Raw genomic sequence first — 66,204 nt, 5'->3', positions numbered from 1 at the left:
TATGTTTACACAATGGGTTAATGTATAAACAGCTTTCTTTTGTGCGTTTTGTACGTTTCACAAATACTATTGATGTCGGTTACCACAACAAACTGAGAATGTTTGCAGTAGCTGACTCAACTTTGGCGGTGCTAAGTTTGGAAGTTACAGCAGTCGTATGAGGGACGAAAAATGACATACATAAAAAAGTGAGTAAATGTAGAAATGAATAAATCAATGCAAAAGGTGTAAATTTTATATTTTAAAATGTAATCGGGGGTGTCCCGGTGGCTCACACTGGTAGAGCGCGTACCATTAAGGCTGAGTCCTTCCTGCGGCGGACCCGGGTTCGAATCCGGCCTGAGGTCCCTTTGCCGCATGTCCTCCCCTCTGTCTCCCCATTTCTACCTGGTAGCTGGTATTCCTGTATTTTTTTATTTTGTTATACAATAATTTATATATATATATATGTAGAAATAAATAAATACATTTATAAATAAATACATGTGGAAATGAATGAATAAATAAATACAGAAATAAATGTAGATAAATATGCATATGTATATATATATATATATATATACATATATATGTATATTGTATGTTTATTCACTTATTTATGTATTTATTTCTACTTATGTCATTTTTTCATCCCTCATATAAATAAATGCAAAAGATACAGCTAAATTTTTACTATTATATATTTTTACATGTAATGCATAATTTATTTAGCTATTTATTTATTCAATTATTTCTACATTTAAATTTATTTGTTTAGTTATTTCCACATGTTTTTATATATTTATTTATAAATGTGTTTATTTATTAATACATTTATTTATTTATTCCTACATTTATAAATGTATTCACATTTTTATGTATTTATTTATAAATTTATATATATAGTCATTTATTTGTACATTCATTCACTTTTTTGTGTATTTACTTATTTATTACTACTTATTTCATTTTTTCATCCCTCATATAAATAAATGCAAAAGATACATGTAATTTTTTAACTATTTATTTATTCAATTATTTCTACATTTAAATTTATTTGTTTAGTTATTTCCACATGTTTTTATATATTTATTTATAAATGTGTTTATTTATTAATACATTTATTATTTATTTATTTAGTTTTGGGAAGACGGTTATCAGGCAGAACCCAGCACCTGGAGACTTACGATGACACCGAGTGGCCTGCACTACCATCATACAGGAATGTCGCTTCAACCCCAGTACCAAAGAGAAAGCAACCATGGACCAAGGTTACAACAAAAACAAAGAGCAAATTGCCCCAAGACACAGGAATTCTACGGAAGAACAGATTTGCTCCACTCTCCCAGAATCCTGACTCCCCGAGAGTGGGCTCATCTTCCAGCTCCAGAGAAAGGTATGAGGCTAATTCATATGCTAAAAGGCTACAGAAAGAGCTAACCACTGGGCCCCAAACTCTGATGGTGGGTGATGGAGCTTTGAATGAGATAAAACGCTCTTGCAGCAAGAACACCAAAGTACTCTGTTTTACCAACGACATGGTGTCTGATATCTCAAAGAAGATCCTGAACATTGCTGCTGAGCATCCAACAGCTAATGCTCTCATCATACACACAGGAGCCCTTGATGTTGTGAAGCAACAATCAGAGGTATTAAAGCAAGACTTCACTGATCTGATTAACAAAGTTCATTGTTTAAATACTGAGGTGTTTTTCAGTGGACCACTACCAGGAGTTCGGCAAGGGGATGAAAGATTCAGCAGGCTGATGATGCTAAACAGATGGCTCAAAGATATGTGTGCCGCTCAATCAATGAACTTTATTGACAATTTCAACATCTTTTGGGGACGCAGGCACCTCTTTAAGGCAGATGGATTTCACCTTAACAAGGCAGGAGTGCAGTTGCTAAGCTCCAACATTTTTTATCATTTGCGTCACACACAAGCAGCCTGTGTCAAGGACATGAGACAAGACCATGGAGGACAGCAGAGTCTCAGAGAGCCGCCAGCATCATCATCCTCTCCCCAAAAAATGGAGTCTCCACCAGCCCCAACAGCCCAACGAGGGGAGTCTCACCGAGTCACGGCAGGAGACACCCAACCCTTACCCCCCCAGACTCCACCCAGCCCCCAACCCTCACCCCCCCAGACTCCACCCAGCCCCCAACCCTCACCCCCCCAGACTCCACCCAGCCCCCAATCCTCACCCCCCCAGACTCCACCCAGCCCCCAATCCTCACCCCCCCAGACCCCACCCAGCCTCCAACTCTCTCCATGCAGCCAGGATTCCCCACTTCTGGATTTCACAGACAGGATGAAGAGCCTTGTCAAGATTGGAATCCAGCTAACACCTCGCCAAAATCCCTTATTTACCCCCCTTAACCTCCCACATCCAGCCCCTCCCACTCCACCACCTCGGAAAGAACGCTCAACCAAAAGTCACCGCCCTCCCCCACCCCCTCTGAATCACCATACCTGGGAATCCCTGAATGACCCTATCTGTGAGTCTGACTGATATGTGCCGGGTCCAGACTCTGATATCAATATCAAGATTGCTCTGTTCCAGCAGCAGTCAGGGCCCCATGGAGTTCAGTCAGCTTTCTCTATTTCTGTGATAATAGGTAACAGAAAAGGGATCAAACTGGTGAGAAATAAAAAGAGTTCAATTAACTCTGCCAATCTACTGAGTATAGCATGTCATCCTCCAAACTCACCAGCGTCTCCTGTTAAGGATTTACATTTAGCTCTTTTAAATATCAGATCTCTGGTTGGCAAATCTTTCTTAATCAATGATTTTATTCACAAGCACAACCTTGATTTTATGTTTTTAACTGAAACTTGGTTAAGTCAGGATAATAGTGCAGCAGTTCTTATTGAGTCAACCCCCCCAAATTTTAGTTTCTTCAGTGAAGCAAGAATACATAAGAGAGGAGGTGGAGTTGCCACCCTGTTCAAGGACAGCTTCCAATGCAAAAACATGTCTTATGGTCAGTTTGACTCCTTTGAATATGTTGCCATTCAGTTAAAATCACCCTATAGAGCAATCTATTTGACAATCTACAGACCCCCCAAATATGATGCAAGGTTTTTTGATGACTTTGCCAAACTACTGTCTGTTGTGTGCATAGATTTTGACTGTGTTGTTTTAGTAGGTGATTTTAACATTCATGTTGATAATCCTGAAGATGGGTGTGCTAAAGAACTTTTAAATATTCTGGATAACTTTGGGCTTCCTCAGCATGTCACAGATCCAACACATAACAAAGGACACATATTAGATCTAATTATTACCAAAGGTCTTAATATCTCTGAGGTTGTGGTGAACGATGTTGCTCTTTCTGATCACTACTGTGTTTTGTTTAAAATGACCACCCTTGCCAATCCAACAAAAGGTGAAGCAGAGGTAATCAGGAAGCGCTATATAAATGAAAACACTTGTGCATTATTCACCCAGGATTGTACACCATCACCAACCCTGCCCTCAGCTCTAGTTGATGACCTTGTTAACAGTTTTAGTTATGACTGTTATCGACTCTATTGCCCCAATTAAGACCAAAGTTCTGTCGGGGAGGAAAAAGTCACCCTGGAGAAACGCCAAACTGGTTAAAGTGCAGAAAAAAGTATGTAGACAAGCTGAACGCAGGTGGCGAAAGAACAAACTCCAGGTATATTACGATATTTATAAAGAGGGTCTTCGCAACTATAATCAGGAACTGAAGAATGCAAGGCAGTCATATTTTTCAGAAATTATCAATAGAAACAGTTATAATGCCCGCACATTTTTTTCTGTAGTAAACAGACTGACCAATCCCACAGCATCAGTCCCTTCTGAGCTGCTGTCTAACAAGTCATGCAATGACTTTGCAGCCTTCTTCACAAACAAAATATTACAGATAAGACAAGCAGTGTGCAGCTCCAGCTCAGGAATGATAACACTGGTGCCTTCCCATCCTCTAGTCAAGCTAGGACATTTTAGCCTCCTAGATTACACAACACTCACGGAAACGGTTTCAAAATTAAAGCCCACAACCTGCTGCCTTGATATTCTGCCTTCAAACTTTTTTAAAACTGTTTTCAACTGCATAGCTCCGGATGTACTGCAGATAATAAATTCTTCTCTCCAAGCAGGACAGTTTCCACAGACTTTGAAAACTGCAGTAATAAAACCTCTCCTAAAAAAATCTAATCTGGATTCCACAACAATTAGCAACTATAGGCCAATATCAAATCTGCCATTTCTGGGGAAAATCATTGAAAAGGTTGTTTTTGAGCAAATTCATGCTTTTATGATGCAAAATAATCTTTTTAACACATTTCAGTCTGGATTTCGGCGACACCAAAGCACTGAGACTGTACTTATCAAAGTCTTAAATGATATTAATCTGAACACTGATGCAGGCAAATCCTCTGTCCTGGTTTTACTGGATCTCAGTGCTGCATTTGACACAGTTGATCATAACATACTAGTTATGGAAGAATTATCCTATCTTTATTCAAGAGCGTAGATTTTCAGTTTGAGAGCATAATTTGTCTTTCTCATGCTCAGATTTGTTCTCCTCATGCTCACATTTTGCGCTCGCACTCAGATTTCTGCTGCTTTCTTTCAAAATGTATGCGTGCACTTAAAAATCACATGCTTGTGCTCACATTTCTTCTGCTTGGACACAAACATTTCGCTCGCACTCAAATATGTCCTGTGCTTGCTCAAATCTAAAGTCTACGCGCTCAGATCTCAACTCTGCGCTCTCAAAACTTTTGTGCTCGGACTCAGAACACGCACGTCCTCTCAGGTTGAGGTGTCTGCTCAGACTGAACGATGTCCCGCCCTGCGCTTAAACTAGTGTGTTTCACCAGCCAATAGGGAGACAGCTAGATTGTGGCCCGTCTTAGGTGCGTTCCCTCGCCTTTTTGAGCGCTCCGGAGGGGCGGGTATATGGTCTGTTTGTAAAACTGCTTCTCTCTTAAAATACACCAATTGACCATATTAGCCAGCTATTTGAATCGTCACCTATTTAAGACGCAGCATATTTATGTAGAATTAATCTTAAGTAGTCCTAAAAAGAGTTATCATAGTTTAGATTATATATATATATATTTTTTTAATTATTATTTATATATATATTTATTGTTTTTTATTTTTCACCTGTTTAGTGGTGTCACGATAGTCCAGTGGTGAAGGACGCTACCATCTGTTGCATTTTAAACCATGGGACGCCGGTTCGCATCCCGTCCGCTGCACTCTTGTTGCATGTCTTATTATGATTTACATTTTTAATTGATAAATTAATGTAACAGTAATACAATCCGTGTAACCAGCTGATTCTCTTATTGAAACGTTTAACAAGAGATGATGGGTAAATAGACTTGGCTACGTGATTTAAAAAAGTATAATGAAAAATACGCTATGATGATGATAATGATTTGAGGATAACATTGGTGCATGTAATGCAATGTATCACCGTCCTATTTACGCGGTCAAAGCCAGGGAGCGCGTCATTAGGCTAATGTTGGTAATACTTTCACTTTCACAAGAAGAAGACTTTGAGCAGGATTCGGAGCGCGGCAGCGAATGAATGGGAGACGAGATGTATGGCCAAAGACCTCAAGTAAGTTCATTGCTAAATCTATAAGCCAAGTCTATTTACCCATCATCTCTTGTTAAACGTTTCAATAAGAGAAGCAGCTGGTTACACGGATTGTATTACTGTTACATTAATTTATCAATTAAAAATGTAAATCATAATAAGACATGCAGCAAGAGTGCAGCGGACGGGATGCGAACCGGCGTCCCATGGTTTAAAATGCAACAGATGGAAGCGTCCTTCACCACTGGACTATCGTGACACCACTGAACAGGTGAAAAATAAAAAACAATAAATATATATATATATAAATAATAATTTTAAAAAAATATATATATATAATCTAAACTACGATAACTCTTTTTAGGACTACTTAAGATTAATTCTACATAAATATGCTGCGTCTTAAATAGGTGACGATTCAAATAGCTGGCTAATATGGTCAATTGGTGTATTTTAAGAGAGAAGCAGTTTTACAAACAGACCATATACCCGCCCCTCCGGAGCGCTCAAAAAGGCGAGGGAACGCACCTAAGACGGACCATAATCTAGCTGTCTCCCTACTGGCTGGTGAAACACACTAGTTTAAGCGCAGGGCGGGACATCGTTCAGTCTGAGCAGACACCTCAACCTGAGAGGACGTGCGTGTTCTGAGTCCGAGCACAAAAGTTTTGAGAGCGCAGAGTTGAGATCTGAGCGCGTAGACTTTAGATTTGAGCGAGCACAGGACATATTTGAGTGCGAGCGAAATGTTTGTGTCCAAGCAGAAGAAATGTGAGCACAAGCATGTGATTTTTAAGTGCACGCATACATTTTGAAAGAAAGCAGCAGAAATCTGAGTGCGAGCGCAAAATGTGAGCATGAGGAGAACAAATCTGAGCATGAGAAAGACAAATTATGCTCTCAAACTGAAAATCTACGCTCTTGAATAAAGATAGGATAATTCTTCCATAACTAGTCAGCAGACTGGAACAGTGGGTGGGGCTCACTGGCACTGTGCTCCAATGGTTCAAATCTTACTTACAAGATAGGGACTTTTTTGTGTCAATTGGAAACCATGAGTCTGAGCGAACTAAGATCACATGTGGGGTTCCTCAAGGGTCCATTCTCGGGCCGCTTCTATTCAACATCTATATGCTACCGCTAGCTCAGATTATGGAACATCACAACATCTCCTACCATACTTATGCCGATGACACACAACTCTACATTTCAGTGTCCTCACACGACTACAGTCCCTTGCTCTCATTGAGTAACTGTATTCATCAAATCAATGAGTGGATGTGCCAGAACTTTCTCCAGCTAAATGCAGAGAAGACAGAGGTGATCATTTTCGGCCCTAAAAATGAAAGATCTAAGATCAGCGCTCACCTTGGCTCTATGTCATTGACAGCTACAAATCAAGCCAGAAATCTTGGTGTAATTATTGACTCAGACCTGAACTTCAACAGCCATCTAAAGCTTATCACTAAATCTGCCTATTACCACCTGAAAAACATAGCTAGAATTAAGGGTCTTCTGTCCAAACAAGACATGGAAAAACTTATCCATGCATTTATTTTTAGTAGGTTGGATTACTGCAATGGCATCTTCACAGGTCTTAACAAAAAATCAATCAGGCAGCTGCAGCTGATCCAGAACGCTGCCGCCAGAGTCCTCACAAACACCAGGAAACTGGACCATATTACACCGGTCCTTAAATCACTACACTGGCTTCCTGTGAGTCAGAGGATAGATTTTAAAATCTTACTGCTGGTCTACAAAGCTCTGAATGGTCTCGGACCAAATTACATGCTTGATCTGCTCCCTCCCTACGAAGCATCCAGACCCCTGAGGTCATCTGGAACTGGCTTGTTGCGTGTCCCAAAAACAAGAACTAAGCGGGGTGAGGCAGCTTTCAGTTATTCTGCTCCTCACCTGTGGAACAAACTACCTGTAGATCTGAGGTCTGCCCAAACGCTCAGCTCCTTTAAATCAGGACTAAAAACACTATTGTTTACTGCAGCGTACTCTTAACTTTAACACTTATCTGCTCTACTCTACTGCCCTTACTTTTTAACTACACAATGTTTGACTTGTACTTTTTATTATTTTATCTCTTTTTTTATCCTGCTGTATCTTCCCTGTTTTAATTGACTGTTTTCAATTGTGTCTTGCTGTTTTTAATGTGTATGTAAAGCACTTTGAATTACCTTGTGTTGAATTGTGCTATACAAATAAACTTGCCTTGCTCCTATATTTATACATTTATTCACATTTTTATGTATTTATGTATCTATTTATTTCTATACATTCACACAATAACACAAACAAACTAACCCAACGAGGTGTCAGTAACATTAGACCAGTCATTCTTGTGTTCTACCAGATAAAATTGTTATTTTTGTGTAAAGAAAGTGTCAGGCTGGGCTCGAAGCAGGACTCAGACGCAGAGATATTTCAGAGTATGTCAAAAGCACTTTATTTAGGTACTTGGTCAGCAAGAGGAATTCCCCGAACAGAGGAAACAAAAAGGCTATGAACATTAACCGTCTAAGGACCTAACAATAATAATCCCTACAAAGAGGGAAAAACACAAAACTCCTGACTATCCTGATCTCAGGGCAAACTATCCTATGGGGAAATGAACAAATAACTAGACAAGGGAAAGGGAGAAAGGGACAAACTAAAATACTAATAAACAAAGGGCGCTCCAAAAGGGAGGAAAACCTAAACAGGGAAAAGGACTAAACTAAAAATCACTCCGTAAAATGGAGGAAACAATCTAAGGGCAAAAACTAAATAACACAAAATCACTCTTAAGGAAATACAAAAGGCAATCTAAACAACTGACAAACTAAGGGAGCAGCTAAGCTGTGAAAAATTACAAAAGAAAATCACTCTTACGAGGAGAACCAAACTTGAAAACGAAGCAAGGCAGATGACTGTGGCGATGACAAGAACTGTGGAAATGCTGGCGAGACAAAAACGACACACTGGCACAGGACAAGGGAGACACAGACTATTTAACACATGAGGGAAGGAGCACCAGGTGAACACAATTGGTAATTAGGGGAGACACTCAGGCAGGTGACACACACAGGGAGGGGTAGGTGATCTGAAACGAGAGGAGAGTTACTTTTCAAAATAAAAGCAGTGACAAGACCAAACATAAAAAACCCAAGACCTAACCACGGTGTGACAGAACCCCTACCTCTAGGACCGGCATCCTGACGGTCCAGGCTGCTCAGGATGATCCCGGTAAAAGTCATCAATGAGGGTGCGGTCCATTATGTGTCTGGATGGAACCCAGAGTGTCTCTTCTGGGCCATAACCCACCCAGTCCACCAAGAACTGCTTTCCTCGGCCCCGGTTGCGTACAGCCAACAGCTTCTTGACCTTGTAGACCGGGCCGCCGTCCACTATTTCAGGGGGTGGAGGTGGGGTAGCTGGAGGGACCAGGGGGCTGTCCTTCACGGGCTTGATCTGGCTGACATGGAAGGTGGGGTGGATGCGTAGGGATCGGGGCAGGCGGAGACGCACAGCAGCAGGACTGATGACCTGTGAGATCGGGAACGGACCCACGAACCGCGGTGCCAGCTTCTTCGACGGAACTCGGAGGTTCATGTCTTTGGCAGAGAGCCACACTCTCTGGCCAGGCTGATAGTCTGGTGCTGGTCTTCTCTTGCGGTCTGCTGCTCTTTTCACTCGGTCTCCCTGCCTGATGAGCACCTGACGAGTAGCGGACCAGATGCGGCGGCAGCGGCGGAATAAGGTGTGGGCGGAGGGAACTGCCACCTCTGGCTCATTGTCTGTGAAAAGAGGAGGGTCGTAGCCAAACACACACTTGAAAGGAGTGAATCCTGTGGCAGATGTGGGAAGTGTGTTGTGCGCATACTCAACCCAGACCAGGTGTTTGCTCCATGTAGCAGGGTTCTGTGACACAAGACACCGGAGGCCGGTCTCTAGTTGCTGGTTAAGCCGCTCGGTCTGGCCGTTAGCCTCCGGATGATATCCCGACGTCAAGCTGGCCCTGGCTCCGATTAGCTTACAGAAGTCCCTCCAAAATCTGGAGACGAACTGGGGCCCCCGGTCAGAAACAATGTCCCTTGGAAAACCATGGATCTTGAAAACGTGAGTCAACATGATTTCAGCAGTTTCCTTGGCTGATGGGAGTTTGGGCAATGCAATAAACCTAACCATTTTAGAAAATCGATCCACCACAGTCAGGACTGTGGTGTTACCTTGAGAGACCGGGAGCCCCGTGACGAAATCCAGGGATATTTCTGACCATGGGCGGGAGGGGATGGGAAGTGGTTGCAGCAGACCCATGCGTGATCCAGTGGAGGACTTGTTGCGGGCGCAGACCGAGCAGGCTTCGACCTATTCCCGAACCTCCGGCTCCATAGACGGCCACCAGAACCTCAGATTAACTGGGACAAACAGCTTGTTTTCAGGGCACCCACTAGGTGATGGAGCTACACCATTGGCCAATTTAACTGCTTTTTCTATTTGCCAAGTTACCGCTCCAACCACACAGTACAGTGGAAGGATGGGTTCAGGCTCCTTGGCTACAGGCTCGGGGTCAAAGAGTCGAGATAGGACGTCTGGCTTAACGTTCCGGGACCCCGGCCTGTAAGAGAGAGAGAAAGAGAAACGGTTAAAAAACAGCCTCCACCTGGCCTGGCGTGAGTTAAGTCTCTTAGCTTGACGTATGTACTCCAGGTTCTTGTGGTCCGTCCACACCATGAACGGCTGGCTGGCCCCCTCTAACCAATGCCTCCATTCTTCCAGAGCCACCTTGACTGCGAGCAGTTCTCTGTTGGCGACGTCATAGTTTCGCTCCGCCTTAGACAGTCGGCGAGACAGATAAGCACAAGGATGCATCTTACCGTCCTGCTGCGATCTCTGGGAGAGGATGGCCCCGATCCCCTCATTGGAGGCGTCCACTTCCACCACGAACTGCTGCTGTGGGTCCGGCATGGTGAGGATTGGTGCGGTGGTGAAGCGGCGTTTGAGTTCCTGGAAGGCTGACTCTGCTTCTGCTGACCACTGAAAACCTGTCTTGGGAGATGTTAATGCACACAGCGGAGCGGTTATTGCACTGAAGCCCCTGATGAACCGCCTGTAGAAGTTAGCAAACCCTAGGAACTGCTGAACCTTCTTGCGGCTATCAGGTGTGGGCCAGTCAGTGACAGCTCTGATCTTTGCCGGATCCATCTGCACTCTTCCAGGGGCTACAATGAAGCCCAGGAAGGAGATGGTGTTGGCATGAAATTCGCTCTTCTCAGCCTTGACGTACAGATCATGCTCTAAGAGCCTTTGGAGGACCTTGGTCACATGAGTCTTGTGGGTTTCCAAGTCTGGTGAGTAAATCAATATGTCATCTAAGTAAACATACACAAACTGGTCTAAGAAGTCCCGCAGAACATCATTTATCATGGCCTGGAAAACGGCAGGTGCGTTGGTGAGTCCGAAGGGCATGACCAAATACTCATAATGTCCGCTAGGGGTATTAAAACCTGTTTTCCATTCATCTCCCTCTCTTACTCTGATTAAATGGTTGGCATTGCGCAAGTCTAGTTTAGTGAATATCTTGGCCTGTTGTAGCTGATCGAAAACAGAGGACATCAAAGGGAGAGGGTAACGGTTCTTAATCGTAATGTCATTTAAAGGGCTGTAGTCAATACATGGTCTTAACGACCCGTCCTTTTTAGCCACAAAAAAGAAACCAGCCCCTGCAGGAGAAGAGGAGGGGCGGATAAGCCCCGCCTTCAAAGAAGTGTCTATGTAGTCTTTCATGGCTTCTCTCTCAGGTGCCGAAACCGAATACAGTCGTCCCTTAGGTATGGTGAATCCAGGGGTGAGCTCAATGGCGCAGTCGTAGGGTCGGTGCGGAGGAAGTGACATCGCCTTGGCTTTGTTGAACACCTCCTTTAGGTGATGGTAGCATGAAGGAACGGAGCTTATGTTGGGATATTCCGGGTCTACAGAGGGATCAGCAGAGACAACGTTAAGCATGGTTACATCCCCCTCCTGTACTGGAGGGTCAAAGCAACATCCCTCACAGTCTTTTCCCCAGCCCAAAATATTCCCTGTTCTCCAATCAATGTGGGGGTTGTGGCGCAGCAGCCATGGATGTCCCAGGACTAACGCATGAGATGGAGAATTGACCAGGAAAAAGTTCATGGATTCATGATGGTCCTGTATATTAAGTTCTACTGTCTCTGTGGTGTGCGTGATGGTGAATAGGGTATTGTCATTTAGCCCCTTGGCTGTGATAGCTCTTTCTAGTTTCTCAGTCTTTAACCCAAGCTTCTCAGCCAGCCCCCAGTTCATGAAGCTCTCATCAGCTCCAGAGTCTATGAGCCCTTTAATGTCTGTGGTGACAGCGTGGTGCTTTACCTTGATGTCCGTGAGGATCCGAGGAGTGGGGCTAGATGTTTTAAAAATCACTCACCCTTGTGGGTCGTTTGGCTGGACAGGCCGCCACAAGGTGTCCCGTCTCCCCACAGTAAAAGCAGCGACCTTCTTGCTGTCGCCGATGTCGCTCCTCCGGTGACAATCGTGCACGTCCGAGCTGCATAGCCTCTTCTGAGGGGGAGGAAGACTGGGGGCATGGTCCCACGGGTGGCTGGAAAAAGGCTGAGCGGTCTGGTGCGTGGGAAAATCTTCCCGTGCTCGCCGATCTGCTCCGTGCCGGCGGGTGAAGCTCGCGGAGTCTGTTGTCCATCCTTATGGCGAGGGCGATCAGGGAGTCCAGGTCGGAGGGAAGATCCAGTGGAACCAAAAGCTCTCGGATGGGAGCCGCTAGCCCTTTTAGGAAAACGTCAAACAGTGCGGTGGAGTTTCGGTGGACTCTCCGCCGCCACGGTGCGAAAATGAATGGCATAATCACATACCGTGTCGGTGCCTTGCTTGATATTCGTCAGTTCCAGAGCCTTCTCACGGTCGGACGAAACCGGGTCAAATGTTCTCTGGAGGGCCGCCGTGAACTCCGTCAGTGAGCTGCAGAGTGGAGATTCACGAGCCCACTCGGCTGTGGCCCACGCTCTGGCTCTCCCCGTCAGGTGGGAGATCATAAAGGCAATCTTGGATCGATCGGTGGGAAAAGCCTGTGGAGCGTGTTCATAATGGATAGAGCAGTCAATCAAAAATGGTTTACACTGACCTGGATCTCCAGAAAACCGTTCGGGAGAAGCCAGTCTGACTCCCGATCCGAAGCTGGGAGCAGTCGGAGCTGGAGTGGGGGCTGCTGAGGTCTTCGGAGCGAGGGATGGACCGGACGGCTTGGTCAGGTGCTCCACGAGTTCCTGAACTCTGCTGGACAAGTCGCCAAGATGAGTAGCCATGGCCGACTGGAACTGTTCCTGCCGAGAAATCCGCGACTCCTGGTCCTGTAGGAGCGCTGCCACTCTCTGTGTCTCTGCTGAGTCCATTCAGGCCAGTGTGTACTGTCAGGCCGGGCTCGAAGCAGGACTCAGACGCAGAGATATTTCAGAGTATGTCAAAAGCACTTTATTTAGGTACTTGGTCAGCAAGAGGAATTCCCCGAACAGAGGAAACAAAAAGGCTATGAACATTAACCGTCTAAGGACCTAACAATAATAATCCCTACAAAGAGGGAAAAACACAAAACTCCTGACTATCCTGATCTCAGGGCAAACTATCCTATGGGGAAATGAACAAATAACTAGACAAGGGAAAGGGAGAAAAAAGGGACAAACTAAAATACTAATAAATAAAGGGCGCTCCAAAAGGGAGGAAAACCTAAACAGGGAAAAGGACTAAACTAAAAATCACTCCGTAAAATGGAGGAAACAATCTAAGGGCAAAAACTAAATAACACAAAATCACTCTTAAGGAGGAAATACAAAAGGCAATCTAAACAACTAACAAACTAAGGGAGCAGCTAAGCTGTGAAAATTTACAAAAGAAAATCACTCTTACGAGGAGAACCAAACTTGAAAACGAAGCAAGGCAGATGACTGTGGCGATGACAAGAACTGTGGAAATGCTGGCAAGATGAAAAACGACACACTGGCACAGGACAAGGGAGACACAGACTATTTAACACATGAGGGAAGGAGCACCAGGTGAACACAATTGGTAATTAGGGGAGACACTCAGGCAGGTGACACACACAGGGAGGGGCAGGTGATCTGAAACGAGAGGAGAGTTACTTTTCAAAATAAAAGCAGTGACAAGACCAAACATAAAAAACCCAAGACCTCACCACGGTGTGACAGAAAGTCTGGATAACGGCTCCAGTTCCCCGTCGTATGTCGTTATGCAGAATAAACCCACTCAGATTGTTTTATATATTCCAAATATATTATTGTATTATTATTTTTGATGCATTTATGTAAGCAGTATTTGAATTTTGTCAAGATAGGGCTCATTTTAACTAATTAATAAACTGTTTATAACAACTGTAACTGTAAATTTAATTTTTTTTAAATACTCATCACTTTAATTTGATCATGTATTTTATGTTAAATTTTGACCTGAAAAGTAACTAAAGCAGGCAGCTAAATGTAGTGGAGTAAAAAGTATATAGTCTAAAATATTTCACAATTTCACTAAACTTAATTATGTTATTGTGATGCATAAGGAAATGACATGCCAACTTCTTTATCTGTGCAAATCTTGATGTTTTTCTACGGAAGTCTTCTGCACAGACGAGGGGGCGGGTATGACTGGACTGGGTATTTCGAAATAGTCTTGAGTGTGCTTGACTCACACCCATAAGTTATTGACTCTGTTGAGTATTTTATAGTATATTATCTCTACTGTTGCTGAGGTATTAGCAGATCAAGCTTTCAACATGTGTGTGTTCATATGAGAGAACAAGTAGGTTAAAAATGTACCAGACAGTAGGCTTGGAAAAATTGTGAAAGGGCATAAGAAATCAACTTAATTTCCTCCAGACAGTGCAGTGGATGCCCTCTGCTGAAATGCCCGATGCAACGATTTGCTGTTCAGATGCTGCATGGAGAAGGCCAAAATAGCCGACAAAATCGATGAGAGTAGAAAGTCACATGGCATAGTTGAATATACAGATATAAAATATCTTTCCTGCCACATGCCATCACACTGTACAATAACAAATAATAGTCTGGTTCATTACATACAGTTGTTACGCACTTCATGTGTTTTTAATGCACACTGTTCATTTTTATTGTATTTTTATATTTTATTGCTTGAAGTATGCCTAGGTTGTTCTTTTTATTTAATTGTGTTGGGGGGGGGGGGGGGGGGGGGGGGGGTTTGGCATGTTTTTGCCAAATAATTTGAAAACCGTTTGTCGAAACCCTAAGGAAAGTCATACCACACTTGCCATGGCCGAGCTGGTCGATTTGATACCTTTTTAGTGTATGTGAAGGAAAAAACACAGAAGAAATGGAAGAATAAATAGGATCCCTGACCATGGCAGCTTTCATGTTGAAGTATCCTTGGGCAAGACACTGAACCCCAAATGGCCCACCGATGCTGCGTTCATTGGTGTGTGCATGAATTCCCAATGGTGGCAGGTGGCACCGTTGTAGAATAGCCTCTGCCACCAGTATGAATGTGTGTGTGAACGGGTGAATGAGCGCAGTCTGTAGTGTAAAGCGCTTTGGATAAAAGCGCTATATAAGTGTAGTCCATTTACCATTTATATAGTGTGCTCTTTCAAGCACAATCAATGACAAATGAAAAAAGATAGGAGGACTACCATATGAAACATAACAGAATTTTAATAACCCAAAGGTAGAGTAATTTAATTTAACATAATCCTAACCCGAACTCTAACACAAGAATCCAACAGACATATAAATCTGTGATGAACAGGAAACAGGAAATGCCCCCCCCCCCCCCCCCCCCCCCCCTTTTGAATAACATGGTTTTTTGGATTGTTTTGTTGAAGTTGGAGGACACTCCAGTGTGTGTTATCAGCCAAAATCTCAAGTCTCCAGAGTTATCTTGGCACCAGTGTCCAGAGAAAAATGTTCCCCTTCCCTTTATTTTCTCCCCTCAGTTACAGCTGCAACTCTCCTCAGTGTTTTAACACAACTTTATTTCCCTCTACTGCAGTTTTCATCCTGGTCTGTCCAAACTCATCTCATATATATATAGATGTATATATATATATATATATATATATATATATATATATATATATATATATATATATATATATATATATAATAAAGGATTTATTATATATATATATATAAGGAAGAAAGGCATTTAAGTGTTGTTGGGTTGGGCGTTGGATGTCCTCTGGGGACCATGAAGATCATTGCCATCCTTGGAGCGACCATTGCTTGCATGGCAAAAAATGCATTTAAAAAAGTATTTCAAAAGCCATTAACCCTTTGGAGTTTTGGCCTATTTTCTCAGTTTTTAAATACAAATTTAAAATAAATTTTCCACTTAAAAACTGTTTACCATGCAGTCTTGGTATAATTTTTCGGTAACGCTTTATAATAAGGTCCTTAATAACCATTAATTAACAAGTAATAAGACATTGTTCTCGCTTTAGATCCCATAGTTGCAAAAAGCATAGTTAACTTATAGTTAACTTATAATAGATGAGCAATAAAGTATATTTTAATATCAATAAGCAAACAAAATTAGATTAATAAAGGCATGGCAAAGACATATTAACAATTATAGGATACTCATGAGGCTTTTATTAATGTTCTTAAGCATTTGCAAACTGTTAAGTTTTTTATTAGTGCTTATGAATCTCTTATAGCCTGCTATTAGCTGTATTATAATGCCATTATTAACACTTATATAAGCTTATAAACACACAATAATGTTAATAAGCATCTTGTAAGGACTTACAAGGGCCTTATTACTTGTTAATTAATGGTTATTACAAGGACCTTAATATAAAGCGTTACCCATTTTTCTTTTCAGCACAACCTCGCCTATATGACCTGGTAATTATTTATTCATTTTGACTTACTGGATTAACATTTAGCCCCAAAATAAACTTAAGTCTGATTTATAAAATTATGGTGTTGTTTTTTTTTACTTTCAAAACACAATCATGCTCAATTTTTAAGTGTTGCAAATGTCAAAACAGGTTGAAAATATTACATAAAAGAGGTAAAATGAGGATACCTGCTAGTCTATATTTTTAGACTAAATATATTTGACCTTATTTCCAGTTGTACTTGGTCTATCATCATCAAACACAACTAGCACAGAGTTACAAGCCAGAACTTTTGAGGGAAGTTGACAACAAAGCTCAACGTTGTTTTGTTTTTATGTTGTGACATCATGAAGAAGAAATCTGCTGGTGCTTTCATGTGTTACGGCTGCCTGCCGTTCTTTATTTATTGTATTGTTTCTCTGCATTACTCTGTATTTATGTAAATTCAGCTGTGAGGTTGCCTGGAGTTGGTTGGACCTTTCTGGAGCTGAGAGACCTCCTACTTCCTGGTTCCCTCTACTCGTCTGTGATTGGTGCGGCAGAGATTCCTGAGAGGCAGCCAATCAGAAGTCATCAATCAACAGACTGCACCTTATAAAAGGCTCATGTGTCCACAATTCATGGTGGCTGTGAGACAGTGAACAGTCTGCCTTTGCTGTTGGGTAAATTTGTGTAAATGAAGAGTATTGTATTAGTGTGTGTGTTGCAGTATTCTTTGACTGTCTGAGGGGTTTCAGACATTGTGTTATCTTGGACACTTTGTTAATTTTGTAGTTTAGAACTTTGTTTGTTAAAGAACACCAAGACTTTGGACACCCTTTGTTTAAAATCCTAGTTTGTTTTGTTGTTTTGTGTAAGCTCATGGTTGCTGACCTCCTTTTGTTCTAGAGTGTTTTCTTTAAGCCAAGAGTTTGGTAATTTGTTAGTTGTATATTGTATTGCCCTTGTCAGCCCCATACAGCCTCTTTTTGTTAGATTTTGTTGTAAAAGCTTTCTCTTACTGGTTAATAAAAACCTGATTTTAACCAGAACCTCCCAGTGTTACATTCCACCTCATTTCTATACCCTTTTCACATGTTACAGCTCAGAAAATCGAGCCGGGTCGTAACACGTGGAAAATAAAGTGTGATAACCATATAAAGGCAATAAATGACTTACTCATGAACCACAATTGTGCTGAAGCCTTTTTCAGCACAATTGTGGTTTCATGAGTGTTTGTGCTGTTTTCCTGTTACATTGTACACCGCAATACAACAGCAACGAAGTGCACGCAAACTCTTGTAATGTTGTAAGACTGCTATTTTAAAAATTTGTCTGCAGCATACAATAGGAATGATTGCATTGCGCACAAAAATTACTCCACTACAAGTAAAAGTCCTGCATTCAAAACTTACTGAAGTAAAAGTACAAAAGTATCAGCATCAAAATGTACTTAAAGAATCAGAAGTAAAAGTACTTTTTTGGCAGAATGGACCCACTCAGATGTTTCATATATTCTGAATATATTATTAGATTAATATTATTGATGCTTTTATGTAAGCAATGTTTAACTGTTATAAGGTTTAATTTTAAAAAGTCTAATCCCTTTAAATTAATCATGTTTTTATGTTAAATCTCAACCTGTAAAGTAACTAAAGCTGTCGGCTAATTGTTGTGGAGCAATAAGTAGAATATTTGCCTAAAAATGTAGTGGAGTAAAAGTAAAAAGTTAAATAAAATGGAAATACTCAAGTAAAGTACAAATACCTCTAAGGTGTACTTAAGTACAGTACTTGAGCAAATGTACTTAGTTACTTTCTACCACTAACAGATGGAGACGTCGCTGTTCATGTTCAGCTTCTTAACTTCTTGGTGTGGCCTGTGATTAAAATAACTTGAAGATACAAAAGTTTGGACACACCTGCTCGTTCAGCGTTTTTTTTTTATTTATTTTTTCATCATTTTCAACATTGTAGATTAACTCTATGGAGTCTGGGGCTATTTTGTCCATTTTTGAATCCTTTTCATCCTGCCTGTATACATCACTTAAAAAATGTTTAAATGCCATGTTGGTATATATTTTTTTCACCTATATGACCTAATAATAATTGATTTTTTATTCTGACTTACTGGATCAACATTTGGAACCAAAAAGAAACAAAGAAAAACCAACATAAATGTGATCTTGTGATTGTGTGTCATCACAACTCTGTCATCCAACTCTGGTTTTTATTCTAGTGGGACTCTATTTTATTTGTGTCTTGTGTGTTTAGCGAAACAATTTTTGTAATTTTGTGTCGTTTTTGGTAATTTTGTGTCTTTTTGGTCATTTTGTGTCTTTTTTTTGTAATTTGTGTCTTTTGTTGTGTCTTTTGTAGTTATTTTGTGTCTTTTTTTGGTCATTTTATGTCTTCTGTGTTTTTTTTGTCATTTTGTCTTCTAATTTTGTGTATTTTTTGGTCATTTTGTGTCTTTGTAAGACATTTTGTGTCCTTTTGTGTCTTTTTGTAGTTATTTTGTGTCTTTTTTGGTCATTTGGTGTCCTTTTTTTACCCATTTTGTGTCTTTTTGTCTTTGGTCATTTGGTGTCTTTTTTTCATTATTTTGTGTCTTTTTTGTAATTTTGTGTCTTTTTTAGTCCTTTAGTTCAACATAAAATGTGATTTTGAATCTTTTTTTTTAACTTTCAAAACACTGTCATGCTCAATAAAGAATTTTAAATGATGCAAATGTGAACAAAGGTTGCAAATCTAACATATAAGAGGGTTCCATCCAGTTCTATCATTTTATACTAAATATATTTGAGCTTGTCTCCAGTTTTACTTGGTATATCATCATCAAACTGAAACTGGCCTCATGAAGTTTACAGCCAGAACTTTAGAGGTAAATTTACAGTAGGGCTCCACGCTGCTTTGTTTTCTAGTCTGGATGTCATGAAGAAGTTAGGATTTGGCGCTTTTGGTGACTCCAGAGGGTTAATAGTGAAGACATACTAAGAGAGAACACATATGGAATTATGTAGAAAAAGTGTAAAACAAACCAGAATATGTTTTATACTTCAGATTCTTCACAGTTTCCACCTCTTGTTTTGATGACAGCTTTGCACATTTCTGTTATTCTTTCATTCTGATTCATGAGCTTTTCACCTGGATGGTTTGCATTAACAGGTGCACCTCGTCAAGAGTTAATTGTGTAAAAAGTGGAATTTCTTACCTTAACGTGTTTGAGAGCATCAAAGCAAAATATGTCTACTATGAAGAATCTCAAATATAAAACAAATTCTGATTTGTTTAACAGGTTTATTTTTTTAAATATTATTCTACAATTTTGAAAATTTGACTGGAAAATAAACAAATGAGGAGGTTAGGCTAAGAAGATATGTGCCAGATGACGACTAGACAAACTCATGTTCACTCTCCGAACTTCCCTGTTTCACTGTTTCACCTCTTCCCATCAAGTTCCTCTTTTTGAGTTCTGTTATTTTTTTTTGTTTTTAAGGTAGTTCCTGCTCTTAATATTGCTTAATTTTGACATCCTGCACTTCATAGTATCTCTATTATTTTAAAAACTCACACATCAAAGTGTTGAATTCCAGCCTCTTACTGTATCTGACAAATTATTTTTGCTCTTTAAACTACTTTACGCCTTTTTGCATGTGGGTTTTAAATTCACTTTGTCCAACTGTAACTTCATCTATGCTCCTGTATCTCATGTTGCACCAAAACATTACTCTTTTACCGATTAGTTGACCTCACTCAAACCTTTTCAGCATGTTTGGATCCTAAATGAATGAATCATGCTACAAGTATAAGTCGTCACACCTATTTAACAGTGATGTATAAATTCTGTGCACCATCACTTTTCAACAGATTTTAGTCAATTAAATTTAAGATAATTTCTCTCAAATACCAGCACAAACTGAACCTGTCAATTCTGAGTTTGTGCAGACGTAGAGACATCACATTTTGAGTTTACAGTCATGGAAAAAATTATAAGACCACACTTGTTTTCTTAAATTTCTTGTTCATTTTAATGCCTGGTACAACTAAAGGTAACCAAAGAAAACCATGGAAAATGTCTAGATATCAGGTCTTAAATTAAACTCTTATGAGCTATTTTTGTTGGTATCATTCTATTTTTCCTAACGAATGTACCTTTAGTTGTACCAGGCATTAAAAAGACGAAAACAAAGTTGGTCTAATCATTTTTTCCATGAGTGTAGATGTTTATCTCAAAATGTATTATAATCTTGTCTGTGGTGAACACGCAGGTGTCAGCCCACATAACCGTCAGTTATAATTTCAGTTTCCATCCATATCTGAAACACGTTTTTTAATTTTCACATCATGAAAAAGAGAGAAGTGATACTAACTTAAGACTCCATGCTGGAGAGTTTTCACTGATGGACAGAATCTGTGATTTTGCTGAATACAGAAGTTTTGAGATGAGAGTTTGTTAACTGGAAAAGTAATATTTTAGTGGCCAGGGTGAATCAAAGGTCAGACAAAAAACTGTTCAGTCTGCATTCTTTATTCTCACAGCATTTTAACTTTCAACTCAAAACTTTAACAGTGAATATCAGGCTTTCGACAGCAAAGTGAAATTAATAAAACAGCTAAAAATAGGCACTGCAAATCATCACTATTATACATTAGATGCTCAGTGCTAACTGCTAAAAGCTGATGTTTATGTGATGTTGCTGGAGCTAAAAAGATGCATCTGTAGGCATTAGAACTTTAAGAAAGATAACTAGTAGGCTATGTGAACAAACATGTCTTCTGCCTTCAGTCCGCTACAAAGACTGTAGTGTCCTATCCCCGAACCACCTGAGTGGTGACCACTGAGGTGGCCCCGGGCTGGTTGCGCCTGATCTTCAGCTCACGGTTCATCTGGCACCACACACACGGGTAACACCACATTACGTTGCAGCAGTCCTCACAGCCCCCACCCTGCAGGAGGAAGAGGAGGAAGAGGAGGGATGAATCCAACAGTCGGGTCATTTGAGGGGGGGTGCCTCCCCCCTTGTTAGCAAAATAACCAAACCAAACCAATTTTATCATGCTCTTTTTCTCAATTATTTATTTATTGTTTTATCTAGCTTTTTTTTTTTTAACTTTCTATTGTTATTATTGACTTTTATTTTTTTTTATTATATATATATATATATATATATATATATATATATCTTTTTATTTAATTTTATCATATTTTATTTATTCATTTGCTACTATTTATTAGTCTATTTCTATATCTATATATTTTTAATCATGCTCTTTTTCTTAATTATTTATTTATTGTTTTATCTTTTTTATCAAGCTTTTTTTTTACTTTCGATTGTTATGATTGACTTTTACTTTTTTAATTATTTTTATTATATATATATTTTTTTAATCTTATTTTATTTAATTTTTTGTTTTAATTTTATCATATCTTATCTTACTTTATTTTTTATCTAATTTATTTCTAACCTGCCTCCAGTGTTTCCTCACTGGTCCATGTTGAGATGGTGCTTCCTCAGTTTGTGCTTTGTTTTTAATAGGATGGGTGGGATGAAGGTGGGTGGGGTGGAGGGTGTTTGCTGGTTTCTATGTTTCGTTATTTTTTGGTTTATTATTATTATTATTATTATTATTATTATTATTATTATTATTATTATTATTATTATTATTTTGTGTTGCATCTCTCTTGTATGTAAATGCAATTGGCTACAGCAATGTATTGAAATTGAAGTGATATATGTGTTCAATTACAAATCACAAGTCAAAACAGCGCTAAATTTGGCTGAATTATAAAAGGTATAAATGGTAAAATGAAGAGCAATTTGGGAGCCGCAAGAGCCGGCTCTTCTTGGTGAGCTGAGCCAAATGATCCGGCTCACTAAAAAGAGCCCAAATTCCCGTCGGGGACATTGAACATCATGACGCCGGAGACGGATGGGAACTCTCTCACTGGTGGCCTTACAGCCTCTTGTCCTGTTAGTCAGTGCTCTTGCAAACTCTTGTAGATTATGTAAATAAACAATTTATTGGGCTAATGCTTCGCTAGCATGTCAAAACATTTGGTTATAATGGTGGCCCTGAGAGCTCGCCTAAGTAAACACATGCAAATACACAAAATACAAGCAAATTGAGAAAATATCTTCATCAATTTGACAACACGAGCGCAGCATTTAGAAAAAACGCTGCAAAGACCACAACACAACAGAAGTGTTTCCAGAGGACACTTAAAAGTGATGCACATGTCTGGACACGCTTGTGATATTATTACGTTATTTCATGATAATGATATTTTCATGTTATAAGGCAGTGGTTCCCAAACTTGGGGAGGTGACCCCTGGGGGGGCCCAGGGCTACAAAAGGGGGGGCGTGGCAAGGCTAAATTGAATTAATTTCATTGTTCTCCAATGCTGCAAAAGCTAAATCAGGTCATGACTCTACTCGAAATATTACAAATACAAAAAACAAGGATGGGGGGGGGCTTGAAAGTATTTTTTAGATAGAAAAGGGGGGCCCAGTAGAAAAACTTTGGGAACCACTGTTATAAGGTGGTATATAGCTTTAGCCCCCTAGCCCGTATCAATCACATTGCAGTTAAACAAATCAAATGAATGAATAATACACTTTTTAGTTGGTCTCTCTCAGCGGCACTGAGTTGGTCTTGGTCTAGCTAGCCCGCTTTCGATCGCCGGCTAACATTAGCACGCTATGATCGGCCGCTAACATTAGAATGCTTACCGATCGGCCGCTAACGTTAGCATGCTAGCACGAGCCCACATGTGCATCCCTTTTAAGTGTCCTCTGTTGTGTTGTGGTCTATTTGCAGCGCTTTTTCCTATTGTGTTGTGTTGTCTTGTGTTGTCAAATTGATGAAGATGTTTTATCAGTTTGCTTGTGTTCTGTGTATTTGCACGTATTTTCTTGTTGCAGCGCTGTGAGCTCTCAGGGCCACCATGGGGTTAGCTTGTCTGAGAGCATCTAATCTGAAGCATAAAGGTAATGACGTTCAAGTCATGTGACTGTGGTGCATATACTTTAGCATAACGTTAGCTTTTTACTTCTGTCTGTTGCATTGACGCTTCAAACATCATAAAAGTGGTGTTCATTTGTAAGGATTATCCTGCTGAACAAAACATATCAGTATTAGAAACGTGTGTTTTCTGCAATGATCAAAAATCCAATGCAAAAATCCCATAGACAAATTCTCAGTAGACCCCATGGAGATGCTAACTTCTGAGTTGGCCTACAAAAATACATCATGTTGTTTGCTCTTTATTTAACCATGTCTTGAAACATTGATCCTTTATCCGCCTGAGGTTCGTGCAAGTTAGAATATACAGTCATGGAAAAAATTATGAGACCACCCTTGTTTTCTTCAATTAATTGTTCATTTTAAAACCTGGTATAATAATCAAAATCATTATCAAGAAAACCATGGAAAATGTCTAGATATGAGCTCTTAAATTAAACTCTTATGAGATATTTTTGTCGTTATCATTATATATGTCCAAACAAATATAGTTGTACCAGGCATTAAAATGAACAAGAAATTGAAGAAAAAGGGTGGTCTAATAATTTTTTCCATGACTGTATGGCCCGACGATGTCTGTGTACTGATGAATCCACAATGTTGTCCTTGGTGCTAAAGCAGAAGAGCGATTTGTAATTGTGTTTTTTTTTTAATTACATACAGTCTAGAAACAATGGTATTTGGAGACTTACTGTACTAAGAATATTTACAAAGCCTACTGAAAATATTCGCCACATTTTGTTTATTTAGCAGGATATTTACTGACAATAAATATGGTGATAAGCTTGGCTGTAGTCGAGTTGATTTAAAGAAGTATTACCTGAATCTTTTTAATTTCATTTGGCGTAAACAAGCTATAACAACAGACAGATACAGAGCCACATTAGCAGTAGCATCTTTGTGTCCAACTGGTGAATGTAAGTCTAACATTTGGTCTCATTTGAAGCTTTGCTTTGGTCTCCAACCCTGAGAAAAATATGTGTCTCTTTTGATGCCACTAACTGTGTCTGTCTGTGGTTTGGTGCTGTTTGGTTGAGTAGAGAGCTTTTTTTTACTGAATGCAGAAAGAGGACCGATGGCACTCAAGTGAACTAGAGCAGACAATTGGCATTATTTGCATTTTACACTCAACTTAACATGAAAACTACGAAAATGAAAACACAAATGTATAGGATCATGAACTTTGTTTTGTATGTTGAAACTAATTGTGAGCTTATTGCCTAGTGATACATCTTGGTTTGGTGAAATCAATACTCCTGTCCCCTCGGCAGCAAACTAGCACGGAAATTGAATACCAATCATTTTGCATTCAATCCACAACTGCTACTTTGAGCACTCACAAACAAGCTTTTGCTAACCAAACTCTCATAAAAGATGCTATTTCAGAGGATGTCTGGGCAGGGCTCTAATCTATAAAACCACAGCTACTTATGTGTTTGCACAGCTTTATCGGTGGTGAAATGCTCTGAATGCACTGCCCGGAACACACAGCAGCTACTGTGCACTTTACTCCTTATAAAGGAGTAAGGAGTGGCCGGTACAAAACCAAGATGAAATGAAAATGCAAACTGGGTGTATCCAAATATCTTTGATGATATCAATAAAGCCTCTGGGATTTTGACGTCAGTGCAAAATCTTAGTTATTACCTGTAACACACAGCACAGAGATGACCCTGAGCACATTTCTGAACTGTTGAGAATATTGATATTGATTAAGATTAAGAACTTAAAGTCACTTAGGTTTGTTTCCAGAGCTTGGCTTAAAATGAGTGAAGAGGAGTCTTAATTTGCCCTAACCTTTGGAATAGTTTGATAATCCAATACAAATACTTCTATTTATATTGTTGCTACATTTTTTTCGTATTTGGTTGTTTGCTTCTTTCGTGTCTGTTTTGAAATTTTCGGCCTAATAACAGTGTGGCTTGTGCGGCTGTTAATAGATATGCATCCCAAGCAGTATTTGCATATAGTGAAAAGAGTGTTATCAGAAAACATCTTTGCTGTGTAAGTTATGCACGTTTATTCCAGTGGTGGAAAAAGTATTCAAATGCCTTACTTCAGCAGAAGTACAAATACCACACTGTGAAATTACTCCACTATAAGTAAAAGTCCTGCATTCAAGACTTACTTCAGTACAAAGGTAAAAGTATTCATTATGCAGACTGGACCCATTCAGATTGTTAAACTCCATATAATATTTTATTAGATTATTTATATTGATGCATTTTAAGCAGCATTTTAATTGTGTAAACATGGGGCTCATGTAAACTACTTAATATACTGTTATGAGGTTTAATTCACTTTTAATGTATCATGTTTTATGTTAAATCTCAACCTAATAAGTAACTAAAGCTGTCGTCTAAATGTAGTGGAGTAAAAAGTTACATAAATTTGAAATACTCAAGTAAAGTACCTCAAATTGTACTTAAGTACAGTAGTGAAATAAATGTACAGTTACATTCCACCACTTGTTAAAATACAGCAGACCACTAATTGGTCGGAGACAATTGTCACCAGTGTAATCCATGACTTTGTGCACAAAATTAGCAAAATATATATATTTTTTTCCACTCAACCGAGATTTAAGGAATGGCAAAACTAAACCGAACACTATAGGGTACAACTGGCCAAACGCAGACATTCGACTGTCTGGCTGCAGATGAAAGGATTGAGGAAGTGTTGCGTTGAAGATGATGCAGCAGTTTTACGCAGCATTGCCATGGCAATCAGCTGAGAATTCCGTGGCTCCTATCCACAGTGTAAAACAAAATAGAAACAAGGACCTGGTACCAAATGTGAGCTGGCACGAGTCAAGCAGAGCCGTACCATGCAGCACCCACTAACCCCATGTTGCCCCCCCTCCCTCAGCCAGACTTACGGGGATGTTGTGGCGCTCTCTAATGGAGGAGCGGAGTATGCAGGACACCACACCACAGAAGTCCAGCAGCGGCATACAGAGGCACCAGCCATGGTCAGAGGCTGTCTGACACTGCATGCAGGGGAAGCACCAGAGACCGCAGCAACCTTTGATGGCAGAAGAGAAGAGGAAAGGGTCCTCTTTGATTAATATTGTGTTTGTTAGAGATTAATAAAATTAGCAATGGTCTGCATTATGACGTTTAGTAAAATGCTGCTTAGAGGTGTATCTGGCGGGGCATGGAACACACATTTTATGTGCCAGTACACAGAAATAAGGAGTATCAACAGAAAGGACATACTGATAACGCTTTGCACATCGCCACATATTTTGAGGGCAATCAGATGAAAAACTGAAGCACTCTTTGTGCTCCAATTCAAGGCCACGGGCCCAGGTGGAGACAGCCACTGATGAACACTAGACGAGATACAAAACTGTGCTTTTTGGACCGAGTCTAAACCATGGTGCTGCCCCAACAGTTTTGACCAATCAGATAGTCGCACATTCATATTATAAAACTCTGTGTAAAAGTAAGTTAGGCGTCCTTTTTGCTGGGAGGTGGTTACAGCTAACTGCTTAGCAGCCTGTGATTTCTGAACAGAGAAGGTCCATGTACATGCTCACTCTTTCATTATTGTCTTAAATAAATAGTCAGAAGGATTTTACTCTCCTCTCATCTGTTCTGCAAAAAAACAAACTCTAACATGTTGATTGTAACACTTATTCATACATTAGCCTTAACAGGCTTTGCCCCGAGCACTATTGTTATAGTGTGGATTTTTTCTTCTTCCTCTTCCGGACGCAATTTCGTCCCGCTACTAGTCCTACAATTTGAAGAGTTGCAGGACAAATTATATATCAAAATGTGCAGTTTGATCGGGATCGGTGTGCTATTACTTTTCTCGACGGAATACAAACTGCTCAAAATTTTGCATTGAAGTCAATGGGACGGCCGAAAAAAAATGAGCGAAAAAGAACAATTGGAGATTTTTAAACGTCTACTTCTCCGGCATTATTTCACCTAGAGACTCCATTTAAACTTTAAACAGTAGACACAAGTCTTGTGTATCGGTGTATTAATCCACGTTTCGATAGGTCATATAGTTTTTTATCAATCCCTGTTCAATGACCATGATCATTTTTGGAGAAATTCTGAGATTATAATGGGTGTGTATTGCACGGAATGTTCGTGTCACAGTGTGTGATGTCATCACCAGAGTGTAGAGGGAGAGAAAAAATTGTCAAAAAATAAATTTGAAAACTGCGCTCCAGGCCGCAAATTCCACTCTACAGAGATAATTTATACATAGAAACGTAGGTAAATGATGTGATTAGTATTTTAAGTATTACGGTTTTACTTACAGGTGCCCATATCACTGCAGCAGTCGCAGAGGCCGGTGCTCCAACTCCCAGGGCCGTGGACTGTGGTTGTCTGCATCGTCACCACCTGGGCTTGCTGCTGTTGGACAGACATGCCTGGAGGATACTGTTGGTACTGGCCTGGAGCATAGGCCGGGCCTGGATGTTGCTGTTGGTAGGCCATTCCTGGAGGATTCAAGAAACAAGAGTCTATGAAGGGCGGCATGGTAATTCTGCATTCACACTGGAAGACAGGTCTGGTTTGAAGTGATGCTGTCCACCGTGTTGATACAGTAACATGTACCTCAGAGTGTTATCTGGATCATGTAAGCTGCAACAAAGACCTGATTCCGTCATCACACAACTAGAATTTCCCTAGAACTTCTATCATGAGTAATGGGAAATTGATTTCCATCAATTTGTCATATATAATGTGCAGCATGCTCATTTCTTTGTCAATACACTTTCCCCCAAGCCACGCCTTTTAATAAACAGAAAAACCGACTCATAATATTCCTCACTTAAGATGAGGTGACAGTAAGTTATTTTACAGATACTTTCTTTAACTTATGGCTAATATACAGTAAAAATAAATATTAAGAAATATATCTTTATGTTTAACTTTCATCTGACGGTAAGTGTTTGGCGTCTTTTCACTTTTTTCTAGACCTTTTTTTATATTAAATTCAAGTTTTTTTAAAGAAAACAGAATTTTACAGGTTACATTCAGCAGTATGATGTGTATTTTTTGTATTTTTACATATTTTTTATAGTTGAGAAACACCATTAAGCGATGGGAAATCTATATCCAAAATATTAATTTACTGATTTCAACTTCCATTTTATGGTTAATATTTGTAATAAAAGTACCTAAGTTTTCATTTGCACTTGTAGAAAATAATAAAAATCCTGTAAAATAATACAGTAAAATTATTATTTTTTCATGGTGCATTGAGCTAGCTAACGTTAACGTCATTTTGCCTAACGATCGTTACTTCTGTAAAGTAAAGCACTAGCTTAAAACACAAACTTTATTTTAAATATAATTTATTTTCTTAATGTCTAACAGCAGCTAACGCTAGTAGCTAGCATGTGCTAACCATCTAAACTTGAGACTAATAACTATTCAATGACTTTTAACAATGTTTGCAGACTTATTTAATATTAAGCACCTTTACTCAGACTGCACATAATAGTTTTTTATTTAAAAAAAACCCATCATGGGCTTTTGTACATTTAAGTTATATGACCAAACTTTTAGCTAACATTAGTTAATGTAAGTATCAATTAACTCACTTTATCTACAACTTTATGCTTAAGTTAGCTTTAATATGTTATTACTTAAAGTTAAAAATAATGTCATGTAAACATAAAAAAATGTATAACATGTCCAAATGTGACATGCAGGTTTTTATTTTTTAATTAGCAAGATATAGATTAAAGATAAATAAATATCTTTTCTTTCTTCTTTATGCAGCACTCAATGATTTTTCCCTCCTTTCTGCTTTTTTGACTCCAATCAATAAAGTTGATATTTTCTTATGCAATTCATGCCAGCATAAGAAACTTAAATAGCTAATCAAATGTATAAATATTCAACTGAACTGGCACTACAGCCTATATTTTTGTCTATCTATTAATATTTTATTACTTAAAGTTGTTTCCAAATTACAGCTAAAAAATTTATAAAACCTCCAAATGTAACTTAATCTGATTGCCATGCAGGTTTTTATTTTTTGATTATAATTACATGTTGTAAGCATTATAGGAGTTACAGCAAAAATACATTTTTAGTGTCACAAAAAGGGATAAAACATCGCATTTTATGCTGTTATCCCTCCGCACTGACACTAAACACCCTATATATGGCTTTATAGCTATTTATATAGCTATATCTGCTTTGTTTCTTCTACTACAACATGTGTAGTATTAATAGTATTAATGTGATCATTAAGGCTTCCCAGTGGGGCTATCGTTACATTACGTTTTTGGCAAACTACCAGCATCTTGCTCTTTCTACTTTTAGGTACGAGGATTTATCTGGTTTACCGCAGTTAGCAAGTGGATTATCTGCCGTAAAAATAAAATAATATGTCGCTGGCAAAAAGACATAATACTTAATATTTCATTATTACCATATTATATTATATTACTACTGCCAACTGTCCTGTTATTCAGCCTGATAGACAAACTTGTTCTTACCTTTTCTCTGCTTCAGCGAGCTGGAAAAAAAAAATAAAATAAAGTATGGTCAACAACTTTCCGATCAGAGAAACCCACAGCAGTATCCTTCCGCAGTGCTTCACTCCTTTTCTGTTTCTCACTAAAGCTTTTTTTTTTTTCCCGCTTCCTGAACAACACTGACGCATATCACTATGAAACTGATGCATTGAAGTTGCCCTGACCTCATAAACATGCAAACTAACAATTTGCATATGGAAAAAAGGAATGCATTTATAAGGCATCCTTTGTGTTTTTTAAGAGGGGGGCTAGGGGCATGAGCAAGATATAGATTAAAGATAAATAAATATGTTTTCTTTCCTTCATTTTTATGCAGCACTCAATGATCCCCCCTTCTGCCTTTTTGACTCCTATCAATAAAGTTGATATTTTCTTATCGTTAAATAATCGTTAAATAATCGCCTAACTCATTTTTTCAAGTTTTGCAGGAAACACAAAAGACTTCACCAAAAGTGTAACATATGACATTTATTGATCATTTCACTCAAAAAGGATGTAACAAAGGGTGGCTATTGGCACAGTAGGCTAATAACACTGTGTGTAAATTATGTCACTTAAGAGAAATAAATGACTTAGGCAATTTTTTGAAGATGCCTTTGTGACTTAAGCGAGATATGGTAACACTTTATTTTGAAGGTGTCTACATAAGAGTCACACAAGCCTGTCAGAAACATGACATGACAAGCATCATGAGCATTAATGTTACTTCAAAGTGTCATTAATGTTCATGACACATCCCATGTCATGTTTATGACACGCTCATGTCACTCTTATGTAGACACCTTCAAAATAAAGTGTTACCATATCTTGCTTAAGTCACAAAGGCATGTTCAAAAAAATTGCCTAAGTCACATTTTATTTTGACTTAGGCAAAATAAATCTGCTTAAGTCACATACTTGAATTGGCCATTATCTTAAAGGGGTAAAATCACATGACCTGATCAACTGAGGATGTAGGAGATTTAACCATAGCTGGCCAGCATCATGAGGAGATGATTTAGGCAAAAAATTTTGACAAAAAATGACATAAGGCGATTATTTTAACAGTGTGACGTTTTGCAATTCATGCCACCATAAGAAACTTAAATAGCTAATCAAATGTATAAAAATGCAATTGGATTGGCACCACAGCCTATATTTTTGTATATCTATTTTTTATTAACAATAGCCATAATAAATGGGGCAAATTATGTAGGCTACAGCACTTATTATGCATTGGGGGTTAATGTAAAACAGCATTAACATTATATAATCTGCTGATCTATTATCATAGGTGGTTGGAATTATACTACATTATTGTATAAGGAAACACACAAATTGCAGATTTAATTCTGTGTGGTATGAAAATGGGTTCTGGGGTAAATGAAGTAAACAAATCTGTAGTATTTGGTTGCATTTTATTAAGTGATGGAAAGTTATGGAAAGTCCTCAGTCACGGTACACTGATAAAACATGAAAGGCCCAGTGTGTGGAACAATATAACTCACTGTGCACAACACGTGAGTCTCATATGAGAAGGTAAATCACATATGCATGCACTTACTTATGGAACTATTGTCTCTAGTGGCTCATAAATGATAGATTAGATCCCTCCTAGCTGCTGTTTGGCTTCTCTAGTTAAAGTTTTTTTTCTTGCAAATGTTTTAAGCAAATATGAAAGTGAGGGAACTTGTGAGCAGCATAACACACATCATAGCACCACCTGCAGATCTGTGGCTGGTGGAGAGGTAAATTGAATGTATTTAGGACTGTACCTGGGGTCTGAGACTTGTACCACGCCAGCGCCCCCATGAGGCTAATTACACATCATTCTTCAAACTCCAACAGCAAAGGATGAGGAGGAAGGAAAGCTTTTATTGTTAAAGAGAGCCATGTAAATAAAAAAGGACAGTTTGTTCTGGATGTGTATACATTACAGAACAGGTTCAGGGGTCAAAGGGCCAGGTGAGGGCCCTGAATTAGTACCAGGCTTGTATTAAAGGCCCTGCACCCACACAGGTGACTTTCATCAGTTTGCCTGATTGGGACAGTGTTTGTGTCCACAGGCACTTTTTGACTGATGTCTCCCTCTACTGGTTGCTTTGCTGCAGCTGTTGGAGCAGGATGAAAGACAACTTTATCATGGATTTTTTTCCCAGCAGACATTTTGGCTCATCATAACAGGGGAAACAGGTGAAACTGATACTATTAACAATGGCTCAGTTTCATTAAAGTCCCAGTAACTCCAGCAGACAGCTTGCAGCTGAGTGGAATACAGCTACGATTAACTCTGGAGTCCACAAAATCACCAGAGCACGACTTCTTCATGACATCACGAAGTAAAAATGAAGCAACATGGAGCCCTGCTGTCAGCTTTTCTCTAAAGTTTTGGCTTTTCCAGAAGTTTCCATTTAATGCATCAACTCTTTTTCAGCAAAGGTAAAAACTACCTCGACCAAGTGTAACATGATTTATCTATTTTTTGCAGAGATTTTTCAAATTTTGCTTTAATTTAATTATAATGCATTTTTAAAAAATCTTTTTGTGTTTAATGTTTTTGGTGTGTTAACTGTGTGTTTTTTGTAATTTTTTGTGTTTTTGTGTGTTTTCTTTGTCATTTTTTGTTTTTGTGTGTGTTTTTTGTTTGTTTTTTGTGTTTTTTATGTTTTTGTGTGGGTTTTTTAAAATGTTTTATGTGTGTGTTTTTGGTAATTTTTGTGTGTGTTTTTTGTGCTCAAAATGTTCATCCAGTAAGTCAAAATGAAAAAAAAAATAAATAAAAAAAACTAATAATAATAATAATAATAATAATAATGGTCATATAGGTGAGGTTGTGCTGAAAACAATGATACCAACATGGCATGGTAAAGAATTTTTAAGTGGTTTATATACAGACAGAATGAAAAACCAACAAAATAGCCCCAAACTCTAGAGGGTTAATGAAATTAAATACACCTGTGCTTTCCCAATGACACGTCAACATTTCTGCTGTGGAAAGGCTCAATCCATATTGTTAGATATCAACATCAATCATAGCTATAACTGTAGCATATTCTCTTACAGTTTTTTTACAACCGCTATAACCCGTTGTTCAATACTTTTAACACTTTTTCAAAACTCTTCACACAGTTACCACAACATCAGCCTGTGTGGGCTATACAATTAACACAATTCTTCTTCTTTTGACACAAAATACACACATTTTAAACGTTTAAAATTAGTTTTAACTCCTTTTACAGACAAGCTCAATCAAGACCAAAACAGTTGATGTTAACTGGTGAACTTTCAATTGCTGTCACACGGTTTGTCAAAACAGAAAACCTCATGTTCAAAACTAATGAATTGAAGATTACATTGATCACAGCTGATTCTCTTCTCACCCAGCTCAGGTGCTGGGCTTTTTTCAATCACATCACCAATATTTATAGGCGGATCTTGTGAGGGAAAAGAACAAAAGATAAGACAAGGGACAAGGTGGAGGACTTGCAAAAAACAAGTGAGAAAAATGCCTAGAGGTAGAGGGAAAGGGAGAGTTAGAATTCGTGGTGGGGCTCAAAGAAGGGCCAGAGATAGGGTGACAGATGAAATACGAGCCACCATCATCAACCATGGCTTGTCACATAGAGAGGCTGGAGAACGTGTGCAGCCAAATCTCAGTCTGAGTACAGGAATTCCCAGCAATCTTTGAGGGCAGAAGAGAAGAGAAAAGGGTGCTCTTTGATGAATATTGTGTTTGTTAGAGATTAATAAAATTAGCAATGGTCTGCATTATGACCTTTAGTAAAATGCTGCTTAGAGGCACACAGAAATAAGGAGTATCAACAGAAAGGACATACTGATAATAATGCTTTGCACATCGCCACATATTTTGAGGGCAAATGATGGAAAACTGAAGCACTCTTTGTGCTCCAGTTCGAGGCCACGGGCCCAGGTGGAGACAGCCACTGATGAACACTAGACGAGATACAAAACTGTGCTTTTAGCTTTTTTCTTCCACAGGGCGGTGACTGGAAGCTGAAGCACCAAGAGGCTATGACTAGCCTGTGTGCCAACATAATGGGCGGACCGATTCTAAACCATGGTGCTGCCCCAACAGTTTTGACCAATCAGATAGTCGCACATTCATATTATAAAACTCTGTGTAAAAGTAAGTTAGGCGTCCTTTTCTGGGAGGTGGTTACAGCTAACTGCTTAGCAGCCTGTGATTTCTGAACAGAGAAGGTCCATGTACATGCTCACTCTTTCATTATTGTCTTAAATAAATAGTCAGAAGGATTTTACTCTCCTCTCATCTGTTCTGCAAAAAAACAAACTAACATGTTGAATGTAACATTTATTCGTTAATTAGCCTTAACCGCTTATCCACACTGGGGTCGCGGGGGGCTGGAGCCGATCCCAGCTAACATTGGGCGAGAGGCGGGGTACACCCTGGACAGGTCGCCAGACTATTACAGGGCTGACACATAGAGACAGACAATCACGCTCTCATTCACTCCTACGGGCAATTTAGAGTCACCAATTGAACCTAAGTGGATGTTTTTGGACTGTGGGAGGAAGCTGGAGCAGCCCTGAATATAATATTGATATGTAATAATACCTTCAACTCAATTTAAACACAAGCTGTTTATACATGAAATCAGTCCAACAAATAAACTTAGTTCATGTGATTAGTATTTTAAGATTTGGAAAATATTACGGTTTTACTTACGGCTGCCCATCTCTTCCCAGCCACAGAGGCGGCTCAGCTGGTTTGGCTAATGGTTGCGCCTGATCTTCAGCTCACGATTCATCTGGCACCACACACACGGGTAACACCACATTACATTGCAGCAGTCATCACAGCACCCACCCTGCAGGAGGAAGAGGAGGAAGAGGAGGGATGAATCCAACAGTCGGGTCATTTGAGGGGGGGGTGCCACCCCCCTTGTTAGCAAAATAACCAAAACACATCACTCTTGTTAACCTGCCACCCTCTCTTCATCCCAGAGAGAGCGCAGGGAAGGAGAGGTCTATAGGGCGCCAAAAGAATGAGTTCTTTCCACCTTCTGATGACATCCACAGGTCGGGTCAGCAGGTCTCGGCCCCCACTGAGTACAGCTTGGGCCAAGCCCTGCTTTCCCTTCCTGAGTCACCCGACGGTTTTCCAGAACCTCTTTGAGGCCGACCGAAAGTCCTCCTCCATGGCCTCCCCGAATTCCTCCCATACCCGAGTTTTTGCTTCAGCGACTGCCGCAGCTGCAGCCCTTCTGGCCGAACGTTACCTTTCTGCTGCTTCCGGAGACCCCTCGGCCAGCCAAGACCGAAAGGCCTCCTTCTTCAGCTTGACGGCCTCCCTCACCGCTGGTTCTTGGGTTGCCACAGCTCCTACCAGCTGCATCAACAATTGAGGCTTTGTCCCCAGCCTCACCCGGGATGTTGGAGAAATTCTTCCGGAGGTGTGAGTTGAAGACCCTGCAGACAGGGGCCTCCGCTAGACGTTCCCAGTTCACCCTCACTACACGTTTGGGTTTGCCAGGTCTGTCCAGCATCCTCCCCCGCCACCTGATCCAACTCACCACCAGGTGTTGATCAGTTGACAGCTCTGCTCCTCTCTTCACCCGAGTGTCCAGAACATGCGGCCGCAGATCTGATGACACAATAATGAAATCGATCATCGATCTTTGGCCTAGAGTGCTCTGGTACCAGGTACACTTATGAGCAACTCTATGTTCGAACATGGAGTTTGTTCCGTGACTAGCACAGAAGTCCAATAACAAAATACCACTCGGGTTCAGATCGGGCAGGCCGTTCCTCCCAATTGTCGTGTAATTTATTGGTCCAAGTTGTAGGTCAAATAGCTCATAAATTAGTTTTTAAAGGAGTCCAATTGGAAAAAAGTTACTTCTCTATCTTTAACAATTAATCAAAAGCCCAGTTGGAAAACAGCTCCAAAAAAACTCTCTAACAAGTCTCAAAAATCTTCAAGCAGGAGTCCAAGATCTTGTGACACACTTTATTATCGATAAAAAGTGGAGAGAACAAATATAATACACACAAGGTGCAGTCCATAAGCTCTCTAACTCGAATGACACTTACATGAGTTATTATAGAGAAATCACACACATCTGTCCATCCCATCATTAATATTTATTATGACCTTTCCTCCAATAAAATTTGTTAATTCTTTAGATTTCTCCTCCTAGGGGCTGCTCCAAATCCGCCCCCCCTAGGTGCAGGTGGCATTACCTCATCCCCTGGCAGAGAGACATCAATATGTTTAGGGGTTGAAACTATTACCATGATTTAAAATCCCGCATTGGTTCTCATAGGGCCTTTCTATGCTTTATTTACTATGATTTAAAATCACTCATCGGTTCCCATAGGGCCTTTCTATGATTTATCTACTATGATTTAAAATGATCCGTTAGTTCCCACAGAGTTTTTCCATATTCTTACTTCTCACTCATCTCTGTCTGCTATACACAGAGCCTTTTCTATTTTTCATTTCTCACTCAGAGTATGCTACTGTATTTAGCCCTTGTAAATGCTGCTTCTTGCCCAGCTGGGTAACCTTGCTTCTTATTCTTATTCTTGCTTCTCTCTTATTCTTACCAGCACTTAAAACAACATCTCTGGCGAAAGATCACAGGTGTTTTTCTGGCACAAACTTAACATTCTTATCTAGGCCTTATTGTACTTCTCCTCTCTTCCAGTACTTCTCCACCTTTCAGTTAAATCTCTGCAGCATATTGATTATACATATGACATCATATAGATCACTCAGGGTTACATTATTTAATCACACTTTGTCATACAAATAGCTACATAGTCCCTCTAGAGACCCTCATAAAGAGATACTAGCTTAACTCTCACCACATTATTTACTCTACATTATCCCCCCTATGTGACTTAATTAGTCACATCTCAGTAATGTCGCCGTCTAAAGATGGCCGTAGCCACCCTACTAGGTTCACTTTATCACTATTGACAAGGATCCATTTTTACGGCTTAAGTGGGAGTTTTGCCAGCTCTCACAAGGACTAGGTGCAAGCCTTAAACTCGTTTCCTAAGCGTTTTAGCGTTACAGTAGTATATGTATGAGGTCACACAGGATATATAATTCCAGCACACTGGTCAGGTATATTTTTTCACACAAATCTTAGTGCGGTGATACAGTAGATAAATGTAATGTGACAATCAAAACCTTTACCAGTGTTTGACTAACTTTATCAAATATAATGTGACAATTAAAACCTTTACTATGAAATCTCCAAAAGGGAGCTACAATACATCACACATTTTGAGTCATATAAAGTAAACATGATTATACCATGGTAAAAAGAAATTAAATCTGCTGAGATGAAGATCTTTTGCTCCATGTGCCAGACGCACAGTGGAGTGCCACCACCAGGGAGAGGTTACATGTGATGCCTGGTGATTCGCTGGGTTCTCAGCGTTCCTCAGGTCCAGGAAGGCCTCAGATGTAGAGGATAGGGACCCCGGGTCCCTCATCAGGGCTTGGTAAGCGGATAGGAGTGGTGGGTGAGTATGAGGGTGATGGGCTTCGAGGAGAGGGTGCTGGGCTGCGGTGAGTGGGCAGGTTGTCTTCGTCGGCGATCATATCAGCCAATGCCCGAGTTAGTGCCACACGACATGGCGCATTAGGGGAGAGTTCCCGTACCTCCATCTGGCCAGCAATCTCTCCCGCTCGCTGGCCCACTCCTGTTTCATTGCCTCTCTTTCAACAGCCCATGCTCTCTCCAGCGTCTTCCGGTTGCTAGCCCACACTCTCTTCTTGTGCTGCAGCCGCTTCGAGGCGGTCACGCTTTGCGGCCCAGTTGATCCGGGCCTTGATTCTGGCCCTTTCCTTCCGGAGGTTGGCAACCTCTTCAGGGGTACGGCCCTTCAGGTACCTGGAGAAGGCCGCCATGGTCATTTTTGCCAATGCCTCTGCTCCCTCCTCTTGCAGCAGTAGGGCGTAGTTGGCCTCCTTCTCCTCCTCGTCCGATGAGGTGGATTCGTCAATATCCTCAGTCGCCGGCCTTCCTTCTCCAATCATCATCTGCTCCTCCCACTGGCGCTGTAGAGACTTCTGGGCCACTGGCTGCTGCATGTGCCGGGGAGTTTTGGCAGTAGACTTGGATGGTCTCACCTGCTGATTCCCTGGCCCTGGTTTTGGTGGTGCGGGTGGTTCCAACAGCACCTACAGTATGCTCGGTCCCTGCGCAGGAGACGGGTCGTGTGTCCGAGATATCCATTGCTCAGAAGGGAGCCACGCCTGTTGAGGGAAGTGGTGGGAACTGTGTGGCCTTAGCCTCTATCACAGTTTTGACCTGTTGGAAGATAGCCTTGTATATTTGCGTTAGATATTTCAGATAATAGGTGAATTCTTGTTGATATTGTTCAAGCGGAGGCCCCTCATAGGGTCCTCTGTAAAAGGGGACCGGCATCGGTCTCCCTGTTAGTGCTTCATGCGGTGTTAGGTGGGTTAGTCTGTTACACTGTGTTCCATGCTCATCAAAGCAAGTGTCAACGCCTCCACCCAGCTTAGCTTATGGTCACTGTCAGCCATAATTTTTGTGATTTTGTTCTTCAAAACTCCATTAGCTCGTTCTACTTGTCCCTGTGACTGAGGGTGATACACACAGCCATATTTCTGCTTAATTCCGAGCATTTTCATGGCAATTTTCATCACATTAGCTGTAAAATGCGGACCATTGTCAGAGCTCATTACATCTGGTATTCCAAACCGTGGAAAAACTTCTTTACACAGAAACTTAGCTGCTGACCTCGCATCTGGACCTTTTGTTGGAACTGCTTCCACCCACTTGGTAAACCTGTCCACAACCACAAGAATGTACCTGTAACCATTCTTTCTGTCTATCATATCTATGTAATCCATTTGTAGATGGTGAAATGGCCCTTCAGGCACCGGAACATGTGCTAACGGCGTCGTGAACGCTCTCCTGACATTATTCGTGTTACATACCGTGCATGCATTTATCCATCTATCAACTCTGTGTGCCAACATTGGTGACCACCAGACTGCTTGCAGTCGTCTCAATATCTCCCCCCTAGCGACATGGTCTTGACCATGCGCTTCCTGAATGGCAATCGATACCAATGCCGGTGGGAGGACAAATTGACCCTGCGCACTGAGCCAGAGGCCATTTTTATGTGGGTCTGGATTATTTTGGATTTTAATTGCGCCTCTTTTGATCCATATTTGATGTGACCACGGACCGGCTCTTTCCTGTGCTTCTTTAAGAGATGTTATGTTTGTTATAGGTTCCAGATTCTCTGCCATTAAAAGTGGTCCCATGCATGTGGGCGTAGCTACACGTTTAGCTGCTTCATCTGCTAAATTGTTGCCTTTGGCTATCAGGGAGTCAGTTTTTTGGTGGGCCGGGCATTTGATAATAGCAAGTGCTTTAGGGAGGTGTATGGCCTCTAGCAGAGCTGAAATAGCTTCCCCATGAGTTACTGGAGAGCCATCTGCCCTTAAAAAACCTCTTTGCTTCCACGTGACGCCATAAACATGGCACACGCCATAGGCGTATTGTGAGTCTGTATATACATTTAGGGTCTTACCTGCTGCCAAGTGACATGCTGCAGTCAAAGCCTTGATTTCTGCGAGCTGCGCTGAACAAGGCTGGTTAAGTTTAGTGGCTTGTACCTCATAGAAAGAGCCGTCAGACTGCAACTGTATTATGGCGTAACCAGCGTGGTTTCCTGCTGCATCTCTAAAACAGGAACCATCCACAAACAGAGTTACTTCAGCAGTTATTGGTTGATTATCTAGATCTTTACGTGGTTTCATGAACTCATTTGTTGTCTGGAGACAGTCATGTGGTGTCCCGTCTACAGGAGTCACCATCCGGGTGGCAGGATTGATTGTGGTGCATCTTTGTACTGTAAGCTCTGGGGGAGCAAGGATTACCTCATAGCCTGTCCGTCGAGCCTGTGTCAAAACAAATCTGGGACTTGTGATTAGTGCATGTAATTGATGTGACGTATACAAAATAGTCGGGTGTCCCATTGTGATGCTTGACGCTTTCTGAAAGGCAAAAGCTGCCGCTGCCAATCCCTGATAGCATGGAGGAAGACCTGTTTCAATGTTATCCAACTTGGTGCTATAATATGCTAATGGTTGCTTACCACTGGGAGTGTCCTGCATCAGAACCGCACACGCATAACCTGCTTTTTCTGCAACATATAAATGGAACACATTAGCATAGTTAGGATTACCTAGTGCTGGCGCTGTTCGCATGTCTGCTTTGAGGGCTTCAAAAGCTCCCTCTGCCTCAGGGTGCCACTGTAGCGTAGCTGAGCCGTCCGTCTGACCCGCGGCTCGTATCAAACCTCTTAACGGGGCTGTTTTAATAGCATAGTCGCAGATCCACGGGCGGCTGAACCCCGCCATCCCCAGAAAGGAGAGCATTTGCCCCACCGTTTGTGGTTTAGGGGCTTTTGTCACTGCTTCGATCTGAGAGGGTGCAATAGCACGCTTGCTGCCACACAGTTGCCTGCCTAGATATTCAACTTGTGGCTGACAAAATTGTAATTTGTCTTTACTTACTTTGTGTCCCCCCTTTGCTAAAGCCTGCAGGACCAGGACTGAGTCATGCTCACACTGCGCCTGAGATGTGCTACAAACTAACAAGTCATCAACATACTGCAAAACGATGCTAGTGACATTTACGTGTTGTAAATCATCTGACAATACTTTGTTAAAAATCGATGGGCTCTCGACATATCCCTGTGGGAGGCGTGTGTATGTGTATTGTTGTCCTTTGAATGTGAATGCAAACAGAAACTGTGATGCGGGATGTAATGGCACACTGAAAAATGCTGAGCATAGATCAATGACTGTGTACCAGCAGGCGTCATGAGGGATATTTGAAAGTAAAGTGTGTGGATCTGGTACTATAGGTATCTCTGCACCCACTACTGCATTGATGGCGCGTAGATCATGCACCAGTCTGTAGTCATCTGAGCTTGGTTTCTTTATAGGAAAGATAGGAGTGTTACAGGGACTTTTGGTTGGTTTTAACACACCTGCTGCTACCAGGCCCTTGATTGTTGTTTCTATCCCTGTTACTTGATGTGGTTTCAAAGGATATTGTTTCCTGTACGGTAGGGTAACATCCTGTTTTATTTTTATTTTTACTGGTTGTGCAGATTTTACTAATCCTACATCTGTTTTATGTTTTGACCACAACCCGGATGGTATGTTACCTAACAGTTCATTATGTTTTTCTGAAAGTGGCATTTGAGTAGGCGGCCTTTCACTGAGCAGCACCTGAACAGGTTGTACTTCTTCATAGGTGCGCACAGATATCTTCATGAACTGTCCATTAAGGGATGTCTGCACATGTGTGTCAGTTGTGAATTTCCATTCCTGTATTTGCTGCGCTGCCTTCACCATTGGTCCCAGATCGTGTGACTCATAGCCTTTGGTTGTCATGAGTGTAACATGTGGGGCAGAGTTAGGCACAGCAAACCAGTCTCTTAAGCCACGCCCACACACATTCAGGTTAACGGCTGCCGCCGCTCCTTGTGGTCCAATGTATATGTTTTCACAAGCTATGTGCACAGGAGCTTTTTGACACAGCAAGTCTGTCCAACAGGTTCTGTAATCTTGATGTTGTTGTTTGTCATCAAACATCATTGTGCAGTGCAACGGCAATTGTGGCTCCTGTGCTGGAGGCAGCTGTTTCTCAACAAACATCCTCCACTTCTGCCATTTTTCTTCAAGGTGTGATGGATTTTGTAGTTGGAGCCAATACACTGTAGGCTGGACCTGCTGTCGTTTGCTGATTTCTTTAGCACGCTGCATCACCATCATTCCAGATGTTTTTTCTTTTATGAAGTCCAGTTTCAGGCCTTTGTCTGTGCAGATGATTGTCGCTTTCAGCGGGCACAAAATGTCTCGTCCCAAGAGGTTGATGGGCGTATTTTCTGATCACTGCCAGGTTCTTTTCTGTTGTGGCTAGTACGGGAGAAACGTGCCTGATACTCTCTTTTATTTCTTCTTCCCTCTGAGCTGCTGCTTTCTGTGTCAGAAGAGTCATCACTGGAGCACACTGTGTCAGGCTCAGCTTCAGTGTGGTGTACCTTGTTGCCAGATCTTCTCACCTTATCTCGGACAATGTCACTGGAGGTCATGCTCTTTTTATCCTCTTCTCCAGATACTTCTTCATTTGGTTGTGTGTTCCAGTTAATTGTAAATTTTTCCATCAGTCGTCCTTCAGTGGTATCTCCCTGTGCCCTTAGTGGATATTGTCCTGTCCCGGATGGGCCAGCAGGGGGCGCTGTAGGAGGCTGAGCAGTGGTGTGAGCTACAGGTGGGATCATGGGCTGAACTGTAGGGGGCGCATATGGTGGAGGCTGAGTCATCTCCCCTTGTGCTGCAGGCGTGGTCTGTTGTTCCGTCTCCTCTTTATCCATCATGGCTGGCATCTGTTTGACGTCCATCACATGTTGTCTGGCTGTTTCTCTGAACCAGCTGAGCACCTCTCTTTCTCTGGCCCGTTTCCCTTCTCTGCTGTTACTTGTGTATTTGGCCTTAAAGTGCTTGATGTTGGCCTCCACCTCTCTACAGCATGCTGCTTCGAACGTCCCGTTAGTGGGCCAGCACAGTCTGCCATTTGTACATCTGTTCCACCTCTTCATGCACTTTTGGATCTGTTTGGCATAATCCGGGTGTTGTCTTATGACTAGTTCTACTGGGGTTAACAATCCTCCGCTTTTTATCATTTTAGCGCCCATGATCTCTTGTTTAGCTCCCGTATCCTGCCTAGTAAGTTCCGGCTGTCCCTCTTCTCTGGTTCTGATAAGAACTATTATTTTGCTAACAGTTATCCCAACTTTTTTTTTTTTTCCACCATTGGGGGGAGTTGTAAAGCAAATTCTCAGTCCTGTCCTTGGCTCGGGTTTTCACTATGTATTCAAACTTTCCTGTATACTCCTGCGATGGTTAAATCGTCAGGAATGCCCAGCCACGGGCGCAACGGGAGGGTGCCTGTAATTAGGGGATTTTGGCACAAACTCTCTAATATTGTGGCTAGGGTGGGGCCCAGATTCTACGTATTATTCCTTCCCACGACACTGCAGGAAATTCCTTTTTGGTTTGGGTTAAATTAAGAATTCGAGTGAGGTGTCACAACTTTTGACAGATCTTCTGTTCTGTCTGCCAGTGCTCTATGCCGTATACGTCAATTTATGACCGTTCCAACAACAAATGAGTTCTGATACCATGGGTTTCAATGTCTCCCTCAGTAGTAATATGTTCAGGGGTTAATTTTCCTCTTCACTCTCACTACTCATTCGATCTTTGGCCATATATTCTCTTACCCCTCCTTATTTCACTATTTTGGGTTATTTTATACCTTCTTACTGTACTATTGTGTATTTTTCCTTCTTTAACCTATTTATTTCTATTTATTTTATATATATATATATTTATATTTAAATTTATTTATATATAATTTTCACTTCAACTCTCAACAACTCTCCAAATAACTCCACTAAGAGCCTATTTATTTCTATTTATTTATATGTATATATTTATATTTAAATTTATTTATATATAATTTTCACTTCAACTCTCAACTACTCTCCAAATAACTCCACTAAGAGCCTATTTATTTCTATTTATTTATATGTATATATTTATACTTAAATGTATTTATCATTTAATTTTCACTCCAACTCTCAACTACTCTCCAAATAGCTCCACTAAGAACCTATTTATGAAGCTCAGAATAGTTAGAATTCCTAAGGTTATTTGCTCCGTAACAACTGACGCGTTATGGGCTGTAAATTTTCAATCCTTTCTGCTCCTTCAAACGAAAAAGTCAGATTTATACAAATGTGTGTGCGTATTTTAAGCAGTCTGTTGTTAAGGTGGATGTGGATGTGTGTGTGTGTGCCGTTTTTATCTCTCCCCTGTGTGTGTGTGTGTGTGTGTGTGTGTGTCTTATCTCTCTGCTCTCTCTTTTTCCTCTCTCGCCCTCTCAGCCAGCCGGCTCCAGCAGGCTCGCTATTAACTCACACCAGCGTTTATATACACTCAAACAGCGTCTATATACACATTACTAAACTACAAAAGAGCAAGGAGAACAACTTAGTTGGGCTTGCTGCCACTATTATACATTTCTTATATACTGCCCCTACTGTAAACGAAGTGGGGCGCCTAGGAATACCGTACACTCTGACGGTAGCTGCCTCCGCTGGACAGTCGCATGCCTTAAATGATTTGTTCCTCAAATCATTTAGCTACCTCCGCTGGGTAGTGAGACGTCTTTTCTTATTCCTCATAACATAAAACACCAACAGTCTTGCCTGCCTTGACTCCTTATACTTCTATCAAAATTCTTTCCCTTTCTCACTCTATTCTTTTCAACCTCTTTTAGCACAAGTACGTTATTAAATACACTTCCCTAACATTAACAACAGTATCTAGTGCTCTCCGTCAGACCCTTTTTTTTTTCTTTAGAAAAGGTGTTCTTAAGTCAACAATTTAGACATTTACATTTTAATTAAGACTCAACATTAAGAACTTCAATCACTCACTTACACAGCTCTCTCTTTTTTTATGACTTACTACTTCTTATCTATTCAACTATCACTGTCTCAGCACCTGCCAAATTAGACCTCCGTCAAACGCGGCTGTTGCCAGCAACCAGATTACAATGCAAACATTGAACAGTATCTGATCACACGCATTCACTCTCTCCGCGCCATGGTTTTGCTGAGACATGCAGACAGATTTGGACAAACGTAAAATAGACAGCACACACAGTTAGTTTAGACAGACAACATGGTTTGTCACAAAATCTCTGTTATCTCCTGCAATGGTTAACTTGGGTTAATTAATTCAAATTAGATTGGGTTCAAGAGGGAAGAATCACAGTTTAGAAAGCAGTTCCTCACCTGGGCGGACCTCACCTGTCACTCAGACACCACTTTGATCAAATTTGCAGAGACAACGTTCTGCTTACCTTGATTTTTAGTGGGCCCGTGGTTCTGATGACAGGATGAGATGACGCCGCTGGTGACGGATGCCTCCCGGATCCTTTTCCCTCCTGGCTAGCTCGCCAAAATGTCGTGTAATTTATTGGTCCAAGTTGTAGGTCAAATAGCTCATAAATTAGTTTTTAAAGGAGTCCAATTGGAAAAAAGTTACTTCTCTATCTTTAACAATTAATCAAAAGCCCAGTTGGAAAACAGCTCCAAAAAAACTCTCTAACAAGTCTCAAAAATCTTCAAGCAGGAGTCCAAGATCTTGTGACACACTTTATTATCGATAAAAAGTGGAGAGAACAAATATAATACACACAAGGTGCAGTCCATAAGCTCTCTAACTCGAATGACACTTACATGAGTTATTATAGAGAAATCACACACATCTGTCCATCCCATCATTAATATTTATTATGACCTTTCCTCCAATAAAATTTGTTAATTCTTTAGATTTCTCCTCCTAGGGGCTGCTCCAAATCCGCCCCCCCTAGGTGCAGGTGGCATTACCTCATCCCCTGGCAGAGAGACATCAATATGTTTAGGGGTTGAAACTATTACCATGATTTAAAATCCCGCATTGGTTCTCATAGGGCCTTTCTATGCTTTATTTACTATGATTTAAAATCACTCATCGGTTCCCATAGGGCCTTTCTATGATTTATCTACTATGATTTAAAATGATCCGTTAGTTCCCACAGAGTTTTTCCATATTCTTACTTCTCACTCATCTCTGTCTGCTATACACAGAGCCTTTTCTATTTTTCATTTCTCACTCAGAGTATGCTACTGTATTTAGCCCTTGTAAATGCTGCTTCTTGCCCAGCTGGGTAACCTTGCTTCTTATTCTTATTCTTGCTTCTCTCTTATTCTTACCAGCACTTAAAACAACATCTCTGGCGAAAGATCACAGGTGTTTTTCTGGCACAAACTTAACATTCTTATCTAGGCCTTATTGTACTTCTCCTCTCTTCCAGTACTTCTCCACCTTTCAGTTAAATCTCTGCAGCATATTGATTATACATATGACATCATATAGATCACTCAGGGTTACATTATTTAATCACACTTTGTCATACAAATAGCTACATAGTCCCTCTAGAGACCCTCATAAAGAGATACTAGCTTAACTCTCACCACATTATTTACTCTACACAATCACCCCCCTCCAGGTACCATCATCGTTACCCACGTGAGCGTTGAAGTCTCTCAGAAGAACTATAGAGTCCCCAGGCGGTACCCCTTCCAGGACACCACCCAGAGACCCCAAGGAGGCCGGGTACTCTGAACTGCTGTTCGGTGCATAAGCACAGACAACAGTCAGAGACCTTCTCCTCGCGACTTGCAGCCACAAGGAGGCAACCCTCTCGTTCCTTGGGGAGAACTCCAACACAGCGGCGCTCAGCCGGGGGCTTGTGAGTATCCCCACACCCGCCCAGCGCCTCTCAACCTGGGCAACTCCGGAAAAGGAGAGAGTCCAGCCTCTCTCCAGGAGTTTGGTTCCAGAGCCCACGCTATGTGTGGAGGTGAGCCCAACTATTTCTAGCTGGTAACGCTCCATCTGCGGCACAAGCTGGGGCTCCTTCGCTGCCAGCGAGGTGACATTCCACGTCCCCAGAGCTAATTGCTGGAGCTGGGGGTCAGCACACCCAGGTACCCGCCTTCGCCTGCTGCCCGACTCACACTGCACCTGACCCCTATGCCCTACTCTGCGGGGGGTGGGCCCACATGTCGGCGGATCCATGTGGCTTTTTCGGGCTGAGCCCGGGCCCGGCCACCCCTCCCAGGTCTGGCTCCAGGAGGGGGCCCCGGTTTACCCATGCCAGGCGAGGTACACCGATTTTCTAGGGTTCGCTTCATAGGGGTCTTTTGAATCGCTCTTAGTCTGGCCCCTCTGGATTTGTAATTGTGTATGTGTTTTTTTTAATGACATACAGTCTTGAAACAATGCTGTTTGGAGACATGGCAATCAGCTGAGAAGGCCGTGGCTCCTATCCACAGTGTAAAACAAAATAGAAACAAGGACCTGGTACCAAATGTGAGCTGGGACGAATCAAGCAGAGCCGTACCATGCAGCACCCACTAACCCCATGTTGCCCCCCCTCCCTCAGCCAGACTTACGGGGATATTGTGGCGCTTTCTAATGGAGGAGCGGAGTATGCAGGACACCACACCACAGAAGTCCAGCAGCGGCATACAGAGGCACCAGCCATGGTCAGAGGCTGTCTGACACTGCATGCAGGGGAAGCACCAGAGACCGCAGCAACCTTTGATGGCAGAAGAGAAGAGGAAAGGGTCCTCTTTGATTAATATTGTGTTTGTTAGAGATTAATAAAATTAGCAATGGTCTGCATTATGACCTTTAGTAAAATGCTGTGTGGAGGTGTATCTGGTGGGGCATGGAACACACATTTTATGTGCCAGACACAGCACACAGAAATAAGGAGTATCAACAGAAAGGACATACTGATAACCGGGGCAGGAATTTCACGAGGGCCATGAGGGCCATGGCCATGAATCTATCACCGGCAAAGCAAGGAGACTTCATCAAAGACTCCAACAAATAAACTTACTTTATGGGATTAGTATTTTAAGATTTGGAAAATATTACGGTTTTACTCACAGGTTCCCATATCACTGCAGCAGTCGCAGAGGCCGGTGCTCCAACTCCCAGGGCCGTGGACCGTGGTTATCTGCATCGTCACCACCTGGACTGGCTGCTGGTGGACAGGCATGCCTGGAGGATACTGTTGGTACTGGACTGGAGCATAGGCCAGGCCTGGAGTTGGTCCCAGTTGGTTTTGCGGTTTTCTAGTCTGCCTCTTTCCTGTCAACACAGCTTTGACACCTGCGATTTTTGAGAAAAAAGCATCTTTTGATGACATTCATCATCAGCGGTGGGTTTGGTTCGAGCCGACAATGACAGTTCGACACAAATCTATCACCGGCCAAGCAAGGAGACTTCATCAAACACACTCTAATCTGTCCCACCACAGTCTCATGTGCTGCGATAACGTCACATTTCAAGCTACTGAAAGTTTTTTTACATTATTCATAATATAATGTTATTTTGCGTTGTGTTGCCGTTGCTCAGCAGAGTGTCTGTCAGTCAGTCAAACCCCGACCCACCTCCCCGTCCTCCTCCAAGACAGGTGAGCATTCACACACTTGTACAAACGCACTCGTCCCCACATGATCGCTCCGTGTCTCTACGTCACCGCGCGCCGAACTAAATACTATCAACCTGTCCAAGCCGGTCAGAGGTCCAAATGCACTGTTGCATATGCCATTCAGTAGCCGCGAGCTAACATTAGCTAACAGTTAAAGTTGTTTTAATCACAATAAACTGACTTACTGTTTTGAATAACTTCCTGAATAACAACACATGCAGCTTTCAAAATAAGAGCGCAGTGTGTTAACAGAATCGACCACAGAATTTACAAGAAGACTGCCAAAATAAGATGCCTTAAATAAAATATACAATAACCTTTTTTCTCCTTTAAAATAATTCTTAAAATATGCAATGATTGAGATCAGTGTATATGATGGAATAGTTGCATCACCTTAATGCTTGTGGAAATTGATGAAGCAGTTCTTCTCAATTGTGAGGCACAGGTAGACATCACACTATACTATTAATGCAATACATAAATAGAGGCTGGAAAATGATTAGTAATGCATTTTACACTCTCTTACTGGTAGTACCTGTCACTGCATTTTCACCATCACTGGTCTCCCTGTCCTCATTGTCTCCGCTGTCCTCATTCTCTGGCTCGTGGTCTTCATCACTCTCACTCTCTCCTTGCTGTGTTGCCCGCTGCTCGTTTTCTTCATCACTGAATTCTAACATATTGTTGCATTCATTCTGTAAATGGAAGAAAGATGTGTCAAATATCATCATATGCAATGCGGAAATGACTCACAAAGTGCATTATTATAGTAGACTATAGAGGATCAGTTTACACCAATGCAATTGCTATTAACTTTACTACAACTAACAGTCAAATGTGTATCTGTCAAATTGATGGACCTGAAAAAATAACTAAATGATTCTACATGGTTGTGGAGCCTGAGTCCATAAAGTTTACAATATGATTTTGAACAATAGGCCTATAAATAAATACAAAATGTTATCAACATGCCAGGCTAGCAATTCATAATGGTACGGTGTTGCCATATGGCAACATACACATTTTTAACATTTTCTATGATTTAATGATCAAGTACAGTGCAATAAACTAAAGAATAATGAACTTAAATGTCTGATAGACAAACTTGTTCTTACCTTTTCTCTGCACAGTGAAACTGATGCAGTGAAGTTGCCCTCGTGCCCTTAAAAAACATATCTGCCCCGAGGCCACAGTGGCCTTGATGCCCCGCCAACTGCCCCGCCCACTGCCCCACCCACTGCCCCAGTTGGTTTTGTGGTATTCTAGTCTTCCTCTTTCCTGTCAGCACAGCTTTGACACCTGCAACTTTTGAGAAAAAAAAGCATCTTTTGATGACATTCATCATCAGCGGTGGGTTTGATTCGAGCCGACAATGACAGTTCGACACAAATCTATCACCGGCCAAGCAAGGAGACTTCATCAAACACACTCTAATCTAATCTGTCCCACTATAGTCTCATGTGCTGCGCTAACGTCACATTTCAAGCTACTGAAAGTTTTTTTACATTATTCATAATAAAGCAGAGTGTCTGTCACACATCAGTCAGTCAAAACCCCGACCCACCTCTCTGTCCTCCTCCGAGACATGTGAGCATCTCTCTACATCACAGCGCGCCAAACTAAATACTATCAACCTGTCCGAGCCGTCAGAGGTCCAAATGCACTGTTTCATATGCCGTTAGGTAGCTGTGAGCTAACATTAGCTAACAGTTAAAGTTGTTTTAATCACAATAAACTGACTCACTGTTTTGAATAACTTCCTGAATAACAATACATGCAGCTTTCAAAATAAGACTAGGAGACTAGGACTAGCCTGCGTGCCAACGTAATGGGCGGACCGAGTCTAAACCATGGTGCTGCCCCAACAGTTTTGACCAACCAGTTAGTCGCACATTCATATTATAAAACTCTGTGTAAAAGTAAGTTAGGCGTCCTTTTCTGGGAGGTGGTTACAGCTAACTGCTTAGCAGCCTTTGATTTCTGAACAAAGAAGGTCCATGTACATGCTCACTCATTATTGTCTTAAATAAATAGTCAAAAGGACTTGACTCTCCTCTCATCTGTTCTGCAAGAAAACAAACTCATGTTGAATGTAACATTTATTCATTCATTAACCTTAACCGCTTGTCCGCACTGGGGTTGCGGGGGGCTGGAGCCGAGGCGGGGTACACCCTGGACAGGTCGCCAGACTATCACAGGGCTGACACATAGAGACAGATAATCATGCTCTCATTCACTCCTACAGGCAATTTAGAGTCACCAATTGAACCTAAGTGCATGTTTTTGGACTGTGGGAGGAAGCTGGAGCAGCTCTGAATGTAATATTGATACCTTCAACTCAATTTAAACACAAGCTGTTTATACATGAAATCAGTCCAACAAATAAACTTACTTTATGTGATGAGTTTTTTAACATTTGGAAAATATTACGGTTTTACTTACAGGTGACCATATCACTGCCGCAGCCGCAGTCACCATGGCTCTCGTGCCATGGCAATTTGGCCTCATGCCCTTAAAAAACATATCTGCCCTGAGGCCACAGTGGCCTTGATGCCCCGCCCACTGCCCCAGTTGGTTTTGTGGTTTTCTAGTCTGCCTCTTTCCTGTCAACACAGCTTTGACACCTGCGACTTTTTTTTTTTTTTAACTTTATTTTTAATTTTTCAAATTTTTCCAGTGTCTTACACAGACAATCAAAACATATGAATCTCATAAATCAGAACATACATAAATCAGAACATACAGGTCACCGAGGGAAATCAAACTCTTTATCTCAGAAAAAAAAAGAAAAAGAAAAACACACTACGAAGTAGGGTCACAGTAATCCATAGGTAGGAGGCTAGGAGAAGGGGGGCATATGTGGAGCCAGCATAGTCCAACTGTTAGGAGGGGGAGTCCCTCCAGGGTAAGACCATCAAAACATCTGACACAGCACCAAGGGCCAACAATGCAACATGAAAAGAGGAGAAGAGGACTGCTCTATTCTGTTTTCTCATTTACATACGTAAGCCATTTCGACCAATATTTCAGGGCTTTGTTACGGTTCAGTCTTAGAGAAAAAGTCAACATCTCCATTTCATATATCTCTCTTACAGTGGCTGACCACTCTCCCACCATTGGTGGCTCTCTGTTAAGCCATTTCCTAGTTATTGGTTTTTTTCCAGCTGCCAATAGTATCTTTAGTAGGTATTTATCTTGGGATGTAAGGTCAGTTGGTAGATTGCACAAATAAACGGTTTGAAAATTATATTCAATGTCAAAACCAAGAATTAAGTTTATTTCTTCAACTACACCTATCCAATAACACTGAATCACTGGGCAGCACCAAAAGATGTGACTGTGGTCAGCCATCACATTATTACAATGTCTCCAGCAATGTCCAGATTCATCTCTACCACTCTGTAAATATTTTCTTCTTGGGGTAACAAAAAACCTAATGACATTTTTCCAAGCAAACTCCCTCCATTTCCCTGAACTGGTGTTGGTGGAATTTAATTTGCATGTGTTTAACCACTCATCTTCTGTCAAGATTATATTTGCTTCCCTCTCCCATTTACATTTTATATATGACGTTGACATTCTTTTGTGGGTTTGTAGGCATAGGTATTCTGGACACTACTTTCTTGTGAATTTTACCTTTGTATGCGTCAATGACTATGTTAATGAGGTCCATGTCACCTTCAGAATTTTTATATAACAGCTGCGACTTTTGAGAAAAAAGCATCTTTTGATGGCATTCATCATCAGTGGTGGGTTTGATTCGAGCCGACAATGACAGTTCGACACAAATCTATCACTGGCCAAGCAGGAGACTTCATCAAACACACTCTAATTTGTCCCACTATAGTCTCATGTGCTGCGCTAACGTCACATTTCAAGCTACTGAAAGTTGTTTTACATGATCTATAACATAAAGTTATTTTGCGTTGTGTTGCCGTTGCTCAGCAGAGTGTCTGTCAGTCAGTCAAACCCCGACCCACCTCCCCGTCCTCCTCCAAGACAGGTGAGCATTCACACACTAACACAAACGCACTCGTCCCCACATGATCGCTCCGTGTCTCTACGTCACCGCGCGCCGAACTAAATACTATCAACCTGTCCGAGCCGTCAGAGGTCCAAATACACTGTTGCATATGCCGTGCGGTAGCCGCGAGCTAACATTAGCTAACAGTTAAAGTTGTTTTAATCACAATAAACTGACTTACTGAATAACAACACATGCAGCTTTCAAAATAAGAGCGCAGTGTGTTAACAGAATCGACCACAGAATTTACAAGAAGACTGTCAAAATAAGATGCCTTAAATAAAATATACAAGAACCTTTATTCTCCTTTAAAATAATTATTAAAATATGCAATGATTGAGATCAGTGTATATGATGGAATAGTTGCATTAGAATGTGTGAGAGGCACCAAATTTGGGCTTTTATGGAAAAAATTCTATTTTTCCACACTGGCTGGCTGCTCCATTTCCTAGCGGAAAGCTAGGACATGGACATGATATATACACACACACTATATATACACAATATTTTATTGCACAATTAAACTATTATACAATGTACAAATTCTGGGTTTGTGTACAATGAGATATTGTTTGAACAAAAAAAAGGTAAGAATTGATAAAAAATTTTGTTTTGATTATTCTCATTGGATTTGTTTGTTTTTGAGTTTACTTTGTTGTGTTACTTGCACATGTTTGAAATAAAAAAGCTGACCTGAACTGAACTTTCAGGCTCAGATCTGCTACATTAGATCCCTCCTATCTGCTGTTTGGCTTCTCAAGTTAAAGTGTTTTTTCTTGCAAATGTTTTAAGCAAATATGAAAGTGAGGGAACTTGTGAGCAGCATAACACACATCATAGCACCACCTGCAGGTCTGTGGATGATGGAGAGGTAAAAATGTATTTAGGACTGTCACTGGGGTCTGAGACCCCCTGTGAGGCTAATTACACATCAGAAAATAAAAATTGCTGGAAGGAAGAGCTGCTTATCTTTAGTCGGATAAAATAGAGGATAAACAGGAAGGCAATCCAGGTTCTTCAAACTCCAACAGCAAAGGATAAGGCGGAAGGAAAGCCTTTATTGTTAAAGAGAGCCATGTAAATAAAAAAGGACAGTTTGTTCTGGATGTGTATACATTACAGAACAGGTTCAGGGGTCAAAGGGCCAGGTGAGGGCCCTGAATTAGTACCAGGCTTGTATTAAAGGCCCTGCACCCACACAGGTGACTTTCATCAGTTTGCCTGATTGGGACAGTGTTTGTGTCCACAGGCACTTTTTGACTGATGTCTCCCTCTACTGGTTGCTTTGCTGCAGCAGTTGGAGCAGGATGAAAGACAACTTTATCATGGATTTTTTTTTTCACAGCAGACATTTTGGCTCGTTTTCTTATTGTGTTGTGTTGTGGTCTTTGCAGCGCTTTCTGTAAATGCTGCGTTTATGTTGTCAAATTGATGAAGAAGTTTTCTAAATGTGCTTGTGTTTTTGCACGTGTATTCTTAAGTTGCAGAGCTGTGAGCTCTAAGGGCCACCGTAGAAACAGGTGAAATTGATAATATTAACAATGGCTCAGTTTCATTAATGTCCCAGTAACTCCAGCAGACAGTTTGCAGCTGAGTGGGATACAGCTACTGATCATAGAGAGTTAGAGGCCAGAGATAGGGTGACAGATGAAATACGAGCCACCATCATCAAGCATGGCTTGTCACATAGAGAGGCTGGAGAACGTGTGCAGCCAAATCTCAGCCGGAGCACATTGGCATCAATTGGCCGGATTTTTCGAGCAACCAACAGATAGATTACTGTATTCACTGTATTGTATGAGGGCCTTTCCTACTGAACAGTGTAACATGAATTACAGTAACCATATTCTTCTGGCCCCTACAGTAATATAGTCACACTGTTAAAATAATCGTCATTTTTGTCAAAATTGTTCTAAATCATCTCCTCATGATGCTGGCCAGCTATGGTAAAATCACCTACATCCTCAGTTGATCAGATCTTGTTATTTTACCCCTTTAAGATAATGGCTTATGTCAAGTGTGTGACTTAAGCGGATTTATTATGCCTAAGTCAAAATAAAATGTCACTTAGGCATTTTTTTGAACATGCCTTTGTGACTGAAGCAAAATATGGTAACACTTTATTTTGAAGGTGTCTACATAAGAGTGACATGAGCGTGTCATAAACATGACATGGGATGTGTCATGAACATTAATGACACTTCGAAGTAACATTAATGCTCATGATACTTGTCATGTCATGTTTCTGACAGGCTCATGTCACTCTTATGTAGACACCTTCAAAATAAAGTGTTACCATATCTTGCTTAAGTCACAAAGGCATGTTCAAAAAACTGCCTAAGTCATTTATTTCTCTTAAGTTACATACTTTACACACAGTGTTATTACTATGCCAATAGCCATCCGCTGCTACATGCTTTTTGAGTGAAATTATCAATAAATGTCATATGTTACACTTTTGGTGAAGTTTTTTGTGTTTCCTGCAAAACTTAAAAAAAATGAGTTAGGTGAATATTTTAACAGGGTGACGATAAGAAAATATCAACTTTATTGATAGGAGTCATTGAGTGCTGCATAAAAATGAAGGAAATAAAGGATATTTATTATCTTTAATCTATATCTTGCTCATGCCCCTACCCCCTCTTAAAAAAATCACAAAGGATGCCTTATGAGTTAAATGCATTGCTTTTTTCCTCATGCAAATTGTTATTTTGCATGTTTTTTGTGTTTCCTGCAAAACTCCTGCAAAAAAATGAGTTAGGCGATTATTTTAACAGGATGACAATATATAACTTTGTTCCTCTAAGGGGTCAACGTTTAATTTGAATGCTAACAATGAAATAAAATTGAAAGAAATTCGGGCCAATATTTTACAAGACAACCTTGTCTTTGAAAACATCAGAGCAATCAGCCTTATATCTATTTCTCAGCCTCTGGCTAAACACAGAGTCCTGATGAAGCAACTTTATAAAGTCCCTTTTTTTAAAGGAACAGTGTTCGCATCAAGGAACTCCGTCACCAATATGTCCAGGTAAGGTTATCACTGTAAATCCTAAATACACTGTACTAATTGTGTGTTTTGCAGTAAACTACTATGACCCTATATATGTAAAGTACTCTCAATCATTTACATACATTTTGTTTGATTGCTTACAGAGAGTCATGGAGTTGGAGATCAATCAAGTCCCACATAGCATAATATACATTGATGAGGCTGGCTTCAACTTGGCCAAAAGAAAACGTAGTCGGGGCAGAAACATCACTGGTAAAAGAGCCGGTTGGTGTGCCAGGCCAGAGAGGAGCCAACATCACCATGTGTGCAGCAATATCCAACAATGGTGTGCTCCTGCATGAACGTCAAATTGGCCCCTACAACACCGAACGCCTTCTCCAGTTTTTAGAAGAGCTGTATGATAGACTGGTACCTGAGGGGGAAGGGGACAGGGTGAGTTGGGGGGTAACTTGCTAACATATGTGGTCACCTGGGACAATGTGGCATTCCACCATGCACATGCAGTCACAGCTTGGTTTGATGCCCATCCAGTGGCGGTTCTACACAGGGGCCTACAGGGGCCACTGCCCCTGTGAAGGAGCCCTTGGCCCCTGCTGTGGCCCCTGTGTCAAATTAATAATGAAATGATCATTTTATAACGATGAATGACGGAACAATTCTTACCTATTTTTTCTTCAAACAATATCGCATTGTACACAAAAGGAACCCAAAATGTGTACATTGTGTAGTTAAATAAAAGCAATAAAAGCTTGTGTATGTTTAAAAAAAACGATCATTCTGACTGTACCGCACTTTCAAAAAAAAAAAAAGTAATTGTGCACAAAGATGAGAAATACCATTGTCGTACAAAAAAAAACTGTTCTTGTTGGTAAGTCTCATTGTTTCAATCAATGTATTTGTATCTTCCAAATATACTTAAATGAGATTCTTAAATAAGCTAAAATAAAAGGTTTTGAATGCTTAAATATCATCTTTGCAGTTTTTAAATGTGCCCCTCTGAGTAAACACTGGCCCCTCCTTGGCCCCCACAGTAAAATTGGTCTAGAACCGCCACTGTGCCCATCCCAGGATCATGTCCCTTTTCCTTGCCCCTTACCAGGGCCGGCTCGAGCCCATTTGGTGCCCTCGCTGAGATCCGTTCATGTTGATAGGCTCCTCTTGCTGTTTCACGGAGGGAACATTCTCAGTGTTGTTCTGACTTTTGGTCGTTCTGTCACCGTTGACATCTGTATCTGTTTTTGATACTTGCAAAATAAATCTATTCAAATCTACCTGGTCGTCAAGTGTTTTTCTTTAAAGATTTTCTACAACAGGAACTCCCGTTTTTGTTTGCCCATGGTGCCAACCAAGGTTATTATAGTTAACGAAAACTAACGAAATAACGAAAACTAGAATTGAGAAAACATTTTCGTTAACTGAAATAAAAATAAAAACTAGTTTTTCAAAAAACGATAACTAACTGAAACTGTATTTTGTGGTTGCAAAACTAACTAAAACTAACTAAAATTATAGTGAAAATGTCCTTAGTTTTCGTCTTTGTCAACTTTTTTCATACGTATACCTTTTTGGTTGATATGAAACCTATTTCATCTATCTAGTTTTATGACTTGATAAACTTATTGGGGCTGAGTTGGAGCAGACAAAGGAAATAAAGGCAACATTTATTGTGACCTTTTTGAATCCAGCCCCCAACAAATACCCCATTACAAAAAAAACTAAAACTAACACTAAAACTAATAAAAACTAAACTAAAACTAAGCATTTTACAAAAAATTAAAATTAATTAAAACTAGCAAACTCACACTAAAAACTAATTAAAACTAAATTAATTTGAAAACAAAAATTGACAACGAAACTAAAACTAATGAAAAATCCAAAACTATTATAACCATGGTGCCAACCAGGCTATACATACAACTGTCTGTCTACATAATTATTCACTTACAAGTAAATTTGCAAAGAAGCACAGCTGGAGACCGCTAACAAAGTTAGAGACAAGAGAGACAATGAAAGTGCAAACCCAGCAAAAAATGTGCTTAACTGTGTTAAGCTAGCATTGCTTAATTTAAATCTAGCTAGCAAGCTAATACAAATGAAACGTCTTCACATGGCCTCATGGAGTTTACAGCCAGAACTTTAGAGGTAAATTTACAGTAGGGCTCCACGCTGCTTTGTTTTCTAGTCTGGATGTCATGAAGAAGTCATGATTTGGAGCTTTTGGAGACTCCAGAGGGTAAATTTACATGTATGATCAATACAATAATCTGTTGATTGTAAAAGAAAAAAAGTAGATTTGAAACATGCAAAGTGATTCAGTTTGTGTTCTTCCATCAGTTGTCAGTGTTTTTTATGACGCTGTGCTGTGACTGACTAAATGTTTCTGTTGTAGACAACGTGTGTCAGTGTTTTGGTAGATTTGGTGAACTGTCTTAGTGTATTATTGTATTTTGGAAGTGTGTGTCTGTGTTTACTTACACTGCGTGATTTTAACTGTTTGCGGAATTGTGTGTTTTGGTTGTGATGTGTGTTAACAGTTTTGAAAAAAGGTTCTGACAAACAGGTCATATCGGTTGTAAAAAAAACTGTAATTTCCCATCATTCCTGTTGAAATGCAGAGCAGCAGCTGTTCCTTCTCTCAGCAGAGGATGGCAGCATATAACATCACAGCTACAACAACATCCTGTCGCTGCTCTCTGGGTGAGTTTAGACACATTAGAGTAGTCCAAACATGAAATGTTAAAAAAATAAGGAAGTATACAAGTAGCCAATCAATGGTAAAAGTAGCTTAAACATGATGAAGAATAGAATAGTTTTTTTTTCAAAAAATGTTATTAATTTTATAATTTAAATGGATTTCAGATTTTTTTGTAGGATACATTTGCCTTTTTTAGTCCAAAGACAGAATAAAATAAATAAATAATAATAATTAAATAAATGTCATTTTTAGTTGGTAATTACGAAAAAATGTGTACGTTTTTATTATTAATTTAATAATTTAAATGGATTTCAGAATTTTTTTTGTAGGATCCATTTGCCTCTTTTTAGTCTAATGACAGAATAAGAATAAATAGATAAATAAATACATTAATATCATTTTTAGTTGGCAATACAAAAAACATGATTAACATTAACATGTTATTTCATTATTAAAATTACAGTATTAAATTATTTAAATGGACTTGGAATATAATTTGTTAGCCTGGGTATACCCAGAATGCCTTGCGCGCTCAAATTTAATTTCGAACCTCCAGGCGGTCTGGCAACCAGGGCAGTTTCTTAGCCCTGTTTTAGGGATCCAATCACAGAGCGGGGAGGGACGGCAAGACGATGACGCGTACTACTCGGCACTTGGAAGCTTGTAGTTTTCTTACGGATCCAACATGGCTGCTGCAGACGCGAAACTCTCTTTAGCTGTAGATGGTGTTTTAAATAGTTTAGAGCGAAAGTTGAAAGGCGAAAGGTCTCTCGGCGGCTCCGCTGTTCCCCGGCTCGTAGCGAGATCACCGGTAGCGGGACTATTAGCGGCGCTAGCGGCGCTAGCAGCGCTAGCGTAACGGCGGTGATCTCGCTACGAGCCGGGGGACAGCGGGGCCGCCGAGAGGCCCGCAGCAGCTTGTTTATTGCCCATAAAATCAGTGGATGTGTGTGGCTGAATGACATGAGGGGGAATAAAGCGTGAAAATAAATCTTGCAGAAAGCGAGAACTGGAGAAGCAAAGCAGCAAACAACACTCTCTCACAGACACACACACAACAAACATCCATTTCTGTAGCTCTACTACGTCATCTGGTATAACTGATCTGATTGGCTAAGAGCTACCTACAGACGCTTTGATAGACATTCTAAGCGTCCAATAAACTGCTCCGGAGGATCATAAACCACACCTCCTCTACTGAGAAATGAACGGCTGGTTTCCAGACCAAATCTCATTTGAGATTTGTCTGGTGTTAGCCAGGCTAATAATTTGTAGGATTAGTTTGCCTTTTTTCTGTCTAAAGACAGAATAAATAAAATAATTATCTCAATTATCTTAGTTAATTGTTATTTAATTATTAATTCAATTATTAATAATGTAATAATAAGTCCAGAATTAAAAAGTTAATCAAAAAGCTCACTCAAGACTATGGTGTGGGGCTTCCATCATGCCTTTGTGTGTGTGTGTGTGTGTGTGTGTGTGTGTGTGTGTGTGTTCTTGTACTTCTTACACAGTGAGGACCGGAACTCATTTTTAACCAACAGAGTGAGGACATTTTGGCCGGTCCTCACTTCTTTAAAGGCTTTCTTGAGATTGAAGACTTTGTTTTAGGGTTAAGGTTACAAAAAAATGATAATTAACTGAAACTGTATTGTGTAGCTACAAAACTAACCAAAACTAACACTAACACTAACAAAAAAACTAAAACTAATAAAAACTAAACTAAAACTAAAGCATTTCAAAAAATGAATACAAAACTAAAACTAGCAAACTCACTCTATAAACTCATTAAAACTAACTGGATTTGAAAACAATAATTCACAACGAAACTAAAACTAAAACTAATGAAAAATCCCAAACTATTATAACTTGTCAGGGAATTCACTATTACAATGAGGGCCCTCACAAAGATAGAAGTACAAGAGCGTGTGTGTGTGTGTGTGTGTGTGTGTGTGTGTGTGTGTGTGTGTGTGTGTGTATGTGTGTGTGTGTGTGTGTGTGTGTGTGTGTGTGTGTCAGAGACAGGCAGACAGACGGCGGTTGATCGTCTTGAGTCAGTGTTGAGTGAGACAGCAGTGTGAGAGGATCATGCGGCGGACTAACTCTCTTCCCCATCACCTCCACAGCTCTCACCTCCACCTCTCTCCTAATCATCCAACCACACCGAGCTGAGGAATGATGTACGCCAACAACAGCACGGGCTCCACACAGGTGCGGGACTACACCTGCGTGCGCTTCTACGTCTCCACCGTGTCCTTCTCCGTGCTGCTCTTCTTCAACCTCATCATCAACTGGACCATCATCCGCGTGGAGCGGCTCCGGAGCCACGCCCGCTTCGTGCTGGTCTTCCACCTGCTGGTCTCGGCCCTGGTCCACCTGGGGATGAGCAGCGTCTTCTACTACCAGATCCACCTGGACGCGCGGCCCGTGCGCTCCGCCTGCCTCGCCATGATCACCGTCCTGATCAGCAGCGCCTCCAACATCCTGCTGACGCTCACGGTGATGGCTCTGGACCGCTACTGCGCGGTGTGCCACCCGATGCGCTACACCTCCTCGTGCACCTCCTGGCGCTGGCCCTGGCTGCTCGGCGCGTGCACCTGGATCGTGGCTCTGATCATCCCCCTCACCCTGCTCCTCCACCCGGACTCCCAGGCGGCCGGGGCCGCGTACAGCGGGGTGTGTGACCAGGAGCAGCTGAGGAGAGGCCAGCTGCAGAAGGTGTTGTTCTTGGGTTTGTGCACGCTGCTCATTCTGTACACCTACGTGAGGATACTGGTGGAGAAGAGGCGCCTAGGGGTGCTGAACCGGCGGAACCGGGCCGGGTGCAGGACGATCGCGCTGCACGGCAGCCAGCTGGCGGTTTACCTGCTCCCTAACTTTGTGAACTTCGTGCTGTCGGTTTTGATGAAAAAGAACCTCATTCAGCCGCAGACTAAGGAGCTGTCAGCCGTTATTGTCTTTGCTTTCTTCAGTTTGGCGCAGTGCGTTGCGCCGGTTGTTTACGGTTTGCGTAAAGAGGAACTTGTGGAGGAGTTGAGTCACACGTTCCCCTGCTGCTCCACATACTTGAAGAGTGTCCTCGGCTGGACGGTGCACAACAGCTGGCCACCCACTCAACACATAACACGGTATGTCCCAATAATATATATATATCACAATGCAATATACCTTTTTACTTAAAATCCATATAGAAATCAGGGTACTATATCCGTATAAAGCAACCTACAAGAAGAGTTTGTAACTAGGAGTTATTTACAATGTTGAGAAAACTACTAATTAGGAGGAAGTGAAACTACAGCAGGGCTATCCTTAGAGAAATCTGGTTTAAAGCTACCTATAGAAAAGTACTCAGACTACTAAAACAATTATAATTGAGTAATAGAAAAGTAGTGAAACTACTTTAAAAATAGAGTACTAGAAAAGTACTCAAACTACTTTAGAAATAATAAATAAATATAGTACTAGAAAAGTACTCACACTACTTTAAAATAATAATAATGAATAAATAAATATAGTAAAAGAGTACTCAAACTACTTAAAAATATTATATTACTAGAAAAGTACTCAAACTACTTTAAAAATAATAATAATAAATATAGTACAAGAGTACTCAAACTACTTTAATATTAATAATAAATAAATAAATTAATATAGTAAAAGAGTACTCAAACTACTTAAAAATAATAATAAATATAGTACTAGAAAAATACTCAAACTACTTCAATATTAATAATAAATAAATAAATATAGTAAAAGAGTACTCAAACTACTTAAAAATATATAAATAAATATAGTACCAGAAAAGTACTCAAACTACTTTAAAAATAATAATAATAATAATAGTAATAAATATAATACAAGAGTACTCAAACTACTTGATAAAATAATAATAGTGCTAAATAAAAAAGTACTCAGACTACTTTAATAATAATAATAAATACATATAGTACTAAAAAAGTACTAACACTATAAAAAAAAGGATATTAAACAAATCACATTGGTAATGTACATGTATAATAAAATATAATTAAAAAAAAAAAATACATGCCAGCAAAAAATGCCTCTAAATGCAGAATCGATTGCCAAGTGTGCTTGTTTACAGGTCTTACTTCATTATAAATAATACTCGATTACTCAGGGGGAAGTGGAGGGATGTCAGCTTTTGTAAACAGAAACCAGAAGCCAGTTGAGCTGGATTATTCAGAAATAAAATAAAATAGCATGCAGCAACTCCTCCTAACATTTATTAATCAATTCTTACGACTAATTGACACATTCAAGTTTAGTTTTACAAATTCAGATTCAAAAGCATTAAAACAAAATACAGCCAATTGTTTTTCACAGGTGAGTAACGGAAACACCTGAGAGGGGGCGGGGCTGGTCCAAGGGGCTTGTTTGTAGTTTCAGTATTAGTAATACACAAAAAAAAGAATAAAAAAGAAAAGAAAAAAGGAAATACGTAAAGTTCACTCCTCCCAACAGAAACTTTTGAGTTGTCAAGCTGTGAAAAATCTTCAATAAATCCAAATCAGTTCTCACTTTCTAATGAGTCAATCATAAACATGATACTTTATTATGGGGAGATTTTTTTTTCACAACCTGGCAACCCAAAATGTATGGTTGAATACAACACCAGTAAATTATTTATTTATGGATAACTGTTTGTGTCACGTTTGTGGACATTTGCATATGGAAGTTAATTTACTGTCGGGGGGAAAATATGTACTGTTTTCAAATTTCCACTCCTGAAATAAACACCTCACATGAAGTCACATAAAATGACTGGATATGGTGTGGAAAAACCCTTCACAGCTCATCCAGATCAAATCAATATTATACAATATTATAATATGTTTTCTCGGCAACAATATCCAATAAACCACATAGAGGGTGAATTAGCCTGACTGAGAGATTTCTGGAATATATTGTGGTGTGAAGCCAATACATTAAATCCACACTAAGTACCACTCAAAAATCCATTAGATGCAGATATGAAACTCATTAAATAAATGGTGGAAATATCCAGTGGCGCAGTGAAGGATGTGGGCAGGTATACAGTCAGTGGAGGAAGAAGTATTCAGATCCTTTACTGCAGTAAAAGTACTAATACCACACTGTGAAATGACTCCACTACAAGTAAAAGTCCTGCATTCAAAACTTACTGAAGTAAAAGTACAAAAGTATCAGCATCAAAATGTACTTAAAACATAGTAAAAGTACTCAATATGCAGATTATATTCCAAATATATTATTTTTGATGCATTCATATAAGCAGGCTTATTTTTAACTACTTAACCCTATAAAGCCTGAACCATGAAATAATTGCCAGAAAATTCAATTTTTTTGTGTTTTTTTAAGTGTTCATGCTGTTGGTGCTGACAAAAAACCAATATCAATTTGCATATATGAATTCTGTTTTGTATCACATTTGATACATCAGGTCTTTTTGTGCAATTTGTTACTCACAGTTGGTTTTTCTTGAACTAACAAAAACATATAAAACCTAACATTTTTATCCTATTAAGACATTTATACACCAGGTTTCTCTGATTAAATCATTTATTAGGTTTAGGTCAATCATTAATTAGGTTTAATTTAACAAAAAAAAAGTTGAATCACCATGAATTTCTAATGTTTTTTATGTTAAATCTCGACGTGAATAGTAACTAAAGCTGGCAGCTAAATGTAGTAGAGTAAAAATATAAAGTAAAAAATAAAAAATAAAGTTACATAATATGGAGATACTCAAGTATATAGTGCACATACCTCAAAATTGTACTTAAGTTACTTGAGTAAATGTACTTAGTTACATTCCACCACTGGCGTCCTGATCAGATCATGTGACGTTTAACAAAAAATAACTAGGTCACATGGAGCGGTGCTATTAACTTCACTCCAAAGTACAGACTTGAAACTTTCCCCAAATTTTTGTTTGACATTCCTAGGTCATATAAAACCAAAGATATGATAGTTTTATTTTGACAGTACAGAAATATTTGAGCGTTGGTGCAGCTCTCTGTGTAATTTTGCATATAGTTTGTTTTGAGGAGTTGCAGCTAACAAGGGGGGGGGAGCCTGTTTTTATGAGACTTTTTTGTATACAGTTTTATTATAAATTTTTACCTTTTTTTATTTGCTCATATTTGTATCCTATGTTTACATTTTCAAGTTCCAAAACTGTTCATTGAGCATATTGGTGGTTTTTATTGTAGTAAATTGTATAATTTTCAACTAGGATTTCATGATTTTTGGGCTCAATATGTTGATCAAGTAGGTTAAAGTGAGAAAATAATTGTCAGATCATAAAGGTGAAGAAAAAATGGATACCAAATATGGGTATAGTAAACATTTTTTTATGTGGTACATGAAGGGCAAAATCAAAAGTATTCAAAAACTTTAAGTAGTCAAAAAAATGAATGTGATAAAAACATCTCAGGTCAGTGTCAGCCCACATACCTACCATCCTACTGCTATTATTATTATTATTATATTATCATCATCATCCTCCTGCTTAATAGAGGTCAGTATTAGACAACATGAGAAACCGTACAGTAAATATAAAATATATCATGAAGAACTTGAGTCCCATTAGTCTTTACTGGGTGTGGTTTACTAAAAATAAACATTTGATTACCAGGAAGATGTGACTCGATTGTGTCACAAACACCAAAATAGAAAAAGAAAAGAAAAATCTAGAAGTTAACTTTTTTGCAGAAGGCTGATTAATAGCAGGATGATGTCACATGTTTCAAATGAATCCTGTGTAACTAGTTGATATGCATTTGGTTCATTATCATTATGACTACTGCTCGTGTCACTAATTCAAATTTAGCATTTGTTGCACGATTTGAGGACGAAACATGTTCCCTTTTAAGCTTTTTGGAAATTTGAGCTGTCAGACATTTCCATGCACTTACACAAAAGAAGCACGAGTTAATAAATTAAGCTAAACGGTGTTATTTTTACTCTTTTTTCCCCCTCAGGGAGCGAACACTGACAGCTCAGACGATCATTTCTCTACAGGTCTCTCAGGCCCCTGAGGAGGAGGAGGAGGAGGAAACCAGACCAATGTCAGTCAGGAGTTCCTCACATGACTTAGAGTCACATCAAGGCCATACGGACAATGCCTGATGGGAAAAAACAGGTCGATATCAGGATCCTGAACGCCACGGGAACATTTGGATACGTGACTCAGGTCAGGGCTGAAAGGAACTAAAGGAGCCTCCTCGGACATGACGAGGCTTCTTGAGAACTGGTTGTGCATCATTGTCACTGCAAACAGCAAAGACAGACAGAGAAGAGGAGGGCAGTTCTCTTTTTGTACATTTCCTGGCTGGTCCAGAGATTTAACTGGAGGTTTCAGGTCCCAGCTCTCCTGCATTTGGGATTCAAATGGAGGATGTACTTTACCAATCGCTTGGTGAATGTTGTGAATGTGTTCTCAACCGTGTGGATATTAAACAATGTGAGTTTAACGGCTGCTTGAATACATTTCTTGAAGTTAAGAAAGAGGTAGGATAACACACAGGTGTCGATGGATACCAGAACGGATGCTTTAAGTATCAATACAGGTGATAAAAGGATTCATACAAAAAGAAAATTTCATTCAAGATCATAAGAACAGGCAGTGGGCTTCTCAACATGGATGTGATTAAACAATAAACAGGAAATAGAAAAGAAACCCTAATGTTTGATTAACTATTTGGGGCCTTCATGTGGTATTTTTCAATCAGGAAGCATTTTTTTCTGATAATTCTGACACCTCATGACTGCAGGGTTACTCGGTATCACATCAAAACTAAGCTGCACTGTAAAAAATAATAAAAAATAAAGCTATTTTCTAAAAATATTATTTTACAGGCTTTTCCCTTGTTTTTTTTGTTTTTTTACCTTAAGTGGTAATGCTTTTTTTTTTTTTTAAGTTATTTTCTAAAAATATTACTTTACAGGTTTTTTCCTTGCTTTTTCTACATTAAGTGGAAATGCCATTGTAAAAAAAAAAAAAAATAAGAAAAAAAGAAAGTACTTTTATCACAAATATTAACCATAAAATGGAGGTTGAAATCTGTAAATTAATATAATGGGACTTTTTTTTTTTTTTTTTTTTTTTTACAATATTATTGGATGGCTTAATGGTCTTGAATGTTAAATTACAGTGGATTCTACGTAGAAGTAATAATAATAATAATACACATGTAAAGGCTAATTTCTGATTTTTACAATAAAAATTTAAATTTAATGTAAAACATTTTTGAAAAGAAAATGTAAAAATAAACAGTAAAAAGGTATGGTAGCAAGTTAGCAAACACTGATATTAGAGAACAAACTAA

The 66,204-nt window shown here is 40.1% G+C and overlaps 3 protein-coding genes across 4 annotated transcripts; 1 reads left to right on the top strand and 2 right to left on the bottom strand.

Moving 5' to 3' along the window:
• Window positions 1-20,961: 20,961 nt before the first annotated feature.
• Window positions 20,962-30,085, bottom strand: LOC131989689 (placenta-specific gene 8 protein-like). The gene is made up of 4 exons (XM_059354995.1): window positions 29,952-30,085; window positions 27,753-27,935; window positions 26,352-26,497; window positions 20,962-21,396 (listed from the first exon to the last, which is right to left on the bottom strand). The coding sequence occupies exons 2-4, from the start codon at window positions 27,931-27,933 to the stop codon at window positions 21,259-21,261; spliced, it is 465 nt and encodes a 154-aa protein (XP_059210978.1). The 5' UTR covers window positions 27,934-27,935; window positions 29,952-30,085; the 3' UTR covers window positions 20,962-21,258.
• Window positions 30,086-32,678: 2,593 nt separating this feature from the next.
• On the bottom strand, window positions 32,679-47,707 carry LOC131988978 (placenta-specific gene 8 protein-like). The gene is made up of 4 exons (XM_059354123.1): window positions 47,596-47,707; window positions 47,094-47,239; window positions 34,678-34,819; window positions 32,679-33,651 (listed from the first exon to the last, which is right to left on the bottom strand). Exons 1-3 carry the CDS (start codon window positions 47,705-47,707, stop codon window positions 34,724-34,726), a joined length of 354 nt encoding a protein of 117 aa, XP_059210106.1. The 3' UTR covers window positions 32,679-33,651; window positions 34,678-34,723.
• Window positions 47,708-59,859: 12,152 nt separating this feature from the next.
• On the top strand, window positions 59,860-65,728 carry zgc:194312 (uncharacterized protein LOC794943 homolog). Of its 2 annotated transcripts, none has more exons than XM_059355062.1 (2): window positions 59,860-61,002; window positions 64,898-65,728. In XM_059355062.1, the coding sequence occupies exons 1-2, from the start codon at window positions 60,050-60,052 to the stop codon at window positions 64,971-64,973; spliced, it is 1,029 nt and encodes a 342-aa protein (XP_059211045.1). In that variant the 5' UTR covers window positions 59,860-60,049; the 3' UTR covers window positions 64,974-65,728. The 2 variants fall into 2 exon arrangements, with proteins under 2 accessions (XP_059211045.1, XP_059211044.1); XM_059355061.1 differs by having other exon boundaries at window positions 64,858-65,728.
• Window positions 65,729-66,204: the final 476 nt, after the last annotated feature.

Source organism: Centropristis striata, chromosome 17 (assembly GCF_030273125.1).
Source record: "Centropristis striata isolate RG_2023a ecotype Rhode Island chromosome 17, C.striata_1.0, whole genome shotgun sequence".
In the NCBI taxonomy this organism is placed as follows: domain Eukaryota; kingdom Metazoa; phylum Chordata; class Actinopteri; order Perciformes; family Serranidae; genus Centropristis; species Centropristis striata.
Note: the sequence above shows the minus strand (reverse complement) of the source record. Positions and strands in the feature narration are given on the sequence as shown.

What these genes read in the sequence shown, in the direction of transcription:
- LOC131989689 (XM_059354995.1), bottom strand. Translation starts at nt 27,933, where the DNA reads ATGGCCTACCAACAGCAACATCCAGGCCCGGCCTATGCTCCAGGCCAG. An exon ending in CTGCAGTGATATGGGCACCT is followed by an intron (nt 26,498 to 27,752) that starts GTAAGTAAAACC and finishes CTGCCATCAAAG; the next exon opens with GTTGCTGCGGTCTCTGGTGC. An exon ending in GAGAGCGCCACAACATCCCC is followed by an intron (nt 21,397 to 26,351) that starts GTAAGTCTGGCT and finishes TTCCTCCTGCAG; the next exon opens with GGTGGGGGCTGTGAGGACTG.
- LOC131988978 (XM_059354123.1), bottom strand. Translation starts at nt 47,707, where the DNA reads ATGCCTGTCCACCAGCAGCCAGTCCAGGTGGTGACGATGCAGATAACC. An exon ending in CTGCAGTGATATGGGAACCT is followed by an intron (nt 47,240 to 47,595) that starts GTGAGTAAAACC and finishes CTGCCATCAAAG; the next exon opens with GTTGCTGCGGTCTCTGGTGC. An exon ending in GAAAGCGCCACAATATCCCC is followed by an intron (nt 34,820 to 47,093) that starts GTAAGTCTGGCT and finishes TTCCTCCTGCAG; the next exon opens with GGTGGGTGCTGTGATGACTG.
- zgc:194312 (XM_059355061.1), top strand. Translation starts at nt 60,050, where the DNA reads ATGATGTACGCCAACAACAGCACGGGCTCCACACAGGTGCGGGACTAC. An exon ending in CCCACTCAACACATAACACG is followed by an intron (nt 61,003 to 64,857) that starts GTATGTCCCAAT and finishes TTTCCCCCTCAG; the next exon opens with GGAGCGAACACTGACAGCTC.